Source organism: Zea mays, chromosome 4 (genome assembly GCF_902167145.1).
Source record: "Zea mays cultivar B73 chromosome 4, Zm-B73-REFERENCE-NAM-5.0, whole genome shotgun sequence".
Taxonomy (NCBI): domain Eukaryota; kingdom Viridiplantae; phylum Streptophyta; class Magnoliopsida; order Poales; family Poaceae; genus Zea; species Zea mays.
In genome coordinates this window covers 223349017-223421105 of record NC_050099.1, presented here as the reverse complement: position 1 = coordinate 223421105, position 72089 = coordinate 223349017, and the positions used below count along the sequence as shown (strand labels likewise).

General features: G+C 43.6%; 2 protein-coding genes across 5 annotated transcripts; both read right to left on the bottom strand.

Moving 5' to 3' along the window:
- Window positions 1–33940: 33940 nt before the first annotated feature.
- Window positions 33941–36330, bottom strand: LOC100273071 (putative thaumatin domain family protein). 3 transcript variants are annotated; one of them, XM_008678566.4, is made up of 3 exons: window positions 35706–36248; window positions 34924–35602; window positions 33941–34541 (listed from the first exon to the last, which is right to left on the bottom strand). In XM_008678566.4, the coding sequence occupies exons 1-3, from the start codon at window positions 35773–35775 to the stop codon at window positions 34331–34333; spliced, it is 960 nt and encodes a 319-aa protein (XP_008676788.1). In that variant the 5' UTR covers window positions 35776–36248; the 3' UTR covers window positions 33941–34330.
- A 5405-nt stretch (window positions 36331–41735) lies between these two features.
- On the bottom strand, window positions 41736–49315 carry LOC103654648 (armadillo repeat only 1). 2 transcript variants are annotated; one of them, XM_035967542.1, is made up of 2 exons: window positions 47358–49315; window positions 41736–41750 (listed from the first exon to the last, which is right to left on the bottom strand). In XM_035967542.1, the coding sequence occupies exons 1-2, from the start codon at window positions 49230–49232 to the stop codon at window positions 41736–41738; spliced, it is 1890 nt and encodes a 629-aa protein (XP_035823435.1). In that variant the 5' UTR covers window positions 49233–49315. The 2 variants fall into 2 exon arrangements, with proteins under 2 accessions (XP_035823435.1, XP_008679711.1); XM_008681489.2 differs by lacking the exon at window positions 41736–41750 and having other exon boundaries at window positions 46982–49315.
- Between the last annotated feature and the right edge of the window lie 22774 nt (window positions 49316–72089).

Below are 72089 nucleotides of genomic sequence, written 5' to 3'. Positions count from 1 at the left end.
AAATTTTAAATTTGCTCGAAGCATGCTTTACAATGGGAGATGTCCGGGCATTAAGTATGGCATTGGCTTCCAACAAGGGATCCAAAGCAACATCAAACTTAATGCCCCTAAGAATAAACTGTCTAATTTTGTTAAGGGTAAGGCTCCCATGGTTCAGGAAAGAGAGGGTTAGATTTTATATCCTGAGAACTATCCTGAGCACAAAATTAGGAAAATTCATGCTAGAAAATCTCATACTATTTCTCATCATGCTTATATGTATAGTAATGAGGCATCTAGCTCTAGGCTTTCAACTCATATCAAAATGCCTAAAAAGAAAATTGTTAATGCATCAAATGAACATTGCATATCATTTAAAACTTTTGATGCATCTTTTGTGCTTACTGACAAATCAGGCAAAGTAGTTGCCAAATATGTTGGGGGCAAACACAAGAGTCCCAAGACTTGTGTTTGGGTACCAAAGGTGCTTGTTTCTAATGTGAAAGGACCCAAGATCGTTTGGGTACCTAAGAATAAGGCCGAAAATTGTTTTGTAGGTTTATGCATCCGGTGGGACAAGTTGGATAATCGATAGCGGGTGCACAAACCACATGACAGGGGAGAAAATGATGTTCTCCTCATATGAGAAAAATGAAGATCCCCAAAGAACGATTAGATTTGGGGATGGAAATCAAGGTTTGATCAAAGGTTTGGGTAAAATTGTTATTTCTCCTGACCATTACATTTCGAATGTTTTCTTGTAGACTCTTTAGATTACAACTTGCTTTTAGTTTCTCAAATATGTAAAATGGGCTACAATTGTCTCTTTACTGATGTTGGTGTTACTGTCTTTAGAAAAAGTGATGATTCAATAGCATTTAAGGGAGTGTTAGATGGTTAGCTATACTTAGTTGATTTTAATGATAACAATGCTGAACTTGACACTTACTTAATTGCTAAGACTAATATGGGCTGGTTCTATCACCGCCGACTTGCCCATGTTGGGATGAAGAATCTTCACAAGCTTTTAAAAGGGGAACACATTTTAGGACTAACCAATGTTCATTTTGAGAAAGACATGATTTGTAGCGCATGTCAAGCAGGAAAGCAAGTAGGAGCTCATCATTCACACAAGAACATCATGACGACCGACAAGCCGCTTGAGCTACTCCACATGGATCTTTTCAGCCCGATCGCTAACATAAACATCTGCCAGAGTAAGTATTGTCTTGTTATTGTGGATGATTATTCTTGCTTCACTTGGGTATTCTTTTTGCAGGAAAAATCTCAAACCCAAGACACCGTAAAGAGATTCTTGAGATGGGCTCAAAATGAGTTCGGAATGAGAATCAAAAAGATTAGAAGCCACAATGGAACGGAGTTCAAGAATTCACAAATTATAGGATTTCTTGAGGAAGAGGGTATCAAGCATGAGTTATCTTCTCCCTACACACCTCAACAAAATGGTGTAGTGGAGAGGAAGAATAGAACTCTTTTGGATATGGCAAGAACTATGCTTGATGTGTACAAGACTCCGGATCGGTTTTGGGCGGAGGCGATTAACACCGCCTGCTACTCCATCAGCCGACTATACCTTCACTGAATCCTGAAGAAAACATCGTATGAACTCCTCACCGGTAAAAAGCCCAATGTTTCTAATTTTAGAGTTTTTGGGAGCAAATGCTTTATTCTTATTAAGAGAGGTAGAAATTCTAAGTTTGCTTCTAAAACAGTAGAAGGCTTTTTACTTGGTTATGACTCAAACACAAGGGCATATAGAGTCTTCAACAAGTCCACTGGATTAGTTGAAGTTTCTTGTGACATTGTGTTTGATGAGACTAATGGCTCCCAAGTGGAGCAAGTTGATCTTGATGAACTAGATGATGAAGAGGCTCCGTGTGTCGCACTAAGGAACATGTCCATTGGGAATGTGTATCCAAAAGAATCCGAAGAGCCTCCGCAAGCACAAGATCAACCATCATCTTCCATACAAGCATCTCCACCAACTCAAGAAGAGGAAATGGCTCAAGAGGATCAAGATCAAGACGATGAGCCACCTCAAGAGGAGAACATTGGTCAAGGGGGAGATGAAGATGATCAAGACAAGGAAGATGATCAAGAGATTCAAAGTCAAAGACTGCCACACCCAAGAGTCCACCAAGCAATTCAAAGAGATCACACCGTTAACTCCATTCTTGGTGACATCCACAAGGGGGTAACCACTAGATCTCGAGTTGCTCATTTTTGTGAACATTACTCTTTTGTGTCCTCTATTGAGCCATACAAGATAGAGGACACACTAAGAGATCCAGATTGGGTGGTGGCAATGCAAGAGGAGCTCAACAACTTCACGAGCAATGAGGTATGGCATTTAGTTCCACGTTCTAACCAAAATGTTGTAGGTACCAAGTGGGTATTCCGCAACAAACAAGATGAGCATGGTGTGGTGACTAGGAACAAACCCTGACTTATCGCCAAAGGTTATTCACAAGTCGAAGGTTTAGATTTTGATGAAACTTATGCACCCATAGCTAGGCTTGAGTCAATTCGTATATTACTTGCCTATGCTACTTACCATGGCTTTAAGTTATATCAAATGGACGTGAAGAGTGCCTTCCTCAATGGTCCTATCAAGGAATAGGTATATGTTGAGCAACCTCCCGGCTTTGAAGATAGTGAGTATCCTAACCATGTTTATAAACTCTTAAAGGCGCTTTATAGGCTTAAGCAAGCCCCAAGAGCATGGTATGAATGTCTGAGAGACTTCCTTATCACTAATGACTTCAAAGTTGGAAAAGTTAACCCTACTCTCTTCACCAAAACAATTGCTAAAGACTTGTTTATATGCCAAATTTATGTTGATGATGTTATATTTTGGTCTAGTAACATGTAATCATGTGAAGGGTTGAGTAAGATTATGATATAGAAATTCGAGATGTCTATGATGGGGGAGTTGAAGTATTTCCTTGGATTTTAAATTAAGCAACTCCAAGAGGGCACCTTCATCAGCCAAACTAAGTATATTCAAGATATTCTCAAGAAGTTTGGAATGAAGAATGCAAAACCCATCAAGACACCCATGGGAACTAATGGGCATCTCGACCTTGACACGGGAGGTAAATCCGTAGATCAAAGGGTATAACGGTCGATGATAGGTTCTTTACTCTATTTATGTGCTTCACGACCGGACATAATGCTCTCTGTATGCATGTGTGCAAGGTTCTAGGCAAATCCTAAGGAAGTTCACCTTAGGGCCATGAAAAGAATCATGAGATATTTAGTTTACACTCCTAAGTTTGTGTTTTGGTACCCCAGGGGATCTTCCTTTGATTTAATTGGGCATGCCGATGTCGATTATGCTAGATGTAAAATTAACAGGAAGAGCACATCAGGGACTTGTTAGTTTCTGGGAAGATCCCTGGTATCTTGGGCTTCAAAGAAACAAAACTCAGTTGCTCTATCCACCACCGAAGCTGAGTATATTGCTGCTGGACACTGTTGTGCACAATTAGTCTGGATGAGACAAACCCTTAGGGACTATGGCTACAAGTTGAGCAAAGTCCCTCTCCTATGTGATAATGAGAGTGCCATCCGCATGGCAGATAATCCCATTGAACACAGCCGCACTAAGCACATAGACATTCGGTATAACTTCTTGAGAGATCACCAACAAAAGGGGGATATCGAAATTCCTTACGTTAGCACCCACAACCAATTATCCGATATTTTACCAAGCCACTAGATGAAAAGACTTTTAGCAAACTTAGGAATTAGCTAAACATCTTAGATTCTCATAACTTTGATTGAAACATTGCACACATTGCTCATTTATATACACTTTTGATCATGTCTCTTTCATTTGGTACAAATGTATATTTCTTGTGCCAAAACTAAGATTAATGTGCTTTCATAAGTATCTCCATGATTAGTCTTAGATTTAAAGGGAAATGGAATATTCGGCAAAGGCAAGGCTTCCACTACAACTCTGTCGGTATCATTTATCCTTTGCCCTCCTCATGAATTTTTACTCATAAAACTTCCAACTGGTATAAACTTTCACTCATATCTTTTTACCAAAGGGGGACAATCAAAAGGCCTCTCAAGTTCTTCGTTTTTGGCAATTAATGCCAAAGGGGGAGAATTAAGGCTCAAAGCAAAAGGACGGCTCCACCACCGCACCACCATTTTCAATTTTAAAAATTATTTCAACTGGTATATGTTTCAAAAGGAAGAAATCCTTTCAAATGCAAAAACCCTCTTGATAGCTATGGGGAGAACTTCTTTAGGGGGGATCTTTTATTTAGTCAAAGGAAAAGCATTTGAAACAGGGGAAAATTTTCAAAATTTTGAAAGTGCTTTTTGAAATCATATTCTTATACCTTTGGCTATTTGCAAAAGAATTTGAAAAGATTTCTCCATAATATTTGCAAAAACAAGTTAAGTGGTGCATATGAGGTCCAAAATGTTGAAATGGAAGAAAGCAATCATGTACACCTAGATATACCTTCAATTGTTTTAACTCAAAATAACTTATGCACTTCTATCAAAATTGCAAACTAGTAACATTTCTCACTTTATATTTGCTTTGGTTTGTGTTGGCATCAATCACCAAAAAGGGGAGATTGAAAGGGAAATGGGCTTAATCATTTCCTATAATCAATTTTGGTGTTTCAAGTCCATCACAAACCACATGGACTAACGAGTTTGCCTAGTTGTTATTTATCTCAGGTGCATGAAGTTCAACACAAACCAACAAAGAAAATGAGTTGGGAAATCAACAAAGTTTGGATCAAAGACTAGCATTGGTGCTGCCAGTGGCGCACCGGACACTGTCTGGTGCCCAGGCCGAGCACCCCACGAACTAGCCACTCTTGGGTTTTTCTGGGAGACGCTCCACTATAATTCACCGGACTGTCCGGCGTGCACTGGACATGTCCGGTGGACCAACAGAGCAACAGTTAGATGCGCCAACGGTCGACTGCGGTGAACAGTAAAAAGGTGAACAGTGCACAAGTCAGAAGGCAGAGCGGCGAAGTCAGAACGCACCGGACATGTCCGGTGTGCCACCGGACTGTTCGGTGCAGCAAGAAGACAAAAGGTTTCAACGGTCAACTGCTCCAAACCCCAACGGTCTGCTGATGTGGCAGGCACCGGACAGTGAACAGTGCCCTGTCCGGTGCACCACCGGACTATCCAGTGTGCCATCGACAGCAACAACTGGAATAGTGGTCGGGGCTATAAATACCCATAACCACCTCTATTCAAGCCATCCAAGCCTCCTACACTGCTCATTCAATACAAGAGCAAAGGCAAACACTCCAAAGTCACAATCAAAGCATTCAATCCACTCCAAGCTCCAAAAATCAACTCAATTGCTTAGAGACTTGAGAGAGGATCATTTGTGTTTGTTTTGTTGCTCTTGTTGCTTAGATTGCTTTCTCCTTCTCATTATAATTCTTCTAAGTGCTTTGTAAAGCTAGCAAGAGACACCTAAGTGTGTGGTGATCCTTGTGGGGTCTTAGTGACCCATGTGATTAAGGAGAAGCTCGACCGGTCTGTGTGACCGATTAAGAGAGAGAAAGGGTTGGAATAGACCTGGCCTTTGTGGCCTCCTCAACAGGGACTAGGTTCTTTGGAACCGAACCTCGGTAAACAAATCACCGTGTTCATTTTTGTTGATCTTCACTTGATTTGTTTCCCCTTCTTTCCTCTCTCTAGAAGTTCCCTTGCTCATATTAATTTGAGTTGGCTCCCAAAGTTATCCGCATTGATTGAGCAAATCTTGGCAAGGAGAACTATCTTCCGCACTCCGAATTATTTCTAACACTAACCCCGATCATAGTGTGTGTTTAAAGTTTGTAAATTTTAGGTTTCACCTATTCACCCCCCTCTAGGCGACTTTCAATTACTAGTTATAGCATGATGACTTCTATGATATCTTTAGCAATGTTTGACAACAACCAATTCATCAACCTGATCCTGCAAAAAGACTAATGGCTAAATTCAAGAAATCTAGAAAGGCCACAAAGGAATGGCACAAAGGTATAACCAACATTATTACTTGTATAGATAATAACAAACTCATCATCCAATTCCTGGATTTTGTTGAAGAAACAGGGGACTTAACAATCCAGGAGTGGAATTTTAGGGATATACTGCTTCACCACTCGCAAAATATTTTGTCATAGAAAAAGGATTATTGGAAACGAAGAGGTTAGATCAAATGGGAAACTCTTGGTGATGCTCAGACCAAATTCATCCAAGCAAATGCCATAGTGCGACACCAACAAAATATGATTGCTAGTCTACAAAACAATGCATGAAATGAAGTTCATAGTCATGAGGACAAAGCAAAAATTTTGTATGATGCCTACAAAGAAAGACTAGAAACTTCACAGCCGACATCTATGTTATTTGATTTGCACTCTCTTCTTCAGTCTCAGGAAAATCTAGATGTGTTAGAAGAACCATTCTATACTAAAGAAATTGATTCAATCATCAATGGTCTCCCGTCCAACAAGTCTCCTAGTCTTGATGGGTTTAATACTTATTTCATTAAAAAATGTTGGCATACTATAGCACCTGACTTTTATGAACTATGCAAAGGATTTCATGAAGGCTCAATATGTATGCAAAGTATAAATGGCTCTTTCATAACACTCTTAACAAAACAGGATGCTCCTATACAAGTCGGGGATTACAGACCAATCTCTTAGTTGAATTCTAGTGTCAAGATGCTAACCAAGTTTTTGGCCAATCGGCTGCAGAAAACTATCACTAAATTAGTACACAAGAACCAATATGGGTTCATCAAAGAGAGAACAATTTAGGACTGTTTATCTTGGTCTTTTGAGTATCTTTTTCTATGCAAACAATCTAAGAGGGAAGTGGTGATTCTAAAGCTTGACTTAGAAAATGTGTTTGATAAGGTTGAAAATTAAGCCATTATAAAAGTCATGCAACACAAGGGCTTTGGGTCCAAATGGCTACATTGGATCAAGATGATCATGAGTTCGGGGACATCATTGATCCTTCTTAATGGTGTCCCTGTTAAACTATTTCTTTGCAAGAGAGGAGTTAGACAAGGAGGTCCACTCTCACCATTACTTTTTGTGCTGGCAGCAGATCTCCAACAAAGAATTATCACTAAAGAAAAAGACATGGGACTGTTATGGTTGCAACTTGAGAGGTGTGGTTAGGATTTTCCCATTATACAATATGTAGACAACACCGTAATGATTATGCAAGCCTGTCCTAAACAACTTATCTTTTTAAGGCAGTCCTAAATTCATTTGCAGAGTCCACTAGGCTTAGAGTCAATTATCATAAATCAAGTATGTATCCGAACAATGTTTCTAAGCAGAAAATGGGTCTTCTAGCAAACAACTTTCAATGCCAAGTTGGGATTATGCCTTTTAAATACCTAGGCATACCCATGGGTACAACTAAACCTAATCTAGAAGCTTTCTTACCTCTACTACAGCGAGTCGAGCGTAGGTTGTCATCGACATCTCATTTCTTATCACAAGCTGGAAGACTCCAAATGGTAAATGCAGTGTTTTCCGCTCTACCCACTAAGCAGAAAATGGTTCTTCTAGCGAACAACTTTCGATGCCAAGTTGGGATTATGCCTTTCACATACTTGGGCATACCCATGGGTACAACTAAACCTAATCTAGAAGCTTTCTTACCTCTACTACAGCGAGTCGAGCGTAGGTTGTCATCGACATCCCATTTCTTATCACATGCTGGCAGACTCCAAATGGTAAATGCAATGTTTTCCGCTCTACCCACATACTACATGTGCACCCTTAAGCTCCTTATCTCAATAGTCAAACAAGTAGACAAATATAGAAGACATTGCTTATGGAGAGGTGCAAACATCAACGCGAAAAAGCCCCTGTAAGCAGCGTGGGGATTAGCATGCAAACCTAAAAGATGTGGTGGTTTGGGAGTCCTGAGCTTAACATCTCAGAACAAAAAGCTGCTTATGAAAATCCTTCACAAGTTCTTTAATAGATTTGGCATACCCTAGGTTTCTATCTTCTGGGATAATCATTATACAGATGGATCGGTACCGTCGAATAAAAAAGTTGGGTCTTTCTGGTGGAAAGACATTCTCATGCATTTACAATCTTATAAAGAAATTGCATAGGTAAACATTGGAGACGGGTGTTCCCTTCAGCTTTGGCACGATCGTTGGAACAATAAGGTACACTCTGCTGCATTTCTAGAACTACTGTCATATGCCATCAACAAATAGATTACCTTGGGTCAAGCAAAATAAATGGGACAACTTGAAGAAATGTTCCACATACCCATGTCTGTGGAGGCATTCCAACAATATCAACTACTTCTAACATCACTTCAAGAACAACAATATAGTGTTCAATGCGACAAATGGACATATATTTGGGGAGCTCAAGAATATTCATCACAGAAAGTGTATAAGCATATAGCTGGTGAAGACTTTGTCCACCCGGTGTTTAGATGGTTATGGAAATCAAAATGCCAACCAAAGCATAAGGTGTTCTTTTGGCTATTCTTAATGGATAGATTGAACACCAGATCAATGCTGAGGAAGAGAAACATACCTATGGATTCATACACCTGTGAAAATTGCATACTATAGAGGGAAGAAACTACCCCCATCTTTTCTTGAAGTGTAACTTTGCTCAAAGATGTTGGCAGCTGCATGGAATTACGGCACCGAACACCTCAAATGTGCAATTGGCGATACAATGAGTTTGTCTTCAATTTATAAAACCATGGAGAACGGAAGCCATAATACTCATGTTGTGGTGTATTTGGAAATGCTGAAACAGTTGGATCTTTGACAACTCTCCTCCCACGGTGACGGTGTGCAGGGACATGTTTCTGAAAGAAATGATGCTTACATGTCATAGAATGAAACTTGAGATAGTAGATAATATAAAATTGTGTATGCAACATTTGTAAAACATTGTCGTCTACTCTCGTTGTTAGTGTGTATACTTTCCTTATGATCAATATACAACTATAGAGGCAACCTTACAGGAATTTACTAAAAAACAAATTTCATACAAGCTTCACAAGTCTCATACAAGTTTGTCAAAAGAAACATCACTGTCGATCATCATTGGGGAAATGATTGGAGTTTTGGTCGTTACCTCCACTGACGAAGTATATCATCCCCACAGACCAACACGAGTCTTTTATGCACACTTTGTCCTCACTCATGTGCACCCGAGAAAACTTCCCGTTCGGTCACCCATCCTGAATTGCTCCAAGTCAAGCATGCTTAACTTGGAGGTTCGTACGAGATAGGCTTCCGAAAAAGAAGATGCACCTTATTGGTATGGATACTCTATTAATTCTATTAAGCCTTGGGCCAGGATATCACCATCCCAGGGTTAGGATATCACAATCCACCCCCTTAGAAGATCGACGTCCTCGTCGATCAACCCCAATCCAGGAACCTCCCCTCTTAGCCATGTCTGTGTGTCTAGTGTCATCATATGCCATCACATGTGACCACTCTAGGCCCACATGCACCATGCGCCATATACCCGAACTCCCTAACCCACACATGCTCGTGAAACCACGAGGGTCGGCTCTAATACCACTTGTAACACCCCGTCCAATCCTTGGACCAGCGATACTCACTCCTGGCAGCTCTCTAGGATCATATATCGTCCCCGCAGACCAACACGAGTCTTTTGTGCACACTTTGTCCTCACTCATGCGCACCCGAGAAAACTTCTCGGTCGGTCACCCATCCCAAATTGCTCCAAGTCAAGCACGCTTAACTTGGAGGTTCTTTCGAGATAGGCTTCCAAAAAGAAGATGCAACTTGTTGTATGGATACTCTATTAATTCTATTAAGCCTTGGACCAGGATATCACCATCCCAGGGGCCATGATATAACAATCCACCTCCATGATCCTAAAGCGGGTGGGGGAAGTTGCCTACCAACTGGAACTACCCGACCATCTAGCGGATGTACATGATGTCTTCCGTGTATCCCAGTTGAAGAAGTGCCTCAGGGTACCATAAGAGCAACTGCCTATGGATGAATTGAGTGTTCAAGATGATCTGACTATACTGAGTACCCTATCAAGATCATTGATACTTTAACTCGTGTTACGAAGAATAAAGTGATCAAAATGTGTAAAGTGCAATGGAGTCATCATAGTGAAGATGAAGCTACCTGGGAGAGAAGAAGAAATAAGAGTAGATTTTCCCCACCTCTTCCCTAGTTCATCTTTATCTCGTGGTCAAGATTCTTTTTATGGGGGTAGGATTGTAAAACCCAAAATTTGTATAAGAGGAAAAATAATATATTTATAGGTTTGTGTTTTGAGAATTTTGGAACCTTTGGAGATTATTTGATTCTTCTTTTATTTGAGCATATTCAATTAATGGAATCATATTAATCAAATAATAAATAAATAAATAAATAAATACTAAAATATGCATCTCATGCTGGATTTTATATTGTGCATATAACTGAAGTTTGAATTCAAAACAAAATAGAATTTGAATTTGATCAAATGAAAACTAAAATCTAAAAGAATAAAAAAAAGGAAGAAACACTCACACCCGCACTGGGCCGAAATCGGCCTGTTGGCCCAAGACCTCCCGTCCGCATGATCCTCGCCTGGCGGTGTTTGGGGCCGACAAGTGGGCCCGCCGCGCCAGCCTCACTCGACGCGCACTGAGCCATTGGTAGGTGGGACAGACTCCTCCTGACATCTACCCTTGTCGCCCACTGTAGTCCAGATTTGTGGTAGCGCTGACGATTGGGACCCACCCATCAGGGACTCGCGCGGCCACTGTGGTTCTCCCCCCCTCCCCCCCGCGCGCCTGACTAACAGCCGCGAGCAGTCTGGGTGCCGGCGGGTTAGCTCAACAACCTCCCCACTATCCGGCCGCCATGCTTACCTCATATATAGTCGGCCTGGGTGCTCGTGTGACCCAACCCAGGCCCTAAAAACCTAGCACCGCCGTAAGACGAGAGAGAGAAGGGGAAGAAGAGGGCACTACGACGGGTCCGCATCCTAGGCATGGTCTAGAGCTCAGGCGCAGGGCTGGGTGATCGTCGGGGAAGAGGGGATCAGCGCGCGGATCACTGTGGATCTGTGGTGTTGTGTGGAGGCCGGCATTGCTCGTCGGAGCTTGTGATTCACCGCGGTCCGGGCGGATCCGTGTTTTAGATCCCACATCACGTAGTCACTGGTAAGATACTCCTTGCCGCATTCGTCGTACCCTCTACGTTGTCTCGCTTAGGCTGTCCTGAAGTCTGGAAATCCAAGGCGTTGGGCTGTATGCGCCAGCGATGGCGCCCGGCGGGCTACTGGGTCGCCGCCATGCTGGCCCTGCAGCCGATGGGGGAGACACGGTCCTAGGGCCGTTGATCTCAGGATTTGCGGCCACGATTAGATGGGACCGTGAAGCATTTTAACCGTAGGATTCCTATCCTGCACCTAGGAGTAGATCGAGGGGTGTGCGATCGTGGACCGTTGATCTCAGCGTGGGCGGTCCTGATGCGATATCCCCTGGCCTGTTGTGCATTAAATCCGGGTCGTCGATTGACGATCCTTCAGCCCAGTGTGCTGGTGAGTTCATGGAATACGCGATTTAATCTGGGCCATCTACGCCGATCCAACGGCTCGTGTGCCACGATACCCCTTCATTAGGCCCGTTTTACACATAGGTCCTCGGATTTTACCTGAATCAACCCGCACTCCTAGGCAGTGGTATGATCATCACAAATAGGTCCCGAAAATTATACTTTTGACCCCAAACTTGCTGGAATTTTCACCCACAATCCAGAAATAGATAAAATAGGATAAATTCATACAGAAAATATTTTTAGTATGAAAATAGTCCTAGAAACTTGTTTAAATCATAGTAAATTCATTTTAACTCCTTTTTGATCCATTCTAGTTGCATTAACTTTGTATTAATATGGTCTATCACGTGGTAACTCTGTTTTATCATGAAACATAGGTTAAAATTATCCACTTAATTTATTTTATACTAAGCACAAAAACTTCAGAAAATCATAACTCTTTAACCGTAACTCCGAATTTAGTGATTCTCAAACCTACGATCTCGTTACGATGCGTAGAATATTATAATGCATTCTGTTCTGAGATTTGGTGTGATGTTAATTTCTCTTGTACCATGTTTGTTTGTATTGTTGCGAGTATACGGGCAGGAAACTGAGGACCCAGGTGTTCAGCAGGTGGAAAATACTGAGCAGGAGCTCATTGAAGGCAAGTTGTGCCCTTGATCACTTCTATTTACCCAATAATGTTCCTATTAATCATTATGATCTGTATATGTTAATTCTGATGGGACCCAATATGTCACCCCAGTTTGGCTATCTTTATACCTTGTTTACCACTGAACTTTTGGGTAGTACCTGCTATTGCTTTATGTGGTTTTGGGTGTTAAGATATACATTATTCATGATCATGCTTTAATTATAAATGAGTTATTTACTATTCATGACAAGATCGTTATGTTAATTGGAACATAGAGAACCACCCGGGAAAACAGTGCTACCACAAGGGTGGTATGGGACGCCCTTGGCTGACTAATTAGGAAAGCTAGTGGAGGACTACCTTACCCGAAAGGGGCAATGGCAATAGGGGAGTGGTTGGTATAGGGAGGTTCTCGGGTTGATTTTGCTGCGATAGCTTTTCAGACGGGGGATTCCTATGCTGCATTCCCTAGAAACTGTAGCAGGTTTTCTGAAGCTAGTGGAACTTTGTAAAGGCCTCATAGTGTTACCCTACCTCGCTTCCTTGGTAGAGGTGTATGGGATCCATGACCCCATGGAAGATGTGTAACGCGACTTGTGGGTAAAGATGTGCAACCTCTGTAGAGTGTAGAATTGGTATATCAGTCGTGCTCACGGTCATGAGCGGCTCGGACCCTCACATGAGTAACTTATGGAATTAAATTTAATTGGTCATTTTGCATCGCATTGTGGTTTATTTATTAATTGTGATCTCTCATTATTTGGGTTGGTATTTACTTATAGTTAGAAACTGCTAATAAAATTTGACCAACTTATTAAAAGCAATGCTGAGCTTTAACCATTATTTGTTGATCAGCCTTACACTCCACATGAGCTCCCACCTTTGGAGAGTTCATGCACATTATTCCCCATAACTTGTTGAGCTATGATCTTTTGTGAGCTCACCCTTGCGATATATAAAACCCCCACAGGAGAAGAATAGGTAGCCCAGAAGGAGGTCTACTATGAGGAGTACGAGCTTGTCTAGGTGACGTCTCCCAGTCAGCTTGATATCTCCAGGGAATAATTATATAGTCGCTTTATTGTTATCATTTATTTTTGTACGACTCTTCTGCTATGTAATAATGATTGTGACATTTATCTCTATACACTTGGTCATTATATGTGTTGTTCTTCTTTGACGCATATATGAGATGCACTTGGCTTTATCCCTTAAACATGGGTGTGACAGTTCGCCATGAAACAGGGAGAGGAGCCAACTGAAACCTACAACAGGCTCAAGACCCTAGTGAACAAAATCCGAAGCAACGGGAGTACAAGATGGACAGATCATGATGTCGTTCGACTCATGCTAAGGTCATTTATTGTTATTGATCCTAATCTTGTAAACTTCATTCGTGAAAATCCCAAGTACACCAAGATGACACCCAAGGAAAATCTCGGAAAATTTGTAAGGGGCGCATGATGGTGAAGGAAGCAAGGTATGTGGATGACATTGCAAATGGACCACTTCCTCTCTACGAGCCGTAGCCCGTTGCTCTCAAAGCGACAAGGAACAAGGAGGTGCTACCTAACAAGGTGGCTGAAAGGGAATTAGGCTTACACCTAGTCCCTAATTAATTTTGGTGGTTGAATTGCCCAACACAAATAATTGGACTAACTAGTTTGCTCTAGTGTATAAGATATACAGGTGTAAAAGGTTCACACTCAGCCAATAAAAAGATCAAATATTGGATTCAACAAAGGAGCAAAGGGACAACCGAAGGCACCTCTGGTCTGGGGCACCGGACTGTCCGGTGTACACCGGACAGTGTCCGGTGCACCACCGGACAGTGTCCGGTGCACCAGAGGAATCCAACTCCAACTCGTCACCTTCGGGAAAATCCAGAGCCGGCGCGCTATAATTCACCGGACTGTCCGGTGTACACCGGACAGTGTCCGGTGCTCCAACGAGACGCGGTTTTGGAACTCGCCAGCCTCGGGATTTCACGAAGGCTGCTCCGCTATAATTCACCGGACATGTCCGGTGTGCACCGGACTGTCCGGTGTACCAGCGGAGCAACGGCTATTTCGGCGCCAACGGCTACCTGCGATGCATTTAATGCGCGCGCAGCGCGCGCAGAAGGCAGGCGCGCCCATACTGGCGCACCAGACAATGAACAGGAGATGTCCGGTGTGCACCGGACATCCAGGCGGGCCCAGAAGTCAGAAGCTCCAATGGTCAGAATCCAACGGCAGTGATGACGTGGCGGGGGCACCGGACATGTCCGGTGTGCACCGGACTGTCCGGTGCGCCATCGAACAGACAGCCTCCACCAACGGTCAAGTTTGGTGGTTAGGGCTATAAATACCCCAACCACCCCAACATTCATTGCATCCAAGTTTTCAACTTCTCAACTACTTACAAGAGCTCTAGCATTCAATTCTAGACACACCAAAGAGATCAAATCCTCTCCAAATTCCACACAACGCCCTAGTGATTAGAGAGAGTGATTTGCTTGTGTTTCTTTCGAGCTCTTGCGCTTGGATTGCTTTCTTCTTTCTTGATTCTTTCATTGCGATCAAACTCACTTGTAATTGAGGCAAGAGACACCAAACTTGTGGTGGTCCTTGTGGGAACTTTGTGTTCCAAGTGATTAAGAAGAGAAAGCTCACTCGATCCGTGGGATCGTTTGAGAGAGGGAAGGGTTGAAAGAGACCCGGCCTTTGTGGCCTCCTCAACGGGGAGTAGGTTTGCGAGAACCGAACCTCGGTAAAACAAATCCGCGTGTCACACTCTTCATTTGCTTGCGATTTGTTTTCCACCCTCTCTCGCGGACTCGTTTTTATTTCTAACGCTAACCCGGCTTGTAGTTGTGTGTATATTTGTAAATTTCAGCTTCGCCCTATTCACCCCCCCCCTCTAGGCGACTATCAGTGGCACAAGTGGAGGCTGTCGAACTCAACAAAGAGGAAATGGCACTTGTGATCATGCGCTTCAAGACCGCATTGAGGGGACACAAGGAATATCCCAACAAGAGTAAATCAAAGGGAAAGCGTTCCTGCTTCAAATGTGGTAAGTCTGGTCATTTTATAGCACAATGTCCCGATAATGATAATGACCAGGAACAAGAAAAGAAAGGGAAGAATGAAAGTAAGAAGAACTACAGGAAGGCGAAGGGCAAGGCGCACATCAGCAAGGAGTGGGACTCGAACTGCTCTTCATCTGACTCCAACGATGAGGGGATTGGTGCCTTAGCCTTCAACAAGTCCTCCCTCTTCCCCAACGAGCATCACACATGCATCATGGCTAAGGAGAAGAAGGTACGTACATGAGATACCCCTAAGTACAATTCTTCTAGTGATGAGCAATCTGATGATGATGTAGACTATAGTGATCTCTTTAAGGGTTTAGACAAGTCTAAAATAGATAAAATCAATCAATTAATTGATACCCTTAATGAGAAGGATAGGTTGCTAGAAAAACAAGAAGACATTTTTTATGAAGAACATGATAAACTTGTTAATGTTGAAAAATCTCTTGCTTTAGAGACTAAGAAAAATGAAATTATGTCTTCTGAATTGTCTTCTTGCCATGAGTCTATTTCTAGTATTAAGAGATCAAATCCTAATTTAAATGCTAGAATAGAAAAAATTAGATATTGCTAGTTCGTCTGTGGAACATGTTTCTATTTGCAATAGATGTAAAGATATTGATGTTGATGCTTGCAATAATCATGTTTCCACTATCTCTAAGTTGAATGATGAAATTGCAAGCCTTAATGCAAAACTTAAAACTTGCAAAACTGAGTGTGAAAAAATAAAGTTTGCAAGGGATGCCTACACCATTGGTAGACATCCCTCCATTAAGGATGGACTTGGTTTCCAAAAGGGAACCAATAACTTAACAAGCCAAAGGGCCTCAAATCTCATCAAGGAGAAAGGGAAGGAAACTATGGCTAGTAGTTATCATTCTTTTCATGACAAAAAGAACCATGCTTTTGTGTACGCTCATGTTAAGAATGCCACTAATGTTGCTCATCATGATGGTTGTTATAATTATGTTGTTTTACCTATACGTCATGATGCTGCCTTTGATTCACATGTCATGTTTGCATCCTCTAGCTCTTCATATGCTCATGGTAGGAGTACACCGAGGTGTTATGTTCATCATGTTGTTTCTCATACGCCAAGAAATGCAACAAATGGCCCAACTATGCTTTATCGTACTTATGATGCTTCATATGTGCTAAATTGTAAAAATGACAAAGTAGTTGCTAGAAATGTGGGGGCAAGACATGCATTTGGGTTCCAAAGTCTTATGTGACTAACCTTGTAGGACCCAACAAGAGTTGGCTACCTAAATCCCAAGCTGAAATCACCTTGCAGGTTTATGCATCCGGGGCACAAGCTGGATTATTGATAGCGGATGCACAAACCACATGACGGGGGAGGAGAAGATGTTCACCTCCTATGTCAAGAATAAGGATTCCCATGACACAATCATATTTGGAGATAGAAATCAAGGCAAGGTCAAAGGTTTGGGTAAAATAGCCATCACTACCGAGCATTCAAATTCCAATGTATTCTTAGTAGAATCACTTGGTTACAATTTGCTTTCTGTAAGTCAATTATGTCATATGGGCTATAATTGTTTGTTTACAAACATTGATGTATCTGTCTTTAGAAGAAGTGATGGTTCATTAGCTTTTAAAGGTGCAATAGACGACAAACTGTATTTAGTTGATTTCACTAAAGAGAATGCCAATCTAGATGCATGTTTAATCGCTAAGACTAATATGGGCTGGCTCTGGCATCGTCATCTAGAACATGGTTGAATGAAGAGTCTTCATAAGCTTCAAAAGGGAGAACATGTGTTAGGACTAATCGATGTCTGTTTTGAGAAAAACAGATCTTGTGCAGCATGCCAAGCAGAAAAACACGTGGGAACTACTCATCAAGCAAGAACGTGGTGATAACGTCAAGACCACTAGAACTCCTCCAAATGGATCTCTTCGGCCTGTTGCTTATCTTAGTATCGGGGGAAGTAATTATGGTCTTGTAATTATTGATGATTTTTCCTGCTTCACTTGGGTATTCTTTTTGCAAGATAAATCAGAAACCCAAAGTACACTAAAGCGCTTCCTAAGGAGAGCCTAAAATAAGTTTGAGCTCAAGGTGAAGAAGATCAGGAGCGACAATGGATCTGAATTCAAGAATCTTCAAGTGGAAGAGTATCTTGAGGAGGAAGGCATCAAGCATGAGTTCTCCACTCCCTACACACCACAGCAAAATGGTGTAGTAGAAAGGAAGAACATGTCACTCATCGACATGGCGAGGACAATGCTTGGAGAATACAAGACGCTTGAGCGGTTTTGGTCGGAAGCTGTAAATACAGCTTGCCATGCCATAAACCAGCTCTATCTTCATCGCCTCCTTAAGAAAACATCTTACGAGCTTCTAACCGGTAACAAACCCAATGTGTCATATTTTTGTGTCTTTGGAAGCAAATGCTACATCTTAGTTAAAAGAGGTAGACACTCAAAGTTTGCTCCCAAAGTTGTAGAAGGGTTTTTACTAGGTTATGATTCAAATACAAAGGCATATAGGGTCTTCAACAAATCTTTGGGTTTGGTTGAAGTCACTAGTAACGTTGTATTTGATGAGACTAATGACTCTCCAAGAGAGCAAGTTGATCTTGATGATATAGATAAAGATGAAGTTCCAACGGCCGCAATGAGAACTATGGCAATAGGTGATGTGCGACCTTAGGAACAACAAGAACAGGATCAACCATCTTCCTCAACATGGTGCAACCCCCAACTCAAGATGAGGAACAGGTATCTCAAGATGCAGGCATGAATCTATGGGGAGCACATGAAGAAAAGGATAAAGAGGAAGAAGTACCACAGGCACCTCCAACTCAAGTCTGGCCACCATCCAAAGGAATCATCCAGTGGATCAGATTATGGGTGACATAAGCAAGGGAGTAACCACTCATTCCCGTTTAGCTAATTCTTGTGAACATTACTCTTTTGTTTCTTCTATTGAGCCTTTCAGGGTCAAAGAAGCCTTGCAGGATCCAGATTAGGTGTTGGCTATGCAGGAAGAACTCAACAACTTCAAAAGAAATGAAGTGTGAGTCTGGTGCTACGTCCGAAGCAAAATGTTGTGGGAACCAAGTGGGTGTTCCACAACAAACAAGATGAACACAGGTGGTGACAAGAAACAAGGCTCGACTTGTGGCAAAAGGTTATGCCCAAGTCGTAGGTTTGGATTTTGAGGAGACTTTCGCTCCTACAGCTAGGCTCGAGTCAATTCTCATACCTAAGCTACTCACCACTCTTTTAAGCTGTTTCAAATGGACGTGAAAAGTGCATTCCTCAACGGACCAATCAAGGAGGAGGTGTATGTGGAGCAACCCCCTGGCTTCGAGGATGACAGGTATCCTGACCATGTTTACAAGCTCTCTAAGACGCTCTATGGACTTAAGCAAGCTCTAAGAGCATGTTATGAATGTCTTAGAGATTTTCTCATATCTTATTCTTTCAAGGTCGGGAAAGCGGATCCTACTCATTTTACTAAAACCTGCAATGGTGATTTGTTTGTCTGCCAAATATATATCGATGACATAATACTTGGTTCCACTAATAAAAAAACTTGTGAAGAGTTTAGCAGGGTAATGATGCAGAAATTCGAAATATCGATGATGGGCTAGCTGAACTACTTCCTTGGATTTCAAGTGAAGCAACTTAAGGAAGGAACGTTCATCTCCCAAACGAAGTACACTCAAGACTTGCTCAAAAGGATTGGGATGAAGGATGCAAAGCCCGCCAAAACGCCAATGGGAACCGATGGGCACTTAGACCTTGACAAGGCAGGTAAGTCCGTTGATCAAAAAGCATATCGGTCTATGATAGGTTCATTACTTTATCTTTGTGCTAGTAAACCAGATATAATGTTGAGTGTATGCATGTGTGCTAGATTTCAATCCGACCCCAAGGAATGTCATCTTGTGGCCGTGAAGCGAATTGTTAGATATTTAGTTCATACGCCTTGCTTCGGGATCTAGTTCCAAAGGGGTCTACCTTTGACTTAATCGGATATTCAGATTCCGACTATGTCGGGTGCAAGGTTGATAGGAAGAGCACATCAGGGACTTGTCAGCTTCTGGGAAGGTCCCTGGTGTCTTGGAGCTCTAAGAAACAAACATCTGTTGCCCTATCCACCGATGAGGCCGAGTATGTTGCCACAGGCCAGTGTTGCTCGCAACTACTTTGGATGAGGCAAACCCTTCGGTACTTTGGCTACAATCTGAGCAAAGTCCTACTCCTATGTGATAATGAGAGTGCAATCTGCTTGGCAGATAATCCTATTGAACACAGCCGCACTAAGCACATAGACATCCGGCATCACTTTTCGAGAGACCACCAGCAAAGGGAAGATATCAATGTTTGCCATATTAGCATCGAGAACCAGTTAGCCGATATCTTCACCAAGGCTTTAGATGAGAAAAGGTTTTGTTGGTTGCGTAGTGAGCTAAATGTCTTAGATTCGCGGAACTTGGATTGATCTATAGCACACATGTGTTGTATGCCTTTGATCACGTTCTTTTAAGCATTTCTGTCTTTACTTGTTTTGGTGCTCAAGTTGTACAAGTCATCTTCGGATCTCACATGATGCACATGCTTAGGGGGGAGTATGTACTACAACTTGACCCTTTGAGACTAATGTGTTTGCTTGAGTGATTTTGATATAGTCTCATAGATGGATTGAAAGGGAAAAGGTGGACTTGGGCAAAGAAGAGGCTTCCACTACATTCCGGTATCACTATATCTTGGTCCAAGTCACTATCTGCGTTTTTCTCATTGCCCTTGGTTTTACTTGAAATTTTCTGTGAGGCAATGGGGTTAAAAGGCTAAATAGTTCTTCTGTTTTGGTTCTTAATGCCAAAGGGGGGAAATTAAGGCCAAAGCAACTGGATTAGCTACCACTTGTGAATTTCAAAATTTTAGTGTAATTATACTTGGTTTTTCATCAAAACCCCTTTATTGCAAAAACTGCTCTCTTGTGGGGAGAAGTTTTATTATGGGAAAAGGGGGGAGTTTTCTTACTCTTGATCAAAACTAGTCTCGAAAGTTATTTTGATTTGCCAAAACAAAGTGTTTTTGACATAGAGATAGGAAAATGAATTTGTTTTATGAACACAAACCAAGTAGTGGCAAAAATGATTCAAATATGCCAAATCCTATGATAACTTTATTGGTCTTCAATCTAGCATCAATTTGGACTTTTGAGCTCATTTGGATATGTTAGTTCAATATGAGTTGCTTTTTGATGTGTAGGTGATAGTCGCCTAGAGGGGGGTGAATAGGGCGAAACTGAAATTTACAAATATAAACACAACTACAAGCCGGGGTTAGCGTTAGTAATAAGAAACGAGTCCGCAAGAGAGGGCGTAAAACAAATCCCAAGCGAATGAGCAAGTGAGACACGGAGATTTGTTTTACCGAGGTTCGGTTCTTGCAAACCTACTCCCCGTTGAGGAGGCCACTAAGGCCGGGTCTCTTTCAACCCTTCCCTCTCTCAAACGATCCACGGATCGAGTGAGCTTCTCTTCTCAAATCAAAGCCGGGAACAAAACTTCCCCGCAAGGGCCACCACACAATTGGTGCCTCTTGCCTTGATTACAATGGAGTTTTGATCTCAAGAACAAGTGTGAAAGAAAAGAAGCAATCCAAGCGCAAGAGCTCAAATGAACACGGCAAATCACTCTCACTAGTCACTAGGGTTTTGTGTGGAATTGGAGAGGATTTGATCTCTTTGAATGTGTCTAGAATTGAATGCCTAGAGCTCTTGTAGTAGTTGAGAAGTGGAAAACTTGGATCCAATGAATGGTGGGGTGGTTGGGGTATTTATAGCCCCAACCACCAAATGTGGCCGTTGGGAACCTGTCTGTTCGATGGCACACCGGACAGTCCGGTGCACACCGGACAGTCCGGTGCCCCCTGCCACGTCATCACTGCCGTTGGATTCTGACTGTTGGAGCTTCTGACTTGTGAGCCCGCCGGGGTGTCCGGTGCACACCGGACAGGTACTGTTTGCTGTCCGGTGCACCGGTATGGGCGAGCCTGACGTCTGCGCGCGCTGCGCGCGCATTAAATGCACCGCAGGGAGCCGTTGGCGCCGCAGGGAGCCGTTGCTCCGCTGGCACACCGGACAGTCCGGTGCATGGAATGTTTCTTTCTTATTTAACATTTTGGACCACGTTTGCACCACATGTTTTGTTTTTGCAAATCCTTTTGTAAATCCATTTCAAAGATCTTTTGCAAATAGTCAAAGGTAAATGAATAAGAGTTTGCAAAAGCACTTTCAAGATTTGAAATTTTCTCCCCCTGTTTCAAATGCTTTTCCTTTGACTAAACAAAACTCCCCCTAAAAGAGATCCACCTCTTAGTGTTCAAGAGGGTTTTTATATACTATTTTTGAAATACTACTCCCCCTTTTGAACACAATAGGATACCCATTGATAAATACTTTTGGAAAGCACTAAGTTTTTTAATTTGGTGGTGGTGCGGTCCTTTTGCTTTGGGGTCATTTCTCCCCCTTTTTGGCATGAATCGCCAAAAACGGAATCATTAGAGCCCTCGAAGTAATTTCTTCCCCTTTGGTCATAAGTAAATGAGTTAAGATTATACCAAAGACGAAGTCCTTTTCTTTGATGCTCATTTCCCCCCCAAAGAATAGAGAGATGGTTGGAGTGATGGCGAAGGATGAGTTACGGAGTGGAAGCCTTTGTCTTCGCCGAAGACTCCAATTCCCTTTCAATATACCTATGACTTGGTTTGAAATAGACTTGAAAAACACATTAGTCATAGCATATAAAAGAGATATGATCAAAGGTATATAAATGAGCTATGTGTGCAATCTAGCAAAAGAAGTTGCGAGAATCAAGAATATTGAGCTCATGCCTAAGTTTGGTAAAAGTTTGTTCATCAAGAGGCTTGGTAAAGATATCGGCTAATTGATCTTTAGTATTAATGTAAGAAATCTCGATATCTCCCTTTTGTTGGTGATCCCTAAGAAAATGATACCGAATGGCTATGTGCTTAGTGCGGCTATGCTCGACGGGATTGTCGGCCATTTTGATTGCACTCTCATTGTCACATAGCAAAGGGACTTTGGTTAATTTGTAACCGTAGTCCCGCAGGGTTTGCCTCATCCAAAGCAATTGCGCGCAACAATGACCTGCGGCAATGTACTCGGCTTCGGCGGTGGAAAGAGCGACCGAATTTTGCTTCTTTGAAGCCCAAGACACCAAGGATCTTCCCAAGAACTGGCAAGTCCCCGATGTGCTCTTCCTATTAATTTTGCACCCCGCCCAATCGGCATCCGAATAACCAATCAAATCAAAAGTGGATCCCCGAGGGTACCAAAGCCCAAACTTAGGTGTGTAAGCCAAATATCTCAAGATTCGTTTTACGACCGTAAGGTGGGATTCCTTAGGGTCGGATTGGAATCTTGCACACATGCAAACGGAAAGCATAATGTCCGGTCGAGATGCACATAAATAAAGCAATGAACCAATCATCGACCGATATACCTTTTGATCCACGGACTTACCTCCCGTGTCGAGGTCGAGATGCCCATTTGTTCCCATGGGTGTTTTGATGGCCTTGGCATCCTTCATTCCAAACTTGCAAAGAATGTCTTGAGTATACTTGGTTTGGCTGATGAAGGTGCCCTCTTGGAGTTGCTTCACTTGAAATCCTAGAAAATACTTCAACTCCCCCATCATAGACATCTCGAATTTCTGTGTCATGATCCTACTAAACTCTTCACATGTAGACTCGTTAGTAGACCCAAATATAATATCATCAACATAAATTTGGCATACAAACAAGTCATTTTCAAGAGTTTTAGTAAAGAGTGTAGGATCGGCCTTGCCGACTTTGAAGCCATTTGCAATAAGGAAATCTCTAAGGCATTCATACCATGCTCTTGGGGCTTGTTTGAGCCCATAAAGCGCCTTAGAGAGCCTATAAACATGGTTAGGATACTCACTGTCTTCAAAGCCGGGAGGTTGCTCAACATAGACCTCTTCCTTGATCGGTCCGTTGAGGAAGGCACTTTTTACGTCCATTTGATAGAGCTTAAAGCCATGGTAAGTAGCATAGGCCAATAATATGCGAATTGACTCAAGCCTAGCTACGGGTGCATAGGTTTCACCGAAATCCAAACCTTCGACTTGTGAGTACCCTTTGGCCACGAGTCGAGCTTTGTTCCTTGTCACCACACCATGCTCATCTTGCTTGTTGCGGAAGACCCATTTGGTTCCTACAACATTTTGGTTAGGACGTGGAACCAAGTGCCATACCTCATTCCGCGTGAAGTTGTTGAGCTCCTCTTGCATCGCCACCACCCAATCCGAATCTTGGAGAGCTTCCTCTACCCTGTGTGGCTCAATAGAGGAAACAAAAGAGTAATGTTCACAAAAATGAGCAACCCGAGATCGAGTAGTTACCCCCTTATGAATGTCGCCGAGGATGGTGTCGACGGGGTGATCTCGTTGTATTGCTTGGTGGACTCTTGGGTGTGGCGGCCTTGGTTCTTCCTCATCCTCCTTATCTTGATCATTTGTATCTCCCCCTTGATCATTGCCATCATCTTGAGGTGGCTCATTTGATTGATCTTCTTCTTCATCAACTTGAGCCTCTTCCTCATCTTGAGTTGGTGGAGATGCTTGCATGGAGGATGATGGTTGATCTTGTGCATTTGGAGGCTCTTCGGATTCCTTAGGACACACATCCCCAATGGACATGTTCCTTAATGCGATGCATGGAGCCTCTTCCTCACCTATCTCATCAAGATCAACTTGCTCTACTTGAGAGCCGTTAGCTTCATCAAACACAACGTCACATGAGACTTCAACTAGTCCAGTGGACTTGTTAAAGACCCTATATGCCCTTGTGTTTGAGTCATAACCAAGTAAAAAACCTTCTACAGTTTTAGGAGCAAATTTGGATTTTCTACCTCTTTTAACAAGAATAAAGCATTTGCTACCAAAAACTCTAAAGTATGAAATGTTGGGATTTTTACCGGTGAGGAGTTCATATGATGTCTTCTTGAGGATTCGGTGTAGATACAATCGGTTGATGGCGTAGCAGGCGGTGTTGACCGCCTCGGCCCAAAACCGATCCGAAGTTTTGTACTCATCAAGCATGGTCCTTGCCATGTCCAGTAGAGTTCGATTCTTCCTCTCCACTACACCATTTTGTTGTGGCGTGTAGGGAGAAGAGAACTCATGCTTGATGCCCTCCTCCTCAAGGAAGCTTTCAACTTGAGAGTTCTTGAACTCCGTCCCGTTATCGCTTCTTATTTTCTTGATCCTTAAGGCGAACTCATTTTGAGCCCGTCTCAAGAATCCCTTTAAGGTCTCTTGGGTTTGAGATTTTTCCTGTAAAAAGAATACCCAAGTGAAGCGAGAATAATCATCCACAATAACTAGACAGTACTTACTCCCGCCGATGCTTATGTAAGCGATCGGGCCGAATAGGTCCATGTGTAGGAGTTCCAGTGGTCTGTCGGTCGTCATTATGTTCTTATGCGGATGATGAGAGCCAACTTGCTTCCCTGCTTGGCATGCGCTACAAATCCTGTCTTTCTCAAAATGAACATTTGTTAATCCTAAAATGTGTTCTCCCTTTAGAAGCTTGTGAAGATTCTTCATCCCAACATGGGCTAGTCGGCGGTGCCAGAGCCAACCCATGTTAGTCTTAGCAACTAAGCAAGTGTCGAGTTCAGCTCTATCAAAATCTACCAAGTATAGCTGACCCTCTAACACTCCCTTAAATGCTATTGAATCATCACTTCTTCTAAAGACAGTGACACCAATATCAGTAAAAAGACAGTTGTAGCCCATTTGACATAATTGAGAAACAGAAAGCAAGTTGTAATCTAAAGAATCTACAAGAAAAACATTGGAAATAGAGTGGTCAGGAGATATAGCAATTTTACCCAATCCTTTGACCAAACCTTGATTTCCATCCCCGAATGTGATAGCTCGTTGGGGATCTTGGTTTTTTACATATGAGGAGAACATCCTTTTCTCCCCGGTCATGTGGTTTGTGCACCCGCTGTCGAGTATCCAACTTGAGCCCCCGGATGCATAAACCTACAAAACAAATTTAGTTCTTGACTTTAGGTACCCAAACTGTTTTGGGTCCTTTGGCATTAGATACAAGAACTTTGGGCACCCAAACACAAGTCTTGGAGCCCTTGTGTTTGCCCCCAACAAACTTGGCAACAACCTTGCCGGATTTGCTAGTAAGCACATAAGATGCATCAAAAGTTTTAAATGAAATGGCATGATCATTTGATGCATTAGGAATTTTCTTTTTAGGCAACTTAGCATGGGTTGGTTGCCTAGAACTAGATGTCTCACCCTTATACATAAAAGCATGATTAGGGCCAGAGTGAGACTTCCTAGAATGAATCTTCCTAATTTTGCTCTCAGGATAGCCGGCAGGGTATAAAATATAACCCTCGTTATCCTGAGGCATGGGAGCTTTGCCCTTAACAAAGTTAGACAAGTTCTTAGGAGGGGCATTGAGTTTGACATTGTCTCCCCTTTGGAAGCCAATGCCATCCTTGATGCCAGGGCGTCTCCCATTATAAAGCATGCTACGAGCAAATTTAAATTTCTCATTTTCTAAGTTGTGCTCGGCAATTTTAGCATCTAGTTTTGCTATATGATCATTTTGTTGTTTAATTAAAGCCATATGATCATGAATAGCATCAATATCAACATTTCTACATCTAGTACAAATAGATACATGCTCAACAATAGATGTAGAGGGTTTGTAAGATTTTAATTCTACAACCTTAGCATGCAACATATCATTTTTAGTTCTAAGGTCAGAAATTGTAACATTGCAAACATCTAGTTCTTTAGCCTTAGTAATCAACTTTTTATTTTCTACTCTAAGGCTAGCAAGAGATACATTCAATTCATCAATCTTAGCAAGCAAATCAACATTATCATTTCTAAGATTGGGAATTGAAACATTACAAACATGTGAATCAACCTTAGCATTTAAAATAGCATTTTCATTGCTAAGGTTGTCAATCATCTCACGGCAAGTGCTTAGCTCACTAGATAATTTTTCACATTTTTCTACTTCTAGAGCATAAGCCTTTTTAACCTTAACATGTTTTTTGTTTTCTTTAATTAGACAATCCTCTTGGGAATCCAAAAGGTCATCCTTTTCATGAATAGCACTAACCAATTCATTTAATTTTTCTTTTTGAGCTATGTTAAGGTTGGCAAAAAGGGAACGCAAATTATCTTCCTCATCACTAGCATGGTCATCACTAGAGGATTCATATTTAGTGGAGGATTTAGATTTAACCTTCTTTTTGCCGTCCTTTGCCATGAGGCACTTGTGGCCGACGTTGGGGAAGAGGAGTCCCTTGGTGACGGCGATGTTGGCGGCGTCCTCGTCGTCGGAGGAGTCGCTTGAGCTCTCGTCGGAGTCCCACTCGCGACAAACATGGGCATCGCCGCCCTTCTTCTTGTAATACCTCTTCTTTTCCTTTCGTCTCCCCTTCTTGTCGTCACCTCGGTCACTGTCACTAGATATAGGACATTTAGCAATGAAATGACCGGGCTTACCACACTTGTAGCAAACCTTCTTGGAGCGGGACTTGTAGTCTTTCCCCCTCCTTTGTTTGAGGATTTGGCGGAAGCTCTTGATGACAAGCGCCATTTCCTCATTGTCGAGCTTGGAGGCGTCGATTGGTTGTCGACATGGTGTAGCCTCCTCCTTCTCCTCCGTTGCCTTGAATGCAACGGGTTGGGCTTCGGATGAGTCGCCAAGCTCGTTGATTTTCCTCGAGCCTTCTATCATGCACTCAAAACTTACAAAATGCCCGATAACTTCCTCGGGGGTCATTTTAGTATATCTAGGATTACCACGAATCAATTGAACTTGAGTGGGATTAAGAAAAATGAGAGATCTTAAAATAACATTTACCACTTCGTGATCGTCCCACTTCTTGCTCCCGAGGTTGCGCACTTGGTTCACCAAAGTCTTGAGCCGGTTGTACATGTGTTGTGGCTCCTCTCCTTTGTGAAGTCGGAACCGACCGAGCTCCCCCTCGATCGTTTCCCGCTTGGTGATCTTGGTGAGCTCGTCTCCCTCGTGTGCGGTTTTGAGTACATCCCAAATCTCCTTGGCGCTCTTCAACCCTTGTACTTTGTTATACTCCTCTTTACTTAGAGAGGCGAGGAGTATTGTTGTTGCTTGAGAGTTGAAGTGCTCGATTTGGGCCACCTCATCCTCATCATAGTCCTCATCCCCTACGGATGGTACCTGCGCGCCAAACTCAACAACATCCCATATGCTTTTGTGGAGCGAGGTTAGATGAAATCGCATTAAATCGCTCCACCTAGCGTAATCTTCACCATCAAAAGTTGGTGGTTTGCCTAATGGGACGGAAAGTAAAGGTGTATGTTTGGAAATGCGAGGGTAGCGTAGGGGGATCTTACTATACTTCTTGCGCTCTTGGCGCTTAGAAGTGACGGAGGGCGCATCGGAGTCGGAGGTCGATGTTGATGAAGTGTCGGTCTCGTAGTAGACCACCTTCCTCATCCTCTTGTGCTTGTCGCCTTTCCGATGCGACTTGTGGGAAGAAGATTTTTCCTTCTTCTCTTTGTGGTGAGAAGAAGATTTCTTCTCCTTCCCTTTGTTGGAGGAGCTCTTCTTCTTCTCCCTCCTTTTGGTGCGGGACTCTTCCGATGAAGTGCTCCCGTGGCTTGTAGTGGGCTTTTCGCCGGTCTCCATCTCCTTCTTGGCGTGATCTCCCGACATCACTTCGAGCGGTTAGGCTCTAATGAAGCACCGGGCTCCGATACCAATTGATAGTCGCCTAGAGGGGGGGTGAATAGGGCGAAACTGAAATTTACAAATATAAACACAACTACAAGCCGGGGTTAGCGTTAGTAATAAGAAACGAGTCCGCAAGAGAGGGCGTAAAACAAATCCCAAGCGAATGAGCAAGTGAGACACGGAGATTTGTTTTACCGAGGTTCGGTTCTTGCAAACCTACTCCCCGTTGAGGAGGCCACTAAGGCCGGGTCTCTTTCAACCCTTCCCTCTCTCAAACGATCCACGGATCGAGTGAGCTTCTCTTCTCAAATCAAAGCCGGGAACAAAACTTCCCCGCAAGGGCCACCACACAATTGGTGCCTCTTGCCTTGATTACAATGGAGTTTTGATCTCAAGAACAAGTGTGAAAGAAAAGAAGCAATCCAAGCGCAAGAGCTCAAATGAACACGGCAAATCACTCTCACTAGTCACTAGGGTTTTGTGTGGAATTGGAGAGGATTTGATCTCTTTGAATGTGTCTAGAATTGAATGCCTAGAGCTCTTGTAGTAGTTGAGAAGTGGAAAACTTGGATCCAATGAATGGTGGGGTGGTTGGGGTATTTATAGCCCCAACCACCAAATGTGGCCGTTGGGAACCTGTCTGTTCGATGGCGCACCGGACAGTCCGGTGCCCCTGCCACGTCATCACTGCCGTTGGATTCTGACCGTTGGAGCTTCTGACTTGTGGGCCCGCCGGGGTGTCCGGTGCACACCGGACAGGTACTGTTTGCTGTCCGGTGCACCGATATGGGCGAGCCTGACGTCTGCGCGCGCTGCGCGCGCATTAAATGCACCGCAGGGAGCCGTTGGCGCCGCAGGGAGCCGTTGCTCCGCTGGCACACCGGACAGTCCGGTGCACACCGGACAGTCCGGTGCACACCGGACAGTCCGGTGAATTTTAGGGGAGCGGCTGCCGCGCGAGCCCGAGGCTGACGAGTTCTGAAGACCGTGCTTCCTTGGAGCATCGGACATGTCCGGTGCACACCGGACAGTCCGGTGAATTATAGCGCGCCGGCTTCCGAGAAATCCCGAGGGTGAAGAGTTTGAGTTTGTGTCCTCTGGGCGCACCGGACACTGTCCGGTGCACACCGGACAGTCCGGTGCCTCAGAGGTGCCCTCGGTTGCCTCATTGCTCCTTTGTTGAATCCAACACTTGGTCTTTTTATTGGCTGAGGGTGAACCTTTTACACCTGTATATTCTACACACTTGGGCAAACTAGTTAATCCAAAGATTTGTGTTGGGCAATTCAACCACCAAAATTATATAGGAACTAGGTGTAAGCCTAATTCCCTTTCAGTAGGCATAAATCACCAAAAAGGGGGAGATTGAAAGGGAAATGTACCCTTGGGCCATTTCTATATTGTTTTGGTGATTAAATGCACACACATTATGTTTAGACTAACATGAGCATAGGTATATGAAGCAAAGTGAGCTCAGAAGAAGAAAGAGTGCAAATCTAGATGGACCAAGTGAAAAGGTAAGCTTTGGACACTTAGTAAATTGTTTTTTGTGCTAATCATATTTTTCTAAGTGCCATGGACTTTATAAAGTCAAGTCCAAAAGGAGCAAAAGAAAACAAAGAAAGAAAAAGAGAAGGCGTGCTGGATTGAACAGCACCGGACGGTCTAGTGCCAACCATCGGACACTCCGGTGCACGGTCCGGCCAATGGCCTGCTCTCGAGAATTCTAGCCTGCGGTGGCTATAATTCACAGGACCATCCATGCGTAGCGCCAGACAGTCTGGTGAGCCAGCAGCCAACGGTTAGTGGCCACGTCGGCCCGGGCCAACAGTCAACAGGAGCATCGTACGGTCTGGTGCCCCCCCAGAATAGGAAAGCAGCCAATCACGTGATTCGTAGTTGTTGCACTATTCACTGTCCGGTGTGCACCGGACAGTCCGGTGCAATCGCAGACAGAAGGCAACTAGGGCCTTCCAAATGGAGCTCCAACGGCTCCTAGGTCTCTTGGGGATATAAAAGGGACCCCTTGACACATCGAGCTCTACACGAAGCACCCATTGAACATCCTACAACATCGAGACTCTGCAAGCACGCAATTGTTTCATTGTGATATAGATTTGAGTACTTCTTTGAGCTGTAACTCCACTGTGTTGTTTCATGTGGTCTTTCTTGTCTTGTGTGTGTTGTTGCTGCAACTCTAGCTCTTGTGTGTGTTTCTATTCCCCCTTACTCTTGTGTTCATTTGAAATTAATTGTGTAAGGCGTGAGAGACTCCAAATTGTGGAGATTCCTCACAACGGGATATCATTGAGATAAAGAGAGTCGTGGTATTCAACTTGATCTTTGGATCACTTGAAAGGGGTTGAGTGAAACCCTTGTTCATTGGGACGCCACAACGTGGACTAGGCAAGTATTCTACTTGACCGAACCACGAGATAAAAATCACCGTGTCACTTATTTTTATCTTACTGTGATTTTCTCTCTATTCACTTCACTTACATAATTGCTCTAAGTTTAATACTCACTTAGTGAAGAACAATTAAGTGAAGAAGTTTTGTCCTCTAATACTCCTCATTCGAACTTGGCGTCTGCTTTCACTAATCCAATATTAGTCCAAGTCTGTTTTGTTGAGTTGTTTTTACAGGATCACCTATTCACCCCCCTCTAGGTTCTCTCATGGGTCCGAAGACATCCATATGAAGAAGTTGCAGTTGTCTTGATGTCGTCATCACGTTCTTGCTTCGATGATATGTTCCCACTTGCTTCCCTGCCTGACACGCTGCACAAGGTTTGTCTTTCTCAAAACAGGCATCTGTTAGTCCTAACACATGTTCTCCCTTTAGAAGCTTATGAAGATTATTTATTCCAACATGTGCCAGATGGCGGTGCCAGAGCCAGCCCATGTTAGTCAGCAATTAGACATGCATCAAGATCGGCATTCTCTTTAGTAAAATCAACCAAATAAAGCTTGTCATCTAACACACCTCTAAAAGCTAATGAACCTTCACTTCTTATAAAGATAGATACATCAACATTTGTGAATAAGCAATTATAACCCATATGACATAATTGACTTACAGAAAGCAAATTATAACCAAGCGATTCTACTAAGAATACATTAGAAATTGAATGCTCGGTAGTGATGGATATTTTACCCAAACCTTTGACCTTGCCATGATTCCCATCTCCAAAGATAATCGTATCTTGGGAATCCTTGTTCTTGACGTAGGAGGTGAACATCTTCTTCTCCCCCGTCATGTGGTTTGTGCATCCGCTGCCAATAACACAACTTGTGCCCTCGGATGCATAAACCTGCAAGGTAGTTTAATCTTGGGATTTAGGTACCCAACTCTTGTTAGGTCCTACAAGGTTAGTCACATAGGATTTTGGAACCCAAATGCAAGTCTTACCTCCCTTGCCTTTAGATCCCACATTTCTAGCAATGACTTCATTATTTTTACAATGTAGCACATATGAGGCATCATAAGTACGATAAAGCATAGTTGGGCCATTAGGTGCATTTCTAGGCGCATGAGAAACAACATGATAAACATGACACCTAGGTCTACTCCTACCATGAACATATGAAGAGCTAGAAGATGCAGACATGGCATGAGAATCAAAAACAACATCATGACGCATAGGTAAGACATTATGATCATAGCAACCATCATGATGAGCAACATTGAAGGCATTCTTAACATGAGTATATAAATAAGCATGATTCTTCTTGTTATATAAAGAATGCGAACTACTAGCTATAGGTGCCTTCCCTTTCTCCTTGATAAGATTGGAGGCCTTTTGGCTCATTAAGTTCTTGGTTCCCTTTTGGAAACCAAGTCCATCCTTAACGAAGGGATGTCTACCAATAGTGTAGGCATCCCTGGCAAATTTTATTTTTTTCACATTCATTCTTGCAAATTTTAAGTTGAGTATTAAGATTTACAACTTTATCATTCAACTTAGAGATAGTGGAAGCATGATTATTGCACGCATCAACATCAAAATCTTTACATCTATTGCAAATAGAAACATGCTATATAGATGAACTAGCAATATTTAATTTTTCTATTCTAGCATTTAAATCAGCATTTGATCTCTTAAGGCTAGAAATAGACTCATGGCAAGAAGACAATTTAGAAGAAATAATTTCATTTTTCTTAATCTCTAAAGCAAGAGATTTTTCAACATTAACAAATTTATCATGTTCTTCATAAAGAATATCTTCTTGTTTTTCTAACAATCTATCCTTCTCCAGAAGGGCATCAATTAGTTCATTAATTTTGTCTACTTTAGATCTATCTAAACCCTTAAAGAGATCACTATAGTCTACATCATCATCAGAATCCTCATCACTAGAAGAAGTGTACTTCGGAGTATCTCGTATACGTACCTTCTTCTCCTTAGCCATGTGGCAAATATGTCGCACGTTGGGGAAGAGGGAGGACTTGTCGAAGGCGGAAGCAGCAAGCCCCTCATCATCATAGTCGGATGACGAGCAGTCTGAGTCCCACTCCTTGCCGATGTGAGCCTCGCCCTTTGCCTTCCAATAGTTCTTCTTCTCCTCATTCTTCCCTCTCTTTTCTTGTCCCTGGTCATTTTCATTATTGGGCATTGTGCAATAAAGTGACCAGACTTACCACATTTCAAGTAAGAACGCTTTCCCCTTGATTTGTTCTTGTTGGGTACTCCTTGCGTCCCTTCAAAGCGATCTTGAAACACTTGATCACAAGCGCTGTTTCTTCCTCGTTGAGTCTGGCAGCCTCCACTTGTGCCACCTTGTTAGGTAGCACCTCCTTTCTGCTTGTTGCCTAGAGAGCAACAGGCTGCGACTCGTAGAGAGGAAGCGGTCCGTTGGCAATGTCATCAACGTACCTTGCCTCCTTCACCATCATATACCCGCTTATGAATTTTCCAAGAATTTCCCTAGGCATCATCTTGGTGTACCTAGGATTCTCACGAATAAAGTTTACAAGATGAGGATCAATAACGGTAAATGACCTTAGCATGAGTTGAACGACATCATGATCCGTCCATCTTGTGCTCCTGTAGCTTCGGATCTTGTTCACCAGGGTCTTGAGCCTGTTGTAGGTTTTAGTTGGTTCTTCTCCCCTTTTCATGGCAAACCTCCCAAGTTCGCCTTCCACCAACTCCATTTTGATAATCATGGCGGTGTCATTTCCCTCATGAGAAATCTTGAGGGTGTCCCATATTTGCTTGGCATTGTCCAAGCCGCTCACTTTGTTGTATTCATCCCTGGATAGAGATGCTAACAGAATAGTAGTAGCTTGGGCATTTTTATGAATTTGCTCATTAATAAGTACGTGATTATCACTACTATCAAAATGCATTCCAGTTTCCACTATTTCCCAAATACTAGGATGGAGAGAAAATAAATGACTGCACATTTTATGACTCCAAAAGAATAGTCGTCTCCATCAAAGTGAGGGGGTTTTCCAAGTGGAATAGACAACAAATGTGCATTTGAATTGTAGGGGATAGGAGAGTATTAAAGGAATAGTTTTTATTAACCGTTTTCTTTTTCGATGAGGAGTCCTCATCGTCGTCGCCCCTTGGTGAGGAAGAGGAAGCATCGCTGTCATAGTAGATGATCTTCTTGATGCGCCTCTTCTTCTTTCCATCCTTCCTCTTATTGTTTGAGCCTGAGTCGGTGGGCTTGTCACCTTTTGGCTCATCAACGTAGAGAATCTCCTCCTTCTCCTTGTCATTTTATGAACAAACAAACAGCACCTAACTTGTCATGTAACATTTTATGAACAAACAGCACCTAACTTGCAATGCGTTCATGTAAATCGTTACCGCTTATCATTCATTCACAACATGCAAAACTAGTCATGTAACATTCGAGGAGATAACAAAGTGACAACACAAGCATGGCGGTGTAGAGTTCTAACCAAAATCACATTACTCTGTGAACCTCTGCACATCAAATGGTTACAGTATCCATTCGAGATGTTTTTTATGCGCTTTACTGCAAAAATAGAAAAAGGGGCCGATGACAACAGAGCAACCTGAATCGCCTTGCAATGCGTTCATGAAATTCCAGTTGCCAACTTGTAACACATCATTCCTTCTCTAGCACCTATCCACAAACAAAAAGCCTACACAATATTCTCTTCCCATTGCTGATCACTGCTACTGCTCTAATCCTCTTCTTGTCAGAAAATAACTTAGATGACTCCTACCGATCAAGAACCGCAACCATGATGAATCATAGCAAGCTGACCATAGGATGATCTGGTGCAAGTTGTGCAGCAAGCAAGGTCGCCACTGCAATTGCCAAGGCAGATCGGAGCACAATGGACGCCGACCATGACGTTGTTGCCAGAGCACTGGCGTCACTTGCCTTCAAGGATGCAAGCCACACCGAATCTTCCAGTTGCTCGTGGCTTGGCCTCCGAGACGAATGTTCGGATTTGTCGCTGCAAAAATGTCAAAAGAAATATTGCTCGCGTAAGACCAGGTTTGCTTAATCTTGTAAAGCATGAACTTGTAAAGTTAATCTAAGCATCGGATGTGGAACCCTCTATCAGTCTGATGTGTTCCTTGCAGTCCCAACTCGGCAGTTGTGGTTTTCTAGTCACACAGCACACAAGGTGGCAAGGTGCCGAGTGGGGACACAAGGAAAAAGATGGGAAAGAGAAGAGTGCAAATCAAAGCTTCTTTGCTTTTCTCCAAGCCTAAGAATTCCGAATCAAGACCTCGGCATTCTCACGAAGTCTATATCAAACAATACCTTACAGCTCGAAATTGCAACTGAAGTTGAAACTGGAAGTGAAGGAATGATCTGATTTGGGCAAGGACCTGGTTGGAGTGGATTTGGGGCAGAAGGTGATGGTGTAATCGGTGTGGTTGCAGGTGAAGGTGGAGGTGGCGTCGTCGTAGGCGTAGCTGTAGGAGTTGGGGCACGCCGACTTGAAGAGCTGGGAGTACTGTGACGGGTGGCAGGTGTTGGGGTTGCCGTAGGCGCCGTTGCAGCAGTACTCGGGGCTGCCGAACGCCTCGCAGGCGCTGCGGCAGGCGCGGCCGTGGGCGGCGCGGAGCTCGTCGGGGCAGAGCCCGTTGAGGTCGACGAGGCACCCCGTGTCGGGGCATTCGGGCGCGGTGGCCCGCACGAGCATGGGCAGGTTGTAGCCGTCGACGAGGCTGACGTCGTAGAAGTCCTTGCCGCCGGCGCCGTCGAGCGTGAACTCGGCGAGCGTGGCGGGCGGGGACGCCCCCGCGCCGCGGCACTCGACCTCGCCGGAGCCGCAGTCGCCCGTGGCGCAGGAGCCCTTGGCGGAGGCGGCGTCGAAGTCGCAGCCGGAGCGGCCCCAGAAGCGGCCCGACCACCCCTGCGGCGCGTACAGCGCGCGCGACTGCCCCGGCGCCAGCGCGAAGCCCGTGGTCTCCAGCGGCGGCGTCCCCGAGCCGGCGAGCAGGCCCGGCCACACCGTGTCGCCGCAGCGGTTGCTGAAGGTGAACGTGGTGCCGCACACCGACCCTGCGCGCCGCACCGGGTTCCACCACCACCCCCACCCACCCACAAACCCAAGCAGCCCGTCAGTCCACGGCGGGCAAGTGGATCAGAGCCACCACATACGTACCTTGGAAGAAGGAGAGGATGAGGACGGCGATCGAGGCCGGCGTGCCCGGCAGGCGCGCCCGAGATGCCATTGAAGGAACTGGAGCACGCTGTTGGGAGGGACGCGCGAGCGCGAGGCGTGCTGGTGGTCGGGGAGCTCGGTTGTGAGACTGGATGAACGATTGGTGCTAGCTAGAGGGAAAGGGAGGAGCCGGGGCGAGGGCGGCGGTCGGCAGTTGGGGCGAGACGGAACATGGAGGTGGAGGAGGAAGTGGGCCCGTATCGACGGTATCCCTACCTCGCCTCGCTTGCGGAGCGGAGCGGAGCGGGGGATGTAGGGCTGGCTGCGGGAGCCGGGAGGCGTGCCGTGCGTGGCTTGCCGGTTTTATAACTGCCGGAGACGGCAGCAATCCAGTCAATTGAAACTGAGATGAGTGGTGGATTCCCTGTGTTTCGTTCTCTCGTCTAGTCTAATCTCATGGCTGCTACGAGCAATCAACGATTTAATTTGGAACGGTCCTATTCACCAGTGGTACGAAACGGATCTGGCGTGGTTCACCGTTCATTCATTTCGTGCGCGAGGAACTTGGCGAATTAGATTCCAGCAGAGAAAAATAGAGTAGTTTAGGCTAGAGATTCCGGGAGCAGGCAGGACCAGTGGCTGGCTGATGATTGCCAGTTTTTAGTTTGGCTTTCAGATGTAGCGAGCGCTGGTGACTGGTGAGCAGAGTAGCTGGTGGTGACGACTCGCCCTTGTCTGGTTCCGCTCGCTGCGTAACCTGGCGCTGTCACGCATCGGGACCGTACGTCAGGTCATTTCCTCATTGGGCGTTTTTTTTTATATGCATACTCCACTCCAGGAGGAAAGCCTCGAGCAGCAAGCAGCAGCTGCCCTGCTTCCCAAACCCCACGGTGGCCCGCCCGACGCCCCGACCGGCCTCGGCCTGCCTGCTACTTTGTACCATGTGCCCTCCACTCAACTGCATCATTGGCGACGGCGCGATGTGCCATGCCGACCGGCCGGGGAAGCCGCGCACCCCCGGTCTGTCGACTGTCTGCTGGTGGGTCAAGGACTCAAGGTAGTACACACACAGTACGTTTCAGCCGACGTTTGCGGCGACAACTGACGGACCTACAGATCGACGACGCGCCGTCTCGTCTGGCAGTGAGCTGACCCGTGTCGTATTAGAGCCTGAAATAGATGATAGAATGTATACATGACAATTCGCTTTGGCACCCATGCCTACCTCCGGATTCGGGCTCACATTCTGAGCAATGCAAAAACTGCAAAGCTCATAACATTCGTCTGCCGCAGCAGCGTCTAATCACCCTAACGGCCTAACCTCATTTGATCTAGTCCTGAAATTTTAGGTGAGGCTAAGCCGGGCACGGTTTACAAACAGGAGCTCAAAGTATAATCCAGCACACAAAAAAAAAAGACCCAGTGACACGGTTTAAACGATGGGATCCATAGGCAGCATGACACATTATGACTAGATGAGATGTGCTTAGGCTGACACGGCATTAAGTAGGCACAGATTAAAAAATTAACGTTTTAATGGTTCTTTTATGTTCAAATAATTTTTATCTCTTTATAAAAGTTATAGAAAACATTAATACTTATATTCATTGTTGGGGGCCTTGTATGTCGAAGATCGGAAGATCACTTGCCTAACATTTGGCTTCGTCGTTAACAAATGTATTTCAGGAATGTCCTCACAGCCGGACGAATCTAGACTTCGACAAAAGCAGCGTACAAAAGTGTTTCGTCCATACGCAAGCAACAGAGATAATGGCAGAAGGCAGTGACTTCGGCCACAAGTCGAAAGAAGAAGATAGCTGGTTGATGAAGGCCGGAACTCGTGGAGTCAAGAATGAAGAAAGTACATTACTGCCCTAATACCGTTTGTAAGCGACATATGCAAAAAAAATGGATTGGCATTACTGTAAATCTGTGCAAAAAGTCGGTTTGTCTCTCATATAAACAGATGAACAGTACCCTGCATAAAATACCTCTTGCTAGAGCTATAGCTTTGTAGTGCTTAGCCTTCGAAGAACCATCGTGCATCCTATCACTTAGAAGCCATAGGTACATTTGTAAACATACCTAATGTAACGAGAGACATATTGAAAATGCCAAGGCAACATAGATAAGTTCTTGTGTATTGTTTCATATGTCTCTTTGTGTCACATTTCACTTATGGTGTATGCGATGATATAAAACCTTCGTCATATGTGTTCATGCTCCTAAGGAATGTCGATTTTAAGACGAAGGTTTTCATAACGCTTCGACTAGATTTTCATTACCTTCAGAAGTTTGAAATCACGTATATAATTGTTTCATCTTTTATTGCACGTTTAAACCTTCGTCCTCAGATGATCACAACGAAGGTGTATTGTCTGAAGAATGAAGGTTCTCATTGATCAATGTTGTGTTGCCTTGTTTTTTATGCCATGCAGCAATTGAAAACAACTGACCAACAATGGCGCCCACCTCCGATGATCCTACGACCATGACGAGCTTCATCGCGACGAAGAATATGGCAAGCCATCAAGCTTCGTCGGATTTCATGAAGAAGCTTATTCTCCCCATCATTAGGGGCTCGAGCTTTGAACCCGGCAATAAAAAGCAAAAAAAGAGGCCTAGAGAAGGGTGCAGCATGTAGGTGTCCAAGGACACTACATCAGGACCAAATGGTCCCATATCCCTATTACCTTCTCTCAGGATGATCTTCGTCTCAAATATTACCCGCACAGAAATGCCATGGTCATCTCTAATATTTTGGTTGACACTTGACACAGGCAGCGCCGCAGACATCATATTTGTCAAGGCTTTCAGGCAAATGTAGGAGCCCGAAGATAAGCGCCAAGACTTAGCTTTTCCTCTCTGTGGTTTCAGAGGACAACAAGTAATGGCTCTGGGGAAGCTAATCATGCCCGTCCCCTTTGGCTACGTCAATAACACAAGAACAAAAGATGTAATGTTCGATGTCATTGATATGGAATTCCCATACAACGTCGTTGTAAGGAAAATGGACCCCGGGCCATTTGGCTAAATGAGTTTTGGTGTTTGATGATTAACACAATCTGTGGACTAACAAGTTTCCTAGTGTTTATGTTTGTAGTTTATAGGATGCAAGAACTACTTGGACTAAGGAATTGAGGAAAGCAACACCTCAAAAGAAGACATTAAGAAGATCAAGAAAAGTCCAAGAAAGGAGGCGTGTGCTGCCTGCGGACTGTCTGTGCGTAGAGCACCGGACTGTCCGGTGGCACACCGGACTGTCCGGTGCCCACACGCCGGACTGTCCGGTGCACCTGGGAACTACAGCCCAACGGCTAGTTCCAGGTGGCACCCGGAGCCTGCGGCGCCAACGGTCACCTGCTCTGACTGGAGTCAGACAGGCAACGGCTAGGCGCACCGGACAGGCTACAGTGCGCTGTCCGGTGCACCACCGGACTGTCCGGTGCACACCGGACTGTCCGGTGTGCCGCAGAGAGCAGCAGCTTTTCTCCAACGGCTACAATTGTGTTGGGGGCTATAAATACACCCCCAACCGGCCATTCTCACGTGTGGGAGCCCAAGCAACATACCAAGGCATATAGTGCACATTTCCAAGAGCTCAAACACCCAAGTGCTTAATAGAATCACTCGGTGATTAGCGTAGGTGCTTTGCGAAGTGCTTAGGTTAGTTAGACCGCTTTAGCGCTTGCTCTAGGTGAACCCTAGTTAGTTGAGTGAGTTTTGTAAAACCACACAACCCCTCGGCTCTTGCGTGAGTCGTTGTAATTGTACCGAGTGGGGCGAGAGTCTTGCGAGACCGTGACAACCGAGTTTGTGTCACGGCCGCCACCGTGTACCGGAGGGAACGAGGCCCGCGGCGTTTCGGTCGGAAGCTCGATAGTGGAGACGGCGGGGAGCGTCCGAGAGGAGCCGGAAGCGGAGCACCACTTGCGCGTGGAGAAGGCCCGCGGCTCTCTACGGAGTTACTCGACCGTGGTGCTTGGCCCTCGCGTGGGCTTCCCTTTGCGTAGGGGCACCAACGAGGATTAGTCGGGACCTTGCGTGGTTCCGGATACCTCGGTAAAAATACCGGCGTCATCCACGAGAGTTTGCTTCTCTACTTAGCTCTTTACATTCCGCATTTATATTAAGCATTTAAGTTTCAATCTTGTAGTCATACTTATTTAGTGTAGATTGAAACTTAGCCTTTGCGGTAGAGATAGCAACACTTAGACAAAACCTAGCTTGCACATTCTAGTTTGATTATTTGCATAGGTTTTGCTCTAGGGATTTAATTGTGGCCTAGTTTAGCGAAAGTTTTAGAAGTCCTAATTCACCCCCCCCCCCCTCTTAGGCGTCACCCGTTTCCTACAAGTGGTATCAGAGCCCGGTTTGGCTCATTTGAAACGCTTTAGCTTCACCGCTAAAAGAGCCGACGCTTTTTAGAGGAAGGGATGGATACCCATAGGCCACCACACTTTGACGGCACTAACTTCCCATATTATAGTGCTAGAATGGCTTGTTACCTAGAGGCCGTTGATCTAGGTGTTTGGAGAGTCACTCATGACGGGATGAAACCCCTCAAGAATCCCGAGAAACCCACCACGAGTGAGGAAAAAGAAATTCATTTAAATGCTAGAGCCAAAAATTGCTTGTATGAATCTCTTAGCATGGATATTTTCAATCAAGTATTTACCTTAAAAACCGCTAACGAGATTTGGCTAAAATTGCATGAGCTCCATGACGGCACATCAAATGTCCGTGAGCAAAAACATTGCCTAGTCTTAAATGAGTATAATTCTTTTGCTATGAAAGATGATGAGCTTGTTAGAGACATGTATTCTCGATTGAATCTAATTATCAATGAGCTCAATTCTATTGGCATTAATAAGCTAGGTGATGCGGACATTGTGAGGAAGATTATCTCCCTGCTACCACAACAAAGATATGGGAGCATCATCACCATCCTTCATAACATGGAGGACTTGAGCAACATGACCCCGACCATTGTGATTGGGAAAATCGCGGCCTTTGAGATGTCGCGTAAAATGAGTCGGGGAGAGGAGCCAACTTCCTCAAGACCATATGCGTTTGCATGTGATGAAAGGAAGGGTAAAAAGAAGGCTCCCACTCCAAGTTCCTCAAGTGAAGAAGAGGAAGAAGAAGAAAGTGATGATGATGAAGATAATCAACCATGCACATCATCCTCCGAGGACGAAGAAACAATCCGACGTGTCGGAAAGGTAATGGGGATGATCCGCAAGATTAATCTAATGGGTGTGCCCCTGCAGGTGGAGGATCTTCTCTTTAACATTGACAGGAAAAAGCAAAGGAAGAGAGGATGCTTCGCATGTGGGGAAAAGGGCCACTTCAGGGACAACTGTCCAAATATGGCCAAGCCCAAAAAGGAGAGGAGCAAAGGCAAGGCGCTTACAAGTGTTAGAACTTGGGATGATTCTTCAAGTGAAGATGAACCTCCAAGGACGCGCAGCCACCGGTCCTCGTCACGATCATCACGGTCATCACACAAATGCCTTATGGCAAGAGGTAACAAAAGCATTCCATCCTCTAGTGATGAAAGTAGTAGTGATGATGAAGGTGAGGGAAAGCCCTCTCTAGATGAGCTTGCGGAAGCCGTAGAATTTTTTCAGGATGTTTGCACTAAGCAAAAAGCTCAACTTAAAACTTTGAAAAATAAGTTGGTTAGCTCTCAAAATGATTACAAAGGTTTGCTAGAAAAATTTGAAACTTTTGCAAACTTAAACAGTGAGCTATCAACTAAAATTGAGCTATTAGAATCTAGTGCTCCATCCACTGCTACCGATGATAGCCTCATTAAAAAGAATGAAAAAATTAAGGCTAAGTTAGCTAGCTCTCAAGAAGCTATTGAAAACTTGCTAGAGAAAATGGAAATTCTTAGCATACACAACAATGAGCTAACTACTAAGCTAGAAAACATTGGTAGCACCCCAGCAGCATCTTTAGTTGAAATACCTGAAATAATTAAGAAAGATGCTTCTACTTCCTGCTTTGATTTAATTGATGATTCTAACCCCTGCAACCAAGTCGTTGTTGAGAATATTGTTGTAGAGACATGTACGGATGAGGTTGCAAAGGAAAATGAACAATTAAAGCAAGAAGTGGCTCGCCTTGGCAAGGCTTTGTATGACAAGAAAGGCAAAGCCAAACAAATCCAACCTCCACAGGATAACACCACTGCGGGAGTGAACAAGCCTATGGAGGGAGAAACTGTGATTTGTAGGCTATGCCACAAGGAAGGCCACAAGTCTTTCCAATGCAAGGCGATGACCGGGGATAAACAAAGGCAAAAGCTCAAGCAAAAGCCATCAAGCAAAATCTCCAACACCTACATAAAAAAGGTGAACAAAAAGGATGCTACACCATATTTGATCAAGAAGAAAAAGAACGGAAAGGTGATAGCGATCAAAGCCAACAAGCAAGCCAACAAAGGAAAGGGGGCCAAACGCATCTGGGTGCCAAAGGAGATAATTTCAACCATGAAAAGCACCAAGAAGGTTTGGATCCCGAAAGGGAAGTGAGTGGACCGAAGGTCCTCGGGAAATTTGGAGACTTGGCAAAGTTGGGATGTATATCATGGGATACATCATATTGGATCAAGTTTAGTGCCAAGTGGGTGAGTGAAAACTTTGGACCCAAATTTCCCACCCATGACTAAGGTAACTAGTTTTATTGTATTCTTTGTTTTTACAATTGGTATCTATTTATCTTTTATCTAGTTTACCTTTCTTGCCTAGTATTACATTTGTTATGTACTTTTGTTCAAAATCATGCATACTAGGTAAATCATATGGTAGGATTGCTTGTTCTTAATTCATACTCTTAAGCAAACCTACATGGCTTAAAATGTTTATTTAAGCATGGCACATAGCTTTTATATCACTTCATAGTAAATGATGCATCAATTGAAAATTTTTGATTTCTACAAGTGTATCATTTAACTTATATGTGCCAAAGTTAGGATTATGGATAATTTGCCCCTCTTGATATCAAATCAAAGTGCATGTCTCCTACAAGTATTCAAAACTTGTATGCACACCTTTAGGGGGAGGTTACTCTATAATCTAACACTTTGAGACTAACACCTTTTCAAGTCTATTTCATGTGATAGTCTCATTGTAAGGAAAATGAAGTCCCCGGAGAAAGACAAAAATCTTCCACTGCAAAATCTCCAAGAACTCTCATGTCTCTCAAGTTCGCCATCGACCTACAATTGGTCTTCAATTGGTATCTTTTGAGACTACATTTAATATCATTTACATGTCTTCTCCAATATTTGATTAGACTATATTTCATATCATATGCTTCCTTGTTGCTAAAAATGCATAAGTGGTTAACTCATATTCTGTTACCTATGCATAAGGGAAGTTAGTCTTTTCAAATCATGTCTTGCACCTCTAATTTTCACATGCTTTTTCCTAAGTAGAGGATCTCTGTCAGGGGGAGTATTTCTTCATCTCTAAAGGGGGAGAAAAACTCTTTCCAAAGGAGAGTACTCATTTAGGGGGAGTAATCTTTTGAGAAATTCCTACACATGGTATCTTTCATGGTCTACAAGTGGTATCTTTCATGGCTTAATTTAATATCCTTCTTGTGATATCATTTGTTGAGGGCAAGCTTTTATTTACTTCCTACATGCTTTTAATGTCTTCCTTTTCGGTGGTTGATGCCAAAGGGGGAGAAGTTTAGGGACCAAAGCAATGAAAACTATATCAAACACCAAACACCACCAATTTAAAATTTTATATCTACAAATGGCTTTTCAAGTGGTTTTGGTTATTTGGTCCAAAAATAGGAAGTAAGTGAATTATGGAGCTAGGAGGAGGCTTAAGTCCATAATATCACATTAAGGGGACAATCATGCATCCTAGCAAGTAGTTTGCATATTTACATTCAAATACTTGTATTATTTACTTGCTTATGGTTGTGTTGTCATCAATCACCAAAAAGGGGGAGATTGTAAGGAAAATGGACCCCGGGCCATTTGGCTAAATGAGTTTTGGTGTTTGATGATTAACACAATCTGTGGACTAACAAGTTTCCTAGTGTTTATGTTTGTAGTTTATAGGATGCAAGAACTACTTGGACTAAGGAATTGAGGAAAGCAACACCTCAAAAAAAGACATTAAGAAGATCAAGAAAAGTCCAAGAAAGGAGGCGTGTGCTGCCTGCGGACTGTCTGTGCGTAGAGCACCGGACTGTCCGGTGGCACACCGGACTGTCCGGTGCCCACACGCCGGACTGTCCGGTGCACCTGGGAACTACAGCCCAACAGCTAGTTCCAGGTGGCACCCGGAGCCTGCGGCGCCAACGGTCACCTGCTCTGACTGGAGTCAGACAGGCAACGGCTAGGCGCACCGGACAGGCTACAGTGCGCTGTCCGGTGCACCACCGGACTGTCCGGTGCACACCGGACTGTCCGGTGTGCCGCAGAGAGCAGCAGCTTTTCTCCAACGGCTACAATTGTGTTGGGGGCTATAAATACACCCCCAACCGGCCATTCTCACGTGTGGGAGCCCAAGCAACATACCAAGGCATATAGTGCACATTTCCAAGAGCTCAAACACCCAAGTGCTTAATAGAATCACTCGGTGATTAGCGTAGGTGCTTTGCGAAGTGCTTAGGTTAGTTAGACCGCTTTAGCGCTTGCTCTAGGTGAACCCTAGTTAGTTGAGTGAGTTTTGTAAAACCACACAACCCCTCGGCTCTTGCGTGAGTCGTTGTAATTGTACCGAGTGGGGCGAGAGTCTTGCGAGACCGTGACAACCGAGTTTGTGTCACGGCCGCCACCGTGTACCGGAGGGAACGAGGCCCGCGGCGTTTCGGTCGGAAGCTCGATAGTGGAGACGGCGGGGAGCGTCCGAGAGGAGCCGGAAGCGGAGCACCACTTGCGCGTGGAGAAGGCCCGCGGCTCTCTACGGAGTTACTCGACCGTGGTGCTTGGCCCTCGCGTGGGCTTCCCTTTGCGTAGGGGCACCAACGAGGATTAGTCGGGACCTTGCGTGGTTCCGGATACCTCGGTAAAAATACCGGCGTCATCCACGAGAGTTTGCTTCTCTACTTAGCTCTTTACATTCCGCATTTATATTAAGCATTTAAGTTTCAATCTTGTAGTCATACTTATTTAGTGTAGATTGAAACTTAGCCTTTGCGGTAGAGATAGCAACACTTAGACAAAACCTAGCTTGCACATTCTAGTTTGATTATTTGCATAGGTTTTGCTCTAGGGATTTAATTGTGGCCTAGTTTAGCGAAAGTTTTAGAAGTCCTAATTCACCCCCCCTCTTAGGCGTCACCCGTTTCCTACAGTCGTCATTGGAAGGGGAACTCTCAATGTCTTTGAAGTAGCTTTGCGTTCAACTTATCTCTGCATGAAGATACCCAACAATCAAGGGTGATATCAGTTTATGGCAGCCAAGAGGCAGCAAGAAGGGCAGAAGGGACCCTACAAGAGCCAAAAATTGTTTACAACATAGATGAAACCAAAGGGAAAATCCAAGATTCTAAAAAGCTAGTAAAAGAAAAGGCATCTTCAGCAGTTCTGCTGAAACTAATATATCTCTGTGATGATGCCGCGGAGCAAAGGGTATTCTTTGGCAACTAGCTAACTTCAGAGCAAGAGTCCAATCTATGAAGGTTCCTATTTCATAACAAAGATGTCTTTGTCTGGTCAGCAAATGACCTATGTGGAGTGGATCGAAGTATAATATAGCATGCCCTGAATGTGGACCCAAGTGTTAGGCCACACAACCAAAAACTCCGAAAGATGTCTGAAGATAAGGCCGAAGGTGCAAAAGTCGAAGTCAATAGATTGCTCAGTGTTGGAGTCATAAAAGAAATTGCATACCCAGGATGGTTGACCAATACAGTCATGGTCAAGAAATCCAATGGCAAGTGGATGAAAGTCGCCTAGATCCGGGGTTAGCGTTAGAATTAAATTTAAGTCGGGAAGAATGTTTCTCTTGCTAAGAGTTGCTCAAAGGATGCGGATGACGTATGGGAGCAAACTCAAATTAATACTAACAAGGAAACGTTAGAGAGAGAAAAAGAGGGTAAACAAATCAAGCGAGAATCAAAGCGAGTAGACATAGTGATTTGTTTTACCGAGGTTCGGCTCCAAAGAACCTAGTCCCCGTTGAGGAGGCCACAAAGGCTAGGTCTATTTCAACCCTTTCCATCTCTCTCAAACGGTCACGTAGACCGAGTGAGCCTTTTCCTTAACCACACGGGTCACTAAGACCCCGCAAGAACCACCACACACTTGGTGTCTCTTGCTTAGCTTTACAAGCACTTAGAAAAAAGAGTGAGGAAGGAAGAAAGGCAATCCAAGCAACAAGAGCGCAAATGAACACAAAAACTCTCTCTCTCTCTCAAGTCACTAAGTAATTGAGATGAATTTGGGACTTTGAGAGGATTTGATCTTTGAAATCGTGTCCTGGAGTGAATGTTGGAGCTCTTGTATTGAATGTGAACTTCTGAAAACTTGGATGCCCATGAATGAGGTGGTTGAGAGTATTTATAGTCCCAATCACTTCCTAGCCGTTGGCAAAGGCTGTTGGCGATGGGCGCACCGGACAGTCGGGTGCGCCACCTGACAGTCACTGTTCACTGTCCGGTGCGTGCCACGTCAGCACGTTCGTTAGGGTTTGGAGCAGTTGACCGTTGAAGGCGTTTGTCGTCTTGCTGCACCGGACAGTCCGGTGACCTCTGACTTCTGCGCGACACTGTTCATCACTGTAGACTCTGCACAGTCAACTGTTGGCGCGCAGGGAGCCGTTGCTCCGCTGGTTCACCGGACAGTCTGGTGAATTATAGCGGAGGCTGCCCTGGAATTCCCGAGAGTGGCTGGTCCGGTGCGCCAAAAATCAGCACACTCAAGTCTTGCTCCAATTTTTGGTTGAGTCCTTAAATGAATTTCTTTCTTGATTTATGTTGAACCTTTTGTACTTGAGATAAATGATATCTAGACATACTAGTTAGTCCACGTGTTTTGTGTTGGATATTAACTACCAAAATCTATTATATTCTACAGACTTGAATCCGATAACGCTACTATCAATTATGGAGTGTGCTAACCAAACTTCAAGGAACGACATCGGCTGTGAGAGGGAATAGATACGGGTCTAAATGGTTGAACCAAACAGGTCCCTAGATCCACCTCTGCTGGCTGTGCTAGTCACCAACTGAGATTACAGTTAACCATTAAAGCTGATGCTGATATACACACAAAAAGGAGCTACTGATTTTGCCTCCACTGTCATGGGCTAATTATCTCCCATAACAAGGGTTATATCACATTGTTCACCACCAAATGGGATACATAACCTATATAAAACAAACGGTAACTTTCTGATAGCCTCAAAACAACACTTTACCATCTCCTCCAGTATCAAGAACCTATGTCCCAACGAAACATGAAAACCATATGGATTGCTTTAAAAAAACTGCCTATGGTTTTCTCTCTATCTTTCTCTAAATATAACAACGTTAACCAGACTAGCTATGAATAAAGTTACCTGAATCTATATACAGTAGTCAGTTGAGGTGAAGGTGAAGCGGCAGTCATCCTTCTGTTTTTGTTTTCCCCCCTAGTTAACAGCAGGTGTTCGATACAGATCAATAGTAGTAAGCTCTGGACTGGTAGAGCTCCATCCTAATCTTTGCCTCGGGCAGCAAGCTCTCGATCACCGGATCCTGTGACATGTAGCCCTGCTTCCACGCCCAGTCGAGCACCGTCAAAACCTCGGCCTGAGCGAGTTCCTCGCTGTGGGGGACGTTGTGCGCGAGGTGGCAGATGAGGAGGACCGCCGCGGTCTGGACCACCTGCTCGCCGAAGTAGACGAGCTGCACCAGGTGCTTGGCGCCGCCGTGGTCGATGATCGAATTGCAGTGGTCCACGTGCAGGTAGTTGTCCATGCACGCGAACTTGGCCAGCGCGGCCGCGGCCTCCAGGCTCACGTCGGCCTCCCGCTCGTCGAGGAGCCTGACGAGCGGCCCGATGACCCTGGTCTCCGTCGCCCGGAACGTCCTCGACAGGCACCCCAGGCACGTGATGCAGGGGATGAGGAGGTCGTCGTAGTCGGCCTTCTCCACGACGCGGAGGAGCTGGTCCACCACGGCGCGCGCCGAGGGGGAGGTCGGCTTGAACGCCGACCGCCGGAGCTCGGCGTTCTGCTCCGCGACGCGGCATATCTCCACGAGCGCCATCGCGGAGTTGTACTGCACGTCGCCCGTGGCCTTCTCGAGGAGGATCGAGAAGCAGAGCAGCGCCCTCGACTCCGTGATGTTCTTGCAGATGGCGGGGTTGCCCGTGGCCAGCGTGCCCAGCGCCCGGGCGGCGTGGGCTTTCAGGTAGGCTTTGGTCTCCGGGTCCTCGTACTCCCTCCCCCGCATGCTCGTGGCGGAAATGGACGCGCTGTGTAGCCTCGTCCCGGCCATGCCAACGGGTCTGGCGCTGGGACCGGGAGCCGCCGCGCTCGAACTACTGGCGTCTATCCCGCCACCGCCAAAGGTTGGTTTCCCCGCCGCCACGGCGGTGGCGTCTCGCTCCCCGCTGCCCGAGGGGTCCTGTGAGCTGTCGTTGCTCTTCCTATCCATGACCACGGAGTGGATGGACATCTTGGAGGCGACGGCGTACTTGGAGTGCTCCTGCACCGTCTCGAAGGCGAGGTGGGAGACGAGGAGGCGGATGACGTTGTGCTGGAGGAAGGCGTCCTGGCATTTGGGATGGTTGGCGGCGAGCTCGGAGACCGCCCACGCCACCATTCCCTGCACCTTCATGGGCGCGTCCTTGAGGATGTTGACGAAGGAGGTGCAGACCCCGGCAAGGATCATGAGGTCGACGCACTCGGGGTCGCGGCCGAGGAGGCCGATGGCGAGCGCGGCGCTCTCCTGCGCGTCGGCGCGGCCCTCCTTGATGAGCCGCAGAAGCGGCGGGACGCCGTCCTCCTCGATGATGAGCCTGCCGTATCGGTCGTTGTCGCGCGCGAGGGAGACGACGCTGGCGGCGGCGTCCGCGCGGGCCTCGAGCCCGCCGTACTGCAGCACGGCGATCTGCTCCCAGATGAGAAAGAGGATGGGCTCGTTCTGCGCGATGGGGGGCAGGCCGATGTGGTCGTCCTCGTCGTCCTCGTCGGAGGCGGCGTAGTTGGAGACGCGGAGGATCCAGGAGAGATCCCCGAGGGAGTTGTCGAGCAGGTAGGACGCTCTCTTGAACGACCCCGCGGGGATGATGGTGAACACGCGGCGGACGAAACCGTGGCCGCAGCAGCGCTCGAGCAGCGCGGCGGCCTTGTCGAGCGCCTTGTCCGTGTCCTCGAGGATGCGGCGCGCGGGGCGTTCGTAGAGGTCGGCGCGCGCCGCCTGCCGGAGCAGGGTGGAGAGGCGCTCCAGCCTGGCCTTGAGATCCTGGCACTCCTGCCGGCACGTCTGCGCCTCGTCCGCCCACTTGATCACCTGCTCTGCGAGCTGGATTGGCCGCGCCAGGCTCGCCTTCAGGTCGTCCATCCGCGCGTGCCCCTGCCGTTCTCGCTCAGTGGAAGGGATTCGTCGGTTGATCAATGCCGCGTGCAAGGAAGAACGAGGAGGAGCCCTCGGCGTCGCGGCCGGCCCGACGGCCGGCTGTCGTCCAGCAGCGGCGGGAAGGCGGGGAACACGAGAACGGCGATGCCGAAGGTGACGAGCTAAATTTGGAATGGGAGAGGAGGAAGGGTGGAAGCGAGCCGGCTGGCCAGCCCAATATGGCGAGGTCGTGCTCGTGCCATTGCCACTTTCGACTATGGAATGGATCAATGGAATGGAGGAGAGAAGGCGGGGAATGGGATGGAGCGCGCGCGCGCGACAGCCAATTTGTTCCATTCATATCCTCCGGCAGCGTTAGATTAGAGGCCGCTGGATCAACCATAGACGGCCCGAATGCAATGCAGGACCATGAAGTGAGTGGCCTCGGCCATCGTGAAACCCCCATGTAACGGAAAAAAATTGGCTACAGCCGCCAGCAAAGCAGCACAAATGCAGGCTCCTTTTGATTGATGACACATGTTTAATCTCGCACAAATCTCAAAGTAACAAAGACCCAGCCGTTCCCAGCCACGTCCCACTATCTCGCTTCGGCTAGACCGAGACCCAGCCATAGCCCATAGCCTATCTCCTTCCTAGCTTCGGCTCGTTGGCTTCTTCCGGCTTTGACAAATGTTCTGTTTCTGTTTCTCTCATACGACTTCAGATCCATTTTTATCTCTTGGTGCTGATTAGACGGGGTAGCGCCGCCATTCGCCCATTCCTATTATCGGTGTCATCGCTGATTAGCGCCACCATCCCTAATTTATTACTATCACTAATTAGCGCCATCACTGCTCTAGCAGATCATCCCTGATCCAGTGTTGTCATCGCTGCTCGTTGGTCACGACAAGAACATGGAGGACCATGAAAATCTTGTGGTTCTTAGAGATCATGGAGCTGACAATCAGCATTTACAATCTCTCACGCTTTCTTTTGCATGTGAAGACAGTTCAACCATCGATGATCATAGAGCCGATGACCAGCAGAAAACGCAGGCATGTTAACATATTCTTTGACGTCATTCTTGTTCAGATATGATTTGATACTTATTGTTCATAAGAACCAGGCACCACACACACATCACTGGCTATATGTGAGAATGCTCAAAACGATGGCAATATAATCCCTGAATCAATGGTGTATCAGGTAACATGATTATACATAATATTTTAAAAACAAATTACTTTGTGTTGTGTAATATGATTTTGTTTACGACACATTTTACAATTGGATGTTAATAAACATGGCCCAACTATGATTGTTCCTGAAGTTGGAATGTCTTTTGAATCCAGAGAAAATGCATATGAGATGTACAACACATATGCCGGTAAGGTTGGGTTCAGCATTAGAAAAAGTGACACAAAGTGTCGAGTGGATAAAACTATGTCATTGAAACGGATAGTTTGCAGCAAACAAGGTCATGGAGACATCGGTTCATCACATGGCACTACTAAGACAGGTTGCCATGCTCGTATTTTGTTCAGTATCAGTAGAGAGGGTATTTGGACAGTGCAACAGGTTGAACTTGAACATAATCATTATCTGGCTAGTCCAAGTAAGACACATGTTGAGATCCCAGCGACATGTTATGGAAGCGGACAGGAAACTCATCAGCCAAATAAGGGAAGCCGGGATGAAGCCGTCACAAGTGTTCGAGTTCATGAAACAATTTTATGGTCGCCCTGAAAATGTACCATTCTTGAAGATTGATTGTTGCAATGAAATTGGTCGCGAACGAAACAAATACTTAGAATTCAATGATACACAAACACTGTTAGAATATCTAAAGAACAAGCAAATGGAGGATCCTGCATTTTTTATGCCATTGAAATAAACAAAGAAAATGGTCGGATAGCTAATTTCTTCTGGGCTGATGGTCAGTCTATCATGGATTACAAATGTTTTGGTGATGCTGTATCATTTGACACCACATTTCAAACAAATAAATTTGAAATGCCATTTGCTCCACTCCTTGTAACTAACCACCATAAGCAGACAATCATTTTTGGAGCGGCATAGTTATTTAATGAAACTATTCCCTCATTTATTTGGCTCTTCGAAACTTTTTTGACAGCAATGTCAGGAAAGCATCCGAGCACTATTTTTACTGTTCAAGATGCAGCCATGGCAGGAGCAATTGCTTATGTATTCCCAAATACAAGTCACCGTCTTTGTTTGTGGCACATTTACCTTAATGCAGCAAAACATCTTAGCCATGTAATTCAGAAGCATCCTAACAAGTCCCTACCTGCTTTCAAAAGTTGTGTATATGAAGATAGATCAGAGGAGCGTTTTCAAAATAAATGGAATGAATTGTTGACTGAATATAGTCTACAGGAGAATTCATGGATGCTAAATCTATATGATTTAAGAGAAAAGTGGGCTGCAGTTTATCGTGACTCTTTTACATCTGATATGACAACAACACAAAGCAGTGAAGGTATGAATAATGTCTATAAGAAAAGATTTCATAGGAAACTTGGTCTTTTTGAACTCATTGTGGAATGTGAAAAGGTTTCCGCTTCTCTTCGTGAAAATGAATTGTATGAAGATTTCAAATCACAAATGAAGACCCCAGTTAATTACATCCCAAATTTTCCTTTGTTGAAACTGTTGCTGAATCTTATACAAGGAGGATGTGTACAGAGTTTGAGGAAGAATTCAAAAAACAATTTACATTTTCATGCAAATTAGTACAAATTGAGGGGTCAATATCAACGTTCATGGTTACACATATGGACTCAAATTATGGAGCAACTATTGTATTTAATATTAGAGATATGACTATTACATGTTCTTGTAGAAAATTTGAATCCATATGAATGTACACACAATTTTAAATACAATCTTTGTTTCCATACAACTTTCTTATCATTGGCTTGTCTATCTCGTAGGTATATTATGCACGCATGCCTTGAAAGTATTTAATATTAATAATGTTTTTATGTTACTGTCTCAGTATGTACTAAACAGATGCACAAAATATGCAAAAAGAGGTTTTTATATTGAGAAAATGGGAAAGGAGAAAGAAAACTTGAAAGCACATGTCGCACGACTTTTTCAAATGGCAATATCCCTTGCATTGAAGTGTTCAGTGTCAAAACCACTTCTTGATGATTTGGAGAGAGCATTAGAGAAGTTGGAATTGGAGGCTGATCATTCACTAGACAAGATGGAAGAAACTGAATTCCCTGTAATTCCAAATGACCGCAACATACAAACAATAAATAGCAAAATTTCATTTAGAGTTCCACAGGTAGTGAAAGGCGCTAAAAGTAAACAATCAATGAATGCAGTTGAAAAGAATACAAGGAAGAAAAGGAAAGGTTCTTCTAATAACGATAATTATTCTCCCCATATCACTTCTTTTAGTAGTTTCAAATATATTTTAGATTTTTCTATTCAATCATACATAAAGTATTGTTGTTAATATCTGTACTCCTCCATATATGACATAGGAACAAATTCAAGGAAAATAGATCAAAATATGGGACCTGATCAGGATCCAGAACTGTTGAATGTAAGGCATACTGGATAATAGAATTGTCATTTTTCAATAATTTGATTATCTGAATATTTTTCTAAACGGTTTTTACATGGACAACTTTGGATGAAAGCATTGGTGTTAATATGCCAGAACAACATGCTGTAACCAATAAGATGAATGTTGATTTTCAAACTATGGATGCTTTGTTGATGCAAGGAGGATATACAAGTCTTTTACTTGGAGTTGATTCGTATGCTTCGGCTGCTCGAGAGTTACATTTTGATGCCTCACATAATCGCACCACATGAGTAGTAGTCATTCATTTATAGTTTTTATGTAATCTGGAAGTGTAATACTCTAGTTGCACTGTTTTGATGTCAACAGAAATGAGATATTTGAAAGCATTAATATAAATAGATTTGATCATTTCTAAAAGCGTAAATGGAATAGTTGATGTAATTTTAGGCATTTCATTTCCTTCAGTGTTGGCACTTAACAATTTGTTGTCCAAAAAGTCTCAAACTTCTAGAGTGGATGCTAAAGCTACTAGCTGCATAACAACCCTGTTCCTCAAACCATTTCGTAACTGGAAAGAGGAAATTTCAACAGCAATTTAAGATGAAGAAACTTGGACAGATCAATATCCCCACGCCCTAGCCAGTTGGGGAGCACCGCCACAGCACCAACTGCCACCGCCCAGAGCCGTCTTCTCTCCCTCCCATCCCCTGCACTGGGATTAAAAGAACAGTTGAAGCTGCGGGAGAGAAACAGAACTTTAGCCGAAGCTAGCTGAAAGGGAAATATGATTTAACCTTTTCCTATAAATGATTTTGGTGGTTGAATGCCCAATACAAATAATTGGACTAACTAGTTTGCTCTAGATTATATATTCTACAGATGCTAAAGGTTCAACACAAACCAATAAAAAGATCAAGTTAGGGTTCAAAAAGGAAGGAGCAAAAGAAACCGAAGAGCACCCTGGTCCGGCGCACCGGACTGTCCGGTGTGCCACCGGACAGTGTCTGGTGCACCAAGACCGTACAAGTCTGAACTTGCCACCTTCGGGTTTTAGAAGCGCCGCTCCGCTATAATTCACCGGACTGTCCGGTGCACCAGCGGAGCAACGACTAGGCAGCGCAACGGTCGGCTCCAACGGTCGTCTGCAGAAGCTACAGTGCCTGAACAGTTCGCGCAGAAGTCAGAGCAGCCGCTAGAGGCGCACCGGACAGTGAACAGTACATGTCCGGTGCGGCACCGGACTGTCCAGTGCAATCAGAAGATCTTATAATGAAAAATCAAAGATGATATGATGACAAGAGTGGCCTTGGTTTCAACAAGAGCAATATCAAAGGCAAGCAATTGAAATTAAAAGGAAATAAGATATCTCACTTCGTGTGCCATCAATGTCAAGAGATGGGTCATCTTGCAAAGGCATGACCCAATAAAAGGAAGCTCGAGTTGAAGAAAGAAGAAGGGTGGCTAAAGAATGACAAGTGCTTCAAGTGCTGCACTTGGGGTCACCTCACCTCAATGTGCCCAACCAAAAAATTGGCGAAGCCACAAATGAAGCCTCAACCAAAGCCACTAGTTGTGAAAAGGAGAATCCCCAAAAGCAAATCAAGATTAACAATGAATATGATGGTGATGTGGCGAAGAAAAAGGAAACAAGAAGAGGAAGAAGAAGGCATTCAATATATAATCAAGATGCTAAGGTGATGAGCATAAATCAAAAGAAGAAGGATGATTTGGCTCAACTCAAGTGCTACAAGTGTGATGTTATGGGTCACTTTGCCTCGATGTATCCCAACAATCTTGAGAAGAAGGCTCAAGCAAATGAGAATAGGCAAGACAATGTGAAGCAAAATTTGGGTAAAGAAAAGAAAACTCAAACAAAGAGAATACATGTCGGGAAACTGAACACATGGCAAATACATGTCCCCTAGGTAACATTTCTAAGCCTATTTCAATTCATGATAATATTATGCTTAAAAAGGATGACAATGGCACATCATTTGTTACAATTGCAAAACATCCCACTATTCATACTAAGGCAATGCCTAAGTATGTTGCTCCTAACTTGAGAGGACCCAACTTAGTTTGGGCACCATCACAACATGGATGATCATGTGTAGGTACCATGAGCATTAGAGGCTTGATTCAATTATATTCATTTCATCATTATATGTCCAACAACTAAGTGTGGAATAGATGCGTATGTTGCGCTGGATATGTGGCCACACAAGGAGAGATCAAGTCTGGAATGATGATATACGAGAGAGAGTAGGAGTGGTGCCAATTGAGGAGAAGCTTATGCAACATCATTTGAGATGGTTTGGACATATCCAACGAAGACCTAAAGAGGCACCAGTGCATATCGGAATAATTAGGCGTCCCGAGAATGTGAAGAGAGGTAGAGGTCGACCAACCTTGACGTGGACAGAGGCTGTAAAGAGGGACCTGAAGGAGTGGAATATTGATAAAGAGCTCGTCATGGATAGGAAGGGGTGGAAGTGTGCAATTCACGTGCCAAAACCCTGATTTGTAGTTTCGCTTTTCCTCCTTAATCGTTTGACCTTTTGTTGTGCCTCTTTAGATCTTCCTAGTTCTTGTGGGTTTTATCTCTTTTTATGTGTTTCCCGTTTCGTCGTTTTTTGGTTCTCCTTTGCCTTTGTCTCCCTTTTCTTTTCTTTGGGGTTGAGCTTTGAGGTTTTCATATGGGGTTTCATCTCTAGCCTACCCCGACGTGCTTGGGACAAAAATGTTTTGTTGTTGTTGTTGCATCATTATATGTTGAATCAAATATTGAAGATTGATAAGTGAATAATAAGTGAAGTCCAAATTTTATCAAGTACGAGTGCATTATTTAAGTAGGTTAAATTTATGGATGTTTATTTAGAGTAGACAGAATCTGTCATCAAGTGACAATTAATTGAAGTATTGAAAGTCACTTTGATTGGAAGGCTCTCATAAAGGATAAATTGTTTCAAGTATTTGAGAGACATAAGTTTGGTTTTGAATTGATCTATAATCATAGAAAGTGAAGGGGTACAAGGATATTTGTTGAGAAATATTTTGGCACTTATTGTGGTACTCCAAGTTGAAGATCAAGACCAAAGATGATCAAAATTGAGTTTATCATATAACAGATTGCATAATCTTCTTTCTTACAATATGGAAATCTACATGCTTAAATTGGTTGTAAGTATTTCTTGGCACATTTCAATTTGATTACTCTATTATTGCCATGATCTAGACATAAAGAGAAAAATCTTGTGTTCGTAAATGAATAAGGTGCTATGTAAGAAAACCGAATTCTTAAAGCACTTATAAAAGGGGAAATTCTCTATATGACTAGAGTTGTGGGACTAATGCTTTTATCTAAGTGATTTGTGTAGCTTCACAGCATGAGAATGAGTTTCCAAAATGGACTCTGCAAATTCAACGTATAAAGAAGAAAAATCTGAAACTATGTGATGTATTCTCTCACGTACATTTGAATTTATTTCATCTACATTAGATACTCACCTTGATATGATTTAAAATTTTCCTTTGAACTTAATCAATTTATCATGCTTGTTTAATTTGATAAAACTAAGCATTGAAGATTAAGGAAAAATTGGTTCATATCATAACGTTTTCTTGTTTTAGTAACCTACCTGCTTTATATATTCAATGGGTTACAAAAAGAGAATTGGTGCTTGTGTTACTAACAACATCTCTTTTTCGTGCTTATTCATGAAAATCAGTGAAAAGAGATTGTACTTGTTCAAATTGGTTACTCTTCACTGAAAAGTAAGAAAAGGATTGCTAGAGGCAAAGTGGTGCTTAATTGGAGCAATCAAAAGATTGATCGAGAAAAAGAGCAAGCAACACATCCAAAGGCAAACCAAGCAAATATGATGGATGTTTCAAACATGGATTGATTTTGGGAACTCACTCAATGAAATGTCTACGGGGTTCATCTTGCATACTACTTTGTCATTTTATTGAGTATTTTCTAGTATTTTTGGTTTGACATCAATTCATGATCATTTATACTCAATTCATGAACATTCATGAAAATTACATATCTATGTTTGCTTACTAACTCTTGGTGCATTCATAAAGTTCATAAATGAGAAATGATCCCATTTTGAAATTCAACTATTGAGAAATCAACAGCTAGTTCGAGCAATGCAAGTTACAGGTCTCAGGCTGTCTGGTCCTAGGCCGCGGACTGTCCAAACTCCCAGGTCATGGACTGTCTGGGTTATGACTGTAAACTGTCCAAGGTACCAAGTCACGGATTGTTCGGTCCTCCACTGTGGATCGTCTATGCCAAGCAATCTGGAACAAACCGAGAGTCAGCTGAATATTTTGGATTTTTATATTCATTTCAAAGCCTCTCATCTGCTCTATCTTATACTCCAAGGGAGAACAATGGTCCCCATAAAAGGGAAGAAATATTGGAAGGATCTACATTTGTTTGGACAAATGTTTCAACAAGTGGTATCACCCTTACAAGTGATATTCCTATATTTGATGCAAACTCATACATAGTTCTCTCACATATAAGTGGTATTAAAAAAATGCAAGCCAACCATCACATTAAAATAGTGGACTTGGTCACAGATAATTCTCAAATGTCATAGGGTGAAGAATGGATTTCTTATTGATAATTGGTCTTCACCAAGCTATTCAATTGGACTTCACATTGATGTTGGAGAGTTATATTGAAAGTTTTTTGACTATCCTCTACTCCAACATAGCAAAGGTATCATTGTAATGTGCATGATCATATCATCCCCTACTAGTATGTGGTTAGTGCATATAGTACATACTTAATAGGATCATGCATATTAAATGAAAGATTTAAATTCATGTTCTACCACTATTGATTGTTTTGGTTGATTAAAGCTAATGGTAGCATATGCGTTTGTTCATGAGCTAAGTGAACCTATGTACTTGATCTATTTTGGATTGCAACAAACTACAAGTACAACATCAATAAGATAACCGCTTAATGCATGTGAAAAAGCTTAGAGAGTGTTCAAACCAGACTTAGAAGCTGAAGCATATCTATTTGGTTCAAGTCACATATTGAGAAGCTCATGAAGATGGCTAGTGTTTAAAAATAAGATAACAATGCAAATGTATAAAAAACCTACAAGTGGCATCAATATCTACAAAGACGTATCTAGACCAATATTATTCCTTCAAATGGTATTCACAAAGTGGTGTCTAGCTCAATCATACAATTGGTATCCTACAATTTGTACAAGACTTCAGGTGATCATCATCTTTAAGTGACCATTGTCTCAAGAGAGCAACTCTCATCTTCAATAAGTTCATGCAAATGGTGCCAAGTATTTTATCATATATATGGTGTCCATATAAAATTTATTGAGTATTTTCAAGTTGGTATAATATTCACAAGTACATTTTCCCAGAGCCTTGGAACAACCCTTTTATGGTAATTAATGACAAAGGGGGAGAAGTTGGAACAAAGATATGCAAATGTGCAAGTTGGAACATAGATATGGAAATATGCACACGAGAAAATTGGACATGAAGTCGGGGGGAGCAGTTTAGGAAGCCCTAGCGTGTGTGAGACCCTGTTTGGTTTTGGTAATTGATTGACAACTTAGGTGGACTAATAAATGTTTATGTTGAGATACATAGGTTATTAGTCCACATGTACTCTAGTCAGAGCTATTTGGGCCATGGTAGTGATGTGGCTTGGTGATATTGATATGCTCATCTAGTATGATAAAGGAGCTCATTGCATATGAAAATATGACATGGTGTCATGTGGCTATATGGATAAGACCAAGAGACATGGCTTGGCTTTGATGGATCTAGTTGCTAGTGTCAAGGGCAAGTAAGAGGCTCGTGTGTGAGGGACCCTGTGGCGGTGAAGCAAGAGGAAGGACTTGGCACCGATGGACATAATGCAATGGTGAAGAGAAAGTTATTTTGAGATTGATACTCTAAGAAGGCCATGTGATGTCATTGAGTGGATCATATTATTATAGAGATATCAAGCCAAGTGTTGATCTAGGCTATTGATCAAGTGGCTTGATGATGATGATGGAGGAGGAACTTCATGATATGGACAAATGGTAAAAGGTAGCATGGCTGGTTACACTTATTGATGACCATAGTTCATCATTTGGGGTGATGGAATTGAATGCTCAAGGCAAAGGTATAACAATAAGTTTTTTTACCGGTCTAGATGTGCTTAGAGGTTGATAACTGATCGGGTTAGTAGGCTAGATAGTCGTACTATCAAGAGGGGTAAATTATCTTACTTGACATGTCTTTAGTGTCTCATTGCTAATATAGTTGGTGCATTTGCATGAGGGCTAACAACGCTTTGGTTCGTGAAAGAAAAACTTATTCAAAAGCAATTTTGAATATGGGTTGAAGTAAGGTACTTGAAAGTCGCCTAGAGGGGGGTGAATAGGCAAATCTGAAATTTATAAAGTTTAAGCACAACTACAAGCCGGGGTTAGCGTTAGAAATATAATCGGGTTCGAAAGAGAGGGCGAAAACAAATCACAAGCGAATAAGAGCGGATGACACGGTGATTTGTTTTACCGAGGTTCGGTTCTTGCAAACCTACTCCTTGTTGAGGTGGTCACAAAGACCGGGTCTCTTTCAACCCTTTCCCTCTCTCAAACGGTCACCTAGACCGAGTGAGCTTCTCTTCTCAATCAATTGGGACACTTAGTCCCCGCAAGGACCACCACACAATTGGTGTCTCTTGCTTTGATTGCAATGATCTTGGGAACAAGAAAATGGGGAAGAAGAAAAGCGATCCAAGCGCAAGAGCTCAAAAGAACACGACAAAACTTTCTCTTCTAGTCACTATTGATTTGAGTGGAATTGGGACTTTGAGAGATTTTGATTCAATCTATTTGTTTCTTGTATTGAATGCACTAGCTCTTGTATTGAATGTGTTGGCTGAAAAACTTGGATGCCTTGAAGTGTTGGTGGTTGGGGATATTTATAGCCCCAACCACCAAAGTGGCCGTTGGGGAAGGCTGCTGTCGAAGGGCGCACCAGACAATCCGGTGCACCAGCCACATCACCCAACCGTTAGGGTTCGAACGTTGCAGCTTCTGACATGTGGGCCACCGGACAGTCCGGTGGTGCACCGGATAGGTCCTGTTCACTGTCCGGTGTGCCATCTGGCGCCTGCTCTAACTCTGCGCGCGCAGTCGGCACTATTCACTGTTCACTTTTGCAGTTGACCGTTGGCACTGTAGCCGTTACTCTGCTTGGCACACCGGACAGTCCGGTGCTACACCGGACAGTCCGATGAATTATAGCGGAGGGCAATTCCAGAAACCCGAAGGTGGCAAGTTTGGAGTTGATCTCCCTGGTGCACCGGACACTATCCGGTGGCACACCGGACAGTCTGGTGCGCCAGACCAGGGCAGCCTTCGGTTGTCTTTGCTCCTTTTTATTTGAACCGTTTCTTGGACTTTTTATTGGTTTGTGTTGAACCTTTGGCACCTGTAGAACTTATAATCTAGAGCAAACTAGTTAGTCCAAATATTTGTGTTGGGCAACTCAACCACCAAAATCATTTAGAAAAAGGTGTGAGCCTATTTCCCTTTCAATCTTCCCCTTTTTGGTGATTGATGCCAACACAAACAAAAGCAAATATATAAGTGCAGAATTGAACTAGTTTGCATAAGGTAAGTGCAAAGGTTACTTGGAATTAAACCAATATACATTTTCATAAGATATGCATGGATTGCTTTCTTCTATTTTAGTATTTTGGACCACGCTTGCACCACTTGTTTTGTTTTTGCAATTTCTTTTGGAAATTCTTTTCAAGGTCTTTTGCAAATGGTCAAAGGTAAATGAATAAGATTTTGAGAAGCATTTTCAAGATTTGAAATTTTCTCCCCCTGTTTCAAATGCTTTTCCTTTGACTAAATAGAACTCACCATCAATGAAATTCTCCTCTTAGTGTTCAAGAGGGTTTTAGATATTAATTTTGAAAGGGGTCATACCAATTTGAAATTATATCAAAATAAGATACCCATTTGAAAAACTTCTTTAATACAAATTGAAAGACTACATTTTTTAAATTGGTGGTGGTGCGGTCCTTTTGCTTTAGGCTAATACTTTCGCCCCCTTTGGCATGAATCGCCAAAAACGGATACTTGTGAGTGAAAGACAAGCCCTTTGGTAAACTTTCTCCCATTTGGTAAATAATATAGGAGTGAAGATTATACCAAATTGGAGAGCGGTGTGGAGCAACGACGAAGGATGAATAATTCGATGGAGTGGAGTGGAAGCCTTGTCTTCGCCGAAGACTCCATTTCCCTTTCAATCTATGACTTAGCATGAAATACACTTGAAAAACACATTAGTCATAGCACATGAAAGAGATGACCAAAGGTATATAAATGAGCTATGTGTGCAAAGTATCAATCAAAGTTCCTAGAATCAAGAATGTTTAGCTCATGCCTAAGTTTGATAAAAGTTTTCTCATCTAGTGGTTTGGTAAAGATATCGGCTAATTGTTCTTTGGTGCTAACATAGGCAATCTCGATATCCCCCCTTTGTTGGTGATCCCTCAAATAGTGATACCGAATGGCTATGTGCTTAGTGCGGCTGTGCTCAACGGGATTATCCGCCATGCGGATTGCACTCTCATTATCACAAAGGAGAGGAACTTTGATTAATTTGTAACCATAGTCCCTAAGGGTTTGCCTCATCCAAAGCAATTGCGCGCAACAATGGCATGCAGCAATGTACTCGGCTTCGGCGGTAGAAAGAGCTACTGAGTTTTGTTTCTTTGAAGCCCAAGACACCAGGGAGGCAGGGATCTTCCCAAGAACTGACAAGTCCCTGATGTGCTCTTTCTATCAATTTTACACCCTGCCCAATCAGCATCTGAATATCCTATTAAATCAAAAGTGGATCCCTTGGGGTACCAAAGACCAAACTTAGGTGTATGAACTAAATATCTCAAGATTCGTTTTACGGCCCTAAGGTGAACTTCCTTATGAACGGCTTGGAATCTTGCACACATGCATACGGAAAGCATAATATCCGGTCGAGATGCACATAAATAGAGTAAAGATCCTATCATCGACCGGTATACCTTTTGATCTACGGATTTACCTCCCATGTTGAGGTCGAGATGCCCATTGGTTCCCATGGGTGTCTTGATGGGCTTGGCATCCTTCATCCCAAATTTGGTGAGTATGTCTTGAATGTACTTCGTTTGGCTGATGAAGGTGCCTTCTTGGAGTTGCTTCACTTGAAATCCTAAGAAGTACTTCAACTCCCCCATCATAGACATCTTGAATTTTTGAATCATGATCCTACTAAACTCTTCACATGTAGATTTGTTAGTAGACCCAAATATGATATCATCAACATAAATTTGGCATACTAACAAATCATTTGCAATAGTTTTAGTAAAGAGAGTAGGATTGGCTTTTCCGACTTTGAAGCCATTAGCGATAAGAAAATCTCTTAGGCATTCGTACCATGCTCTTGGGGCTTGCTTAAGCCCATAAAGTGCCTTAGAGAGTTTATAGACATGATTAGGGTACTCACTATCTTCAAAGCCGGGAGGTTGCTCAACATAGACCTCTTCCTTGATTGGTCCATTGAGGAAGTCACTTTTCATGTCCATTTGATAGAGCTTAAAGCCATGGTAAGTAGCATAGGAAAGTAATATACAAATTGACTCAAGCCTAGCTACGGGTGCATAGGTTTCACCGAAATCCAAACCTTCGACTTGTGAATATCCCTTGGCCACAAGTCGGGCTTTGTTCCTTGTCACCACACCATGCTCATCTTGTTTGTTGCGGAAGACCCACTTGGTTCCTACAACATTTTGATTAGGACATGGAACAAGATGCCAAACCTCATTCCTCGTGAAGTTGTTGAGTTCCTCGTGCATCGCCAACACCCAATTCGAATCCCTTAATGCGTCTTCCACCCTGTATGGCTCAATAGAAGACACAAAGGAGTAATGTTCACAAAAATGAGCAACACGAGATCAAGTGGTTACCCCCTTATGAATATCGCCAAGGATGGAGTTCACAGGATGATCCCGTTGTATTGCTTGGTGGACTCTTGGGTGTGGCGGTCTTGGACTGTCATTATCTTCCTTGTCTTGATCATGGGCATCTCCCCCTTGATCATTGTCCCCTTCTTGAGGTGGCTCATCTTCTTGATCTTCATTTCCATCCTCTTGAGCTTGATCGTCATCTTGAGTTGGCGGAGATGCTTGCATGGAGGAAGATGATGGTTGATCTTGTGCATGTGGAGGCTCTTCGGATTCCTTAGGACACACATCCCCAATGGACATGTTCTTTAGCGCGACGCACGGAGCCTCTTCATCATCTAGCTCATCAAGATCAACTTGCTCTACTTGAGAGACATTAGTCTCATCAAATACAATGTCACAAGAAACTTCAACTAGTCTAGTGGACTTGTTAAAGACTCTATATGCCCTTGTGTTTGAATCATAACCAAGTAAAAAGCCTTCTACAGCCTTAGGAGCAAATTTAGATTCTCTACCTCTTTTAACAAGAATAAAGCATTTGCTACCAAAGACTCTAAAATATGAAACATTGGGCTTTTTAACGATTAGAAGTTCATAGGATGTCTTCTTGAGGATTTGGTGAAGGTAGAGACAGTTGATGGCATAGCAGGCGGTGTTGACTGCTTCCGCCCAAAACCGGTCCGAAGTCTTGTAATCATCATTTCTTCTAAAGACAGTAACACCTATATCCGTAAAAAGACAATTGTAGCCCATTTTGCATAATTGAGAAACAGAAAGTAAGTTGTAATCTAAAGAATCTACAAGAAAAACATTGGAAATAGAATGGTCAGGTGATATAGCAATTGTACCAAGTTCTTTGACCAAACCTTAATTTCCATCCCCGAATGTGATAGCTCTTTGGGGATCATGATTTTTCTCATAGGAGGAGAACATCCTTTTCTCCCCAGTCATGTGGTTTGTGCACACTCTATCAATGATCCAACTTGAGCCCCCAGATGTATAAACCTACAAAACAAATGTAGGCCTTGTTCTTAGGTACCCAAACGGTCTTGGGTCCTTTCACATTAGAAACAAGCACCTTGGGTACCCAAACACAAGTCTTTGACCCCTTGTGTTTGCCCCCAACATATTTGGCAACTACTTTGCCTGATTTGTTAGTGAGCACATAAGAAGCATCAAAAATCTTAAATGAAATGTTAGGCTCATTTGATGCAATAGGAGATTTCTTTTTAGGCAATTTAACATGGGTTGATTGCCTAGAGCTAGATGCCTCACTCTTATACATAAAAGCATGATGAGAGCCAGAGTGAGACTTCCTAGAGTGAATTCTTCTAATTTTGTGTTCGGGATAACCGGCAGGGTATAAGATGTAACCTTCGTTATCCTTAACCATGGGAGCTTTGCCTTTAACAAAGTTAGATAATTTCTTAGGGGCATTAAGCTTGACATTGTCTCCCTTTTGGAAGCCAATGCCATCCTTAATGCCAGGGCGTCTCCCACTATAGAGCATGATTCTAGCAAATTTAAAATTTTCATTTTCTAAGTCATGCTCATTAATTTTGGCACTAAGTTGAGCTATGTGATCATTTTGTTGTTTAATTAAAGCTAGGTGATCATGAATAGCGTCAACATTAATATCTCTACATCTAGTGCAAATAGTAACATGCTCAACGGTAGATGTAGAAGGTTTGCAAGTATTTAATTCAATAATCTTAGCATGTAAAATAGTGTTCTCATCTCTAAGATTGGAAAAAGAAACATTGCAAACATTTAAATCTTTAGCCTTAGCAATTAATTTTTCTCAATATTAAGGCTAGAGAGAGATGCATTCAATTTGTCAATCTTAGCAATCAAATTAGCATTATCATTTCTAAGGTTGACAAGAGAATCATCACTAACATTTAATTTCTCAACCTTAGCAATCAATTTATCATTTTCAAATCTAAGGCTGGAAATAGTGTCATGGCAAGTGCTTAGCTCACTAGTTAATTTTTCACATTTTTCTATCTCCTGAGCATAAGCATTTTTAACTTTAACATGCTTCTTATTTTCTTTAATAAAGAAGTCCTCTTGGCTATCCAAGAGTTCATCCTTCTCATGAATAGCACTAATCAATTCTTTCAATTTTTCTTTTTGTTGCATGTTTAAGTTGGCAAAAAGGGTGAGCAAATCATCCTCATCATCACTAGAGCTAGCCTCATCACTACATGTTGCATATTTAGTGGAAGCTCTAGATTTTACCTTCTTCTTTTTGCCGTCCTTTGCCATGAGACACTTGTGGCCGACGTTGGGGAAGCGAAGACCCTTGTTGAAGGCGATGTTTGCGGCATCCTCGTCGGAGGAGGAGTCAATGGAGCTCTCATCGGAGTCCCACTCTGTAACACCCATTTTGTAAAAGAAATAAAAGGAGAATTTCCTTTCCTTTATATGTGAATTTTTCCATTTATCATCACATGTGAACACTTCATTTGAAAATAAATAACTAATAAGAATATAAATACAATTAAATCATGCATCATGCTGGTGTTTATTGGTGTGTGCATTTGTCTACAGTGGTAATGATAACAAGAATACATAAAAGAAGAGGATTAGTCCTAATCCAATTTGCACTTTAGAATTTAGAAAAAAAAAGAATAACATACTATGCAAAATGAATCTATGAATAAGTAATTTCTTCAAATTGGGTATGATCAAAAGAAACCCTAAATTTGAATACAAACTCTATCACCAAGTTGAATTTGAAATTTAGAATTTGGAAAAGAAAACAGAAAAATATAAAAGAAAAAGGAATAGGAGACTTACCTGGGCCGCGGGAGCCACATTTCGGCCCATTACGAACCATCCGCGCCCCTCTCTCTCTGTTGTGCCGCTGACAAGTGGGCCCAACTGTGCAGTAGCTGTGGTCGCGCGCGTCACCCCTGTCGCTGGTGAGCGGGCTCCACTGCATAGTTTCTTTCCCCTTCCTTCGTCAACGTCTGACGCGGCAATCCAGATCACAACAAGCTGCGAGGAATCCGCGGGAAGCTAGCCACGATTCAGCCACCTCGAGCACGCGCTCCCCTCAGTCACTGCTGGTGGACCGTTTCCCACCTCCCGACCTTCGTCGTCGCGCGGAATGCGCCGCGCCGAGTGGATCCACAGCCCCCTCGCGCGTAGTCCTCGGCTGTGCGCCAACCGAACTCCCTCCCGTGGCTGGGCATAAAAGCACGGCCCCATCGCTCCTTGTCCATAGCACAGAACCTCCATGCCGCTGCTAACGCCAACAGCTTCGGCGGCCTCGGGCACCTCCATCAGGTGGACCAGTGAGGAGAGGGAGAGAGATTAGGAACGTCCTGTGCGGTTCCTCCTCAAGCGCGAGGGCTAGGGAGAATCGCCTACGCGTATGGGTGCTCGTCGTGGCGTCGTTGATGGGGAAGATCCTTGGTGTCACCGCAATTTCTCCCTGAAGATTTGGGCGCCGCCGCGAATCGCACTTCCCTGCGGGTCCGCCGTTCGTCGGTGTATTTGCGTCTGTGCACCAGCCGCTGGTGAGAATAAATCCTCCGTGCCCTCTTCCTCCATCAATTGCATTCCAATCGGTTAGACTCGTATTCACCTAGTTCGTGGCCCGGATTTGGTCATCGGACGCGCGTTTCCGCCATGCGCCGTGGACCGAGCCCTGTGCTCGACGACGATAGAAATTGGTAGGGTAGGCGAGTTAATATCGTCGTCAATTGGCTGAGGAGCGAAGGAATTAGGAAATGAAGGTCCGGATGGCCGGAATCGCAGCGCGCCGGTGGAGTGCCGTCGCGGGCCTCTGCTCCACCTCCCCTGGTCGTCGGAGGTTGAAGAGCGTTCACGCGCCATCGGATCCTTAGGGAGCGGTCTGGATTAGAGTACAGCTTACCTCTTCGCGAGGTTGGATCTGGATCGTCGTTCCGTTCATGTGCAGTTGTGATCTGATCGTGACGTGGCCGTCCCTCAACCGCCCGTTCCGGATCTAGCGATCGGGAGGAATTACAGCTACATAACGCATGCACTTCTAATCTGGGCCGACCACCTCAGATCGGACGGCTTCAGACAGTTACCGTTTCATATGGGCCGATCTAATCTGGCGCGTCCGGTGATGATCGGACGGCGGATGTCGTTCCATACCCCTTCGCGGGTCCATTTTACTTAAGAGCCCTTCGGTTTCATTGAAATAAACCCGCCGTCCATTTTTACTATGCACTGAGTCTAAGATATCTTGCGCAGAGCCCCCTGCTGTTCTCAGATTTTGAGGCCCAATCCAGAGAGAGCTGAAAATAAGAAATTAATATTAGAAATCGATTTTTAATACAAAAATAAATCTAGAAACTTCTTTATTCCATAGAAAATGCATATGAACTCCAAATTACTCCATTCCAGTTCCTAAAATTTTATAATTTTATTCTCTATCACTTAGAACCTCTGTTTCGTCATGAAAACAGTAATAAATTTAATTCCTCACTTAATCCAATTTAAACACATAAAACCTTTGAAAATTCATAACTTAAATTCTATAACTCCAAAAATTATGATTTTTGTTCCTAGGTTTTTATTTTAATGTGTAGATTATTACTGTGTATTTTGTTTACATGCTTGGTGTGATGTTAATTTTTCCCTGCATATTGTGCTTGTTTGTATTGTGGCGAGTAGAAGAGCCCGTTGCTGAGGATCCTGGTGAGCAGCAGGTTGAAGTAGCTGAGCAGGAGCTCATTGAAGGCAAGTTGTGCCCTTGACCACTTTTTACCCAATAATGTTCTTTAATATCACTTATTCATGCATAGGTTAATTTTGATGGGACCCAATAGGTCACCCTAGATTGTTTATCTCATTACCTTGTTTACCCCTGAATCACTTGGGTAGTTTGCTATTGCTTTATGTGGTTTTGGGATAATCATTTATTACCTCTATGTTCCAATTCTTTTTGTTATTCTATTTATGTTCATGTTATGATCATTAATGTTAATTGGAACATAGAGCTTAACTTGAGAACCACGTGCCACCACAAGGGTTTAATGGGACGCCCTTGGCTGATTAACTAGGAAAGCTAGTGGAAGACTACCTTACCCGAAAGGGGCAAGGGCAGTAGGGGAGTGGTCAGTGTAGGGAGGTCCTTGCTTGATTTTGCTACGATGGCGGTCAGGCAAGAACCCTGCATTGGAACTTCCTATAAACTGTAGCGGGTTTTCGGAAGCTAGTGGAACTTTGTAAAGGCCTCGTAGTGTTGCCCTGCCGCGCTTCCTACGTAGAGGTGTATGGGATTCGCGACCCCTTGGCAGATGGGTAGCATGACTTGTGGGTAAAGGGTACAACCTCTGCAGAGTGTAAAACTGGTATACTAGCCGTGCTCGCGGTCATGAGCAGCTCAGGACTCTCTGATGTTTAAATTATGGAACTTAAATTCAATTTTGTCATTTGCATATGCATGGGTTTATTATTAATTTTGTTCTATTACTTTACTTAAGGTTTGGTATTTACTTACACTTAGTAACTGCTAATAAAATTTTGACCAACTACTTAAAAGCAATGCTCAGCTTTAACCCCTGTCATTGATTAGCCTTACACATCACATGAACTCACACCTTTGTGAGTTTATGTCCACTGGTTCCCCACAACTTGTTGAGCTATGATCATGTGTGAGCTCACCCTTGCTGTCTCACACTCCCCCCCACAGGAGAAGAGCAGGTGGTTCAGGAGGAGCCACAAGGCGAGGAGTTTGATCTGATCTAGGTGGCGTTTCTCAGTTGACATTGGCGCCGACGATCCTTAGTTCGTTTTATCTTTATTATTTTATTTTGTAATAAGTCTTCTGCTATGTAATGAGTACTCTGATGTTTTGTGACATTTATCTCTATACACTCTGTTATTATATATGTTGTCTTCTTGGCGCATGTATGAGATGCACCTGGCTTTGTTCCTTAAAGCCGGGTGTGACAGAAGTGGTATCAAAGGAAATGTTGACTGTAGGACGAGACCTAGATAGAAATGGACAAACCCTCTCCTACTTACCTTACTCTGACTCATTCTATACTCATATCATCTTGATCTTGTCTCACCTTCTACTGTTCTACTCTGATCATTCTTACCTCTCTACTCAGAGACATGATGGATTTCACACCTTGGAATCCTACCACTATGACCTTTGTAAGAGATAGGGAACCTAAGACAAAATCTAAAACTATTTTCTCTATTAAAAATGTTGGTTGATTGTTCTGATGATAAATGCTTGATTTGCTTCTTTGATTGATTGAAACATTATAGTGGGGCATCTTAGCATGTACCACCATAGGGTAATGTATTAGCTTTAGTGGATAACACACTAATCTACTTAGCTAATAAATCCCCCAAAGTAACATTCCTCGTAATTACTCGCCTTGTCTACAAATCTTCCTTCCTTACCCTGTGTTTCTAACCCAGATGGGCTACCCCTATAGTGTTAGAAGAGAGCACTATAGATGTGATCCTTGGTATGTCATGGTTAAGAAAGACAAAGGCAGTATATACGCTGTGCTAAGGGAACCGTAGAACTCACCCGTTCCAAAGAAGAAAGATTTGAAGTTGAAGTTGCAGTAACTACCACCATCAGACTAGCGGCATTCTTAGTAGATGGGAAGTTTGTTGGTGTCAACATCCGTGTGGTTAGAGATTTTTCGGATGTCTTTCCAGAGGAGTTACCAGGGATGCCACCAGATAGGGAAGTTGAGTTTGTCATGGATCTCTTACCTGCTCCTATTTCTAAACGGCTATACAGAATGTCCGTAGAAGAACTAAAGGAGCTTAAGAAGCAATTAACGGAATTACAAGAGGCTGAGTACATTCGTTCGAATTCTTCACCTTGAGGGAGCGCCAGTTCTATTTGTGCAAAAGAAAGATGGATCACAAAGGATGTGCGTGGATTATAGATCCCTTAATGAAGCTACTGTGAAGAACAAGTATCCGTTACCCCGCGTTGAGGATTTATTTGATCAGATGAGAGGTGCTAGAGTATTCTTGAAGATTGATCTCCGATCGGAATACCATCAAATGAAGATTAGGTCATCAGATATTCCCAAGACAGATTTCTCGACTCGATATGGATTATATGAGTTCACCGTTATGTCATTTGGACTAACTAATGCACCAGCTATTTTATGGATCTAAAGAATAAGGTGTTCATGATCTGGACAGATTCGTCGTGGTTTTCATCGATGATATTCTTATCTATTGTAAGAGTGATAGCGATCATGAGGAACATCTGAGATTGGTGCTACAGAAGCTACGAGATAACCAGCTATATGCCAAGTTTAGCAAGTGCGAGTTTTGGATTGGCGAGGTGCCATTTCTTGGTCATATTATTTCTAATGGAGGAATTTCAGTGGATCATGCTAAGGTTAAGGAGATAATGGAGTGGAGAGTACCCACTACAGTTACTGAGATTCGGAGTTTCTTAGGATTAGCAGGCTATTATCGAAGATTTATTGAAGGATTTTCTAAGATTGCTAAGCCTATGACTTCACTTTTGGAGAAAGGAAAAGAATTTAAGTGGGATGAGAAGTGCCAAGATAGTTTTGACCAACTGAAGTTGAGATTGATATTACCACCAGTGTTGGTTATGCCAGACCTACAGAAAGGATTTGATATCTATTGTGATGCATGTGGCCAAGGCTTAGGATGTGTGCTCATGCAAGAAGGACACGTGATTGCCTATGCTTCTCGTCAGTTACGGAAGCATGAATTGAACTACCCCACTCATGACTTGGAATTGGCAGCCGTTGTGCATGCGCTTAAGATTTGGAGACATTATATCATGGGGACCAAGTGCCAAGTATATACGGATCATAAGAGTCTGAAGTATATATTCACTCAGAAGGATCTCAACCTTAGGCAACGCCGTTGGTTGGAGCTTATTAAGGATTATGATTTGGAGATTCATTATCACCCGGGCAAGGCAAATTTAGTTGCAGATGCCTTGAGTCGAAAGGAGCATGTTCATTCAGCTTTTGTTGCCCAGCTACCCGATGGGATTGTTGAGGATTTCAGGAGACTTAACCTGGGGATAGTTGCTCATACTGAAGGAGTTACTATTGATGTGGAACCTACTTTGGAGCAAGAGATCCGCAAAGGACAAATTGGTGATGCTAAAATCAAAGAGATTAAGGATCTGATTACTGAAGGTCGAGTTCCGGAATTTACGGAAGATGAGCAAGGCACTGTATGGTTCAAGGACAGGATGTGTGTTCCTGATATTAAAAGCCTTCGAGAGACTATTTTAAAGGAGGCCCATGATTCGGACTATTCTATTCATCCTGGTAGTACCAAGATGTATCAGGATTTGAAACGGAAGTATTGGTGGTATGGACTGAAAAGAGATGTGGCTGCACATGTGGCTATGTGCGATGTATGTCAAAGAGTTAAGGCTGAACATCAGAGGCCAGCTGGACTATTGCATCCACTGAAGATACTCGAGTGGAAGTGGGAAGAGATTGGTATGGATTTCATTACAGGATTGCCTCGCACCCGGAAAGGATATGATGCTATATGGGTGATTGTGGATAGATTGACTAAAGTGGCTCACTTTATTCCTGTCAAGACTACTTATAAGGGTTCTCAGCTAGCAGAGTTATATATGGCTCGGATTGTGTGTTTGCATGGAGTGCCAAAGAAGATCGTGTCTGATCGAGGATCACAGTTTACCTTTAGATTTTGGAGAAGCTTTCATGAGAATATGAATACAAAGTTGAATTTTAGTACAACCTATTACCCTCAGACTGATGGACAGACTGAAAGGACAAATCAAGTTTTGGAGGATATGTTGAGAGCTTGTGCCCTTCAGCATGGAGGAAGTTGGGATAAAAGTTTGCCTTATGCTGGGTTCTCATATAATAATAGTTATCAGGCCAGTCTGAAGATGTCACCTTTTGAAGCTTTATACGGGAGAAAGTGCAGAACTCCTTTGTATTGGGATCAGACTGGAGAAAGACAGTTCTTTGGGCCTGAACTAATTCAAGAAGCAGAAGAACAAGTCCATATAATTCGAGAGAATTTGAGGGTGGCTCAAACTAGGCAAAAGAGCTATGCTGATAATAGAAGAAGACCACTGGAATTTGAAGAAGGAGATTATGTGTACCTCAAGGTGTCACCACTTCGTGGAATGAGGAGATTCAAAGTTAAGGGCAAATTGTCCCCCCGCTACATTGGACCATTCTTGATCTTTAGAAGAGTTGGGGAGATGGCATACCAACTCGAGTTACCGGATAGTTTATCGGATGTGCATAACGTGTTCCACGTATCTCAACTAAAGAAGTGTCTC

Bases quoted from the DNA above. Each gene is read 5' to 3' on its own strand.
- LOC100273071 (XM_008678566.4), bottom strand. From the start codon at position 35,775: ATGGCATCTCGGGCGCGCCTGCCGGGCACGCCGGCCTCGATCGCCGTC. The intron at 35,603-35,705 runs GTACGTATGTGG...TGCGGCGCGCAG, and splicing joins CATCCTCTCCTTCTTCCAAG to GGTCGGTGTGCGGCACCACG. The intron at 34,542-34,923 runs GTCCTTGCCCAA...ACATTTTTGCAG, and splicing joins CCCAAATCCACTCCAACCAG to CGACAAATCCGAACATTCGT.
- LOC103654648 (XM_035967542.1), bottom strand. From the start codon at position 49,232: ATGGACGACCTGAAGGCGAGCCTGGCGCGGCCAATCCAGCTCGCAGAG.